This window comes from Miscanthus floridulus, chromosome 3 (genome assembly GCF_019320115.1).
Source record: "Miscanthus floridulus cultivar M001 chromosome 3, ASM1932011v1, whole genome shotgun sequence".
Classification (NCBI taxonomy): Eukaryota; Viridiplantae; Streptophyta; class Magnoliopsida; order Poales; family Poaceae; genus Miscanthus; species Miscanthus floridulus.
The window spans coordinates 135,026,236-135,088,320 of NC_089582.1; the positions used below are offsets into that span (position 1 = coordinate 135,026,236).

The 62,085-nt window shown below is 48.3% G+C and overlaps 4 protein-coding genes and 1 pseudogene across 4 annotated transcripts; 1 reads left to right on the forward strand and 4 right to left on the reverse strand.

Annotated features, from left to right (window-relative positions):
- Window positions 1-28,131: 28,131 nt before the first annotated feature.
- LOC136544483 (uncharacterized) lies at window positions 28,132-28,815 on the forward strand. Its single transcript, XM_066536636.1, has one exon. It carries the CDS (start codon window positions 28,132-28,134, stop codon window positions 28,813-28,815), a length of 684 nt encoding a protein of 227 aa, XP_066392733.1.
- Window positions 28,816-29,255: 440 nt separating this feature from the next.
- Window positions 29,256-32,081, reverse strand: LOC136547061 (BTB/POZ domain-containing protein At5g48130-like). The gene is given in 5 exon segments (XM_066539029.1): window positions 29,256-29,566; window positions 29,569-30,211; window positions 30,314-31,468; window positions 31,549-31,618; window positions 31,691-32,081. Coding segments are annotated over 5 exon segments (2,061 nt in total). The 5' UTR covers window positions 31,825-32,081; the 3' UTR covers window positions 29,256-29,507.
- Window positions 32,082-36,851: 4,770 nt separating this feature from the next.
- LOC136544484 (probable serine/threonine-protein kinase WNK5) lies at window positions 36,852-38,676 on the reverse strand (annotated as a pseudogene).
- Window positions 38,677-55,104: 16,428 nt separating this feature from the next.
- LOC136547062 (putative yippee-like protein Os10g0369500) lies at window positions 55,105-58,240 on the reverse strand. The gene is made up of 3 exons (XM_066539030.1): window positions 57,773-58,240; window positions 56,512-56,620; window positions 55,105-55,339 (listed from the first exon to the last, which is right to left on the reverse strand). The coding sequence occupies exons 1-3, from the start codon at window positions 57,913-57,915 to the stop codon at window positions 55,256-55,258; spliced, it is 336 nt and encodes a 111-aa protein (XP_066395127.1). The 5' UTR covers window positions 57,916-58,240; the 3' UTR covers window positions 55,105-55,255.
- A 1,617-nt stretch (window positions 58,241-59,857) lies between these two features.
- LOC136544485 (protein ASPARTIC PROTEASE IN GUARD CELL 2-like) lies at window positions 59,858-60,442 on the reverse strand. The gene has a single exon (XM_066536637.1). The coding sequence runs from the start codon at window positions 60,440-60,442 to the stop codon at window positions 59,858-59,860; it is 585 nt and encodes a 194-aa protein (XP_066392734.1).
- Between the last annotated feature and the right edge of the window lie 1,643 nt (window positions 60,443-62,085).

Below are 62,085 nucleotides of genomic sequence, written 5' to 3' on the forward strand. Positions count from 1 at the left end.
GCAGTAAATGCTTACTCTAATCTTTTCACGTTTCAAGCAACACTCCTGGCAAAACGCCAGACCTCAATTTCAATGAGCTAAAGATACCTTTCAAGACACTATACTTTTGTCTGGCTCAATATTCAATGCAAAATATGTTTGGGAGGTGCTTGCTGAAGGAAAGCACAAATTCTTGGTCCGGTCCTTGTTCAAGCAAACATTCTAACTGTTGATAAATTGCCAGGTTAAATTTGTCCTACAACCCTTTGTGTGTCTTATGTCATCAGGGGCATAAAACAGCGACATATCTTTGCCTCTGTCCATTTGCAGCAAGGAGGTTTGGACTCTCATGAGTTCATGGGTAGGATGTACACTTCTCGCGCCGGCTAGTAACGATCTTACTGTAGAGGAATGGCGTGCCTCAGTGCTGCAAGGAATGTACTTCAACTTAACAAAGAACTATCGTGGACTTCCTCATGTATACAAAGCTGGAACATCTGGAAGGAGCAAAATCGGAGAATCTTTGATGGAACGACGCTTTTGCGTATCAAGTGTTTGGCTTGATCAAGGAAATTAGGAGACGGTGGATCTCAGGAGGCGTGCGTGTGGACATCCTTGGGTAGATTAGTTGGCTCCATTACTGAGAATGTGTATCAAGGTTTATCTATTATGTAAAGTTTTTTTTGTAAAACTATGCTTGCTTCTTCTCCTTAAATAATATGGCAGCGCTCCTGCTGTTTCTCCTACAACTAAAAAGAACAAAGTGTGGACATTTTTTGGTGCGACATTTGTTTTGGTTCGTCCGTCTACCCACGTTTACGATCCCACGACATCTTAATTACTGATTGATGGTTTCATTCTCCTTGATTGAATATTGCCTGTCATGTGATAGAGGAATCACGGCAAAATAGAAGTAGAAAATTATTGTGCTATCCATATACACATTGCATGTTTGGTTATCCCGCGATCAAGACGGCGAAGGGCTTTGTCATCCTAACTTTGGCTTGTGAATATGGATTTAACCTCCATGTCATGTCACAGAAGCGGATTTAACCTTCGCGATCAAGACGGCGAAGGTGACGCAACTGTTGGCAGACAGGATGCCTACACTATTTAGCCTACACTATTTGGCTGTGCCAAAATAGCAGAGGCTCACGACCTCTCTATTCGCATGGCCGAGACCACGCTCGACGCCAAGCAGACCCTAGCCGACCACCTAGAGATCCCAGAGCTCAAGGCCCCACGCAAGAACATCAAGTCCAAAGAGCACAAAGAGATCCAGCTGGTCGACGATGATCCCAGCAAAACGGCCCTTATCCGGGCCAACCTAGATCCTAAATAGGAAGACGCGCTCGTCAGGTTCTTGAGGAGCAACGTGAGTATGTTCGCATGGAAACCCGCTGATATGCTCGGTGTACCTCGGAACTTGATCGAGCACTCCTTAAATGTTGATGGCAAGGCCAAACCCATCAAGCAAAAGCTACGACGGTTCGCTCGGGACAAAAAGGAGGCTATTAGGGTAGAAGTTACATGGCTTTTAGCAGCCGGATTTATCAAAAAAGTGTATCATCCGGAGTGGTTAGCCAACCCGGTTCTTGTACGTAAAAAGAATAAGGAATGGAGAATGTGCATTGATTACACTGATCTCAACAAACACTGCCCTAAAGACCCCTTCGGCTTACCTCGCATAGACGAGGTCGTAGATTCAACTGCCGGTTGTCAGCTGCTTTCCTTTCTCGATTGCTACTCTAGTTATCACCAGATCGCTCTCAAAAAGGACGACCAGATCAAGACATCCTTTATCACGCCCTTCGGCGCCTACTGCTACATGACCATGTCGTTCGGGCTCAAGAACGCTGGGGCTACCTACCAACACGCCATACAGGCCTGCCTCAAAGATGAGATAAAAGACAACCTCGTCGAGGCTTATGTTGATGATATAGTTGTTAAAACCAAGGAAGCATACACCCTTGTCGACAACCTAGAACGTATCTTTGCAGCCCTTAACACATTCCAATGGAAATTAAACCCAAAGAAGTGCATCTTTGGTGTTCCATCTGGTATACTGCTCAGCAACATCGTCAGTCACGATGGCATATGCCCTAACCCAGAGAAAGTAAAAGCTGTCTTGGACATGAAGCCACCCAAAAAGGTGAAGGATGTTCAGAAGCTTACCGGATGCATGGCTGCCCTCAGTCGTTTCATATCTAGATTAGGCGAAAAAGGACTACCATTTTTCCAGCTGCTCAAAGCATCCAAGAAGTTTGAGTGGTCGGAGGAAGCAGACGCTGCCTTTACACAGCTGAAACAATTCCTTACATCACCTCTGGTCCTCACTGCTCCCAGAGAAGATGAAACCCTCCTGCTTTACATTGCGGCAACTAATCGAGTGGTCTCCACTATCAAGGTGGTCAAGCACGACGAGCCCAACCATGTCTACAAGGTACAGCGACCAATTTATTTCATCAGTGAGGTGCTCAGTGAATCCAAGACCAGGTACCCCTAGATTCAGAAACTGATCTACGCCATACTAATTACATCCCAAAAGTTGAAACACTACTTTGACGGATATCGTGTGGTGGTCATGACCGAGTACCCTCTGGGAGACATCATTCGCAACAAGGATGCAAACGGGCGCATCATCAAATGGGAAATGGAGCTATGCCCTTTCTCCTTGGAATTTGCAAGCCGTACTACAATCAAGTCTCAGACACTTGTTGATTTCATCGTCGAGTGGACAGACTTAAGCACACCTGCCTCTTAGGGGCCCACCGAGTATTGGAAGATGTACTTCGATGGCTCTCTCAACATCGACGGCGCAGGAGCAGGAGTCCTTTTTGTATCACCATCCAAGGAGTAGCTCCGATATGTCCTTAGGATTTATTTCCCGGCGTCTAATAACGCCGCCAAGTATGAAGCATGCCTACACGGTCTGTGCATTGCGGTCGAGCTCGGTGTCAAGCATCTCTATGTCTATGAAGACTCGGCTCTAGTCATCAACCAACTCAACAAGGACTGGGATACGACCAGCGAAAAGATGGACGCATACTGCAAAGCGATCAGAAAGCTAGAAGGCAAGTTCTATGACATCGAGTACACACATGTGGTCCGAAACAAAAATCAAGCAGCAGATGCGCTGTCAAAGTTAGGATCATCCCAAGCCAAAGTCCCACATGGCATATTTGTTTAAGACCTGCTCACGTCCTCCATCAAAGAAGAAGATCCCACGGTCGACAAGCCTCCAGACCAGCCATTGGTGTCTACGGTTCCGGCGTCAAACATCACCAAACCACCTCCGACCACTAAGAAGCCTGACTAGAGAGTACCTTTCATCAAGTACATGATAGATGGTAGTGGTTACACCGATCGGATAGAAAACGAACGCCTGAAGCGTCGCAGTAAGCAGTATCTGCTCGTCGATGGCAAATTGTGGCGCAAGAACGCGAAGGAGGAAATCTTGATGAAGTGTATAACCCAGGAGGATGGTGAACATCTCCTAGATAAAATCCACTATGGCTCCTGTGGCAACCACGTGGCCTTGAGAACGCTGGTCGGCAAGGATTTTCGAGCAGGGTTCTATTAGCTGTCAGCCGTAGCTAATGCAGAGAAGCTAATCCGCCATTGTGAAGGTTGTCAGTTTTTCGCCAAGAGAATCCACGTACCAGCACATGAGATTTAGACTATACTAGCCTCTTGACCCTTCGCATGCTGGGGACAGGATATGATCGGGCCTTTCAAACCGGCCCCTAGAAAATTTACATGTGTCTTTGTGCTGATCGACAAATTCTCCAAGTGGATAGAGTACATGCCCCTGGTCAAGGCATCTTCAGAAAAGGCTATCACGTTCCTTGACCAGGTCATCCACTGCTTTGGCATACCCAACAGCATCATCACTGATCTAGGTACTCAGTTCACCGGGAATGCTTTTTGGAACTTATGCGATGAAAGGAGCATAGTAGTAAAATACGTCTCGGTGGCACACCCTAGAGCTAATGGACAGGTCGAGTGGGCAAATGGTATGATCCTAGACGCACTTAAGAAGAGGATGTATAGAGAGAATGACAAAGCTCCTGGAAGATGGCTCAAAGAGTTACCAGCCATGGTCTAGGGTCTCAGAACCCAGCCCAGTCGCAATACCGGCGTATCACCATACTTTATGGTTTATCGCACTGAGGCAGTGCTCCCAGCAGATATAGCCTTCAGATCAGCACAGGTAGAGAACTTCGACGAAGACAAGGCCAATGAACTGCGGGAGCTAGAAGTGAATAGTGCATAAGAGAAGCGGCTCAATTCTTGCGTACGTACAGCCAAATACCTTGCTGTTTTACGCAGGTACTACAACAAGAACGTCAAGGAGTGGTTCTTCATGGTTGGGGACCTGGTCCTGAAGTGGAAGACGAATCAGGCTGGTGTCCACAAACTCGCAACCCCATGGGAAGGACCCTTCATGATCAAGGAGGTTACACGCCCTACATCTTACAGGTTAGCTCGCCTAGACAACACATACGTACCCAATTCCTGGCACATCGACAAGCTTAGGCATTTCTATGCTTAGCTACTAAGATATGTACCCCTCTTGTACTTTTGATTTATTTTAATAAAGCTATTATGATTTCTCCGACCACTCTAATGTGTCACTTCGAAGTCTATTGTTATTCTAACTCTACCAGTTAAAACCGACCACCATTCCTTCTCGGGTTCTTGGAGCAGGCCCTGTCTCCGGTTCCTCCCAACGCATGCAAGGGATCCGCTCTCTATGCTATGGGTGATCGGTAGGTGCTCTCTGGTTTGACTTGTGTGTTTCTACGTGTGCACAAGCTACGTACCTCACACTCCGACCACAAGACAAACTAGGGCCATGCAAACCTTTCAAGATGACGTGTCGACTAAATTGGTACAACTAAACAGAACGCCAACACATTCTAACTTAGTTACATCAACACGATATCCGAGCTTAAACACGTTTTCTACAAAACAAACAAGCTTATGTTGATATACAAGTACATTATTATAAGCTTGCCTAAAAAGGTCCAAGTTTACAATAACCCAACTACATCTTCTTCTACAGCTATAGCCTACACTATTGGCTGGTCGGGGCACGTGGCGCCTGCTGCTCGCTGGGCCTGACATCGTGCTCGGGTCTCGGGGACTCTAGCATTGATCGTGCTCGGGTCTCGGGGATTCATCGTTTTCCCCATGCTGCGCTCGGGGACTGCCCCAACCACTCTCCAACCATTGCTCGGGGACCACTCTCCTTGGCTACATGTGATTTGTACTCACATACAGTTGAGAGACATTTATTTTTTCTCACTTAGACCTTGCTACAAGGCTGATACCTCACCTTCCAGCAAGCTCGGGGACTACATCGGTACGATGCACCTACTGGTGCAGCTCGTATCGCTTGTACGATGATTGGGTTCTCAACTTAACTAGGAATTCTTTTTAGACCCTGGCACCACGTGTCTACGTCACCTACTACCAGGCTTAGGAACTAAGTGGGCACACTTCACCTTGCAGTGAATGTGCTTATTTTATCGACCCCTACGCTCTGACAGTTGGCCATAACTACTACTGTATAAGGGTCACTTACATTTCTTTTTAGAAATACAAGTGGGCACACTTGATCTAGAAATAAATCTTTTTCTTTTTTCTTTAGAGCACCATGCATTCTTTGGAGAACCAGAATCTTCGGCTATAATCATGGTCTACTGCTCTTTGTGCTGATCAGAATACTGACACATTTGCTTGGTCAATGTTTGGAGATGACATGAAGATAGACCGCATTAGCCAAAGAAGATCAAACGGCATGTCGCAACATAATATATGGTGCTCGGGGACTAGCTGTGGGGGTATTAACCTCTATACCCTTACGGCTAGGTTTGGGCTGGCCCGAACTAGGGGGTCTGACCCACTAGAAGACGACGCGCGGCCCAGCCGATCTGCTTGGAGTCCCGCACAAGGAATTAAGGCAGACTTGGAGATCAAGCAAGATCCTGGTCGGTTAGAATAGGAATCCTTATCCAGCCACCTATGGCAATTGTAACTGGTTGGGATTAGTTTCTAGATCTGTAACCCTGCCCCCAAACTATATAAGGCGGGTAGGGGACCCCTCTCAAAAATCATCTCATTTACATACAGCAATACAATCAGACATAGGACATAGGTATTACGCCTTCACGGCGGCCGAACCTAGATAAAATCTCATGTTTGTCTTTTGTCACCATCTCATTCGTAGCTTGTGCACCTGTCTGCCGATAATCTACTACCTTGAGCATACCCCTAGGTAGACTGCCGACCATATTTCATCGATAGTGGCACACTAGGTAGGGGGTGTGCGTACTGCTCCCTAGACAAACAAGATGGTCATCATCCCTGGTTCCATGGCTACGCCAAACGGCCTCATGTTCACCATCGACCAGATCACCTAGACCACTGGCTTTGACAACTTCATCGCCATGACCACAGAGGAGGCGTAGATCCAATCTGCGTCAACCACTGCTTCACCAGCATCAGCTACGACTCTGACCATGTTGGATCTGGCTTTGGCCACACTAGCATCGTCTTCAGCCACACCGACAACCCGTCGTTCGCTTCCTCACTACAAAGGGAGGTAGATCGACAACACCGACCTGCTCGACTCCATCGATCAAGTCGGCACCAAGCTTGCTGAAACCCTAGCTTTGGTAGATTCGATTCAAAATCAACCTACCGAGTAGGTAACCACTACCCACAATAGATCTACCCGACCAGCTTGGGCTAGTCGTCCTACACACTCGATACGGATCTCGTGGTCACGTCTACTCCTGAAGGGCACTCCATTCATCGCCGACCAGCCCCCGCAACAGGTCTCCAGCTCTCCGAGTATGAAGCCTTGATGGAGAATTACTAGGCTCAGCCCTATGGCCTGCGAAACACTGCTTCCAACTACGCTTACAATATACAACGCTGCTCGGATCTGTGTTTTATACATCGACCTCGGCCAAAGCCACGCAACTTCATCAACATGGTTCAAATTGAGGAGTATCAAGAAGGATCGGTCCACACAGTTCAAGAGGGTGGTTCAAGCTCCCCGTCCAGCATCGCATCTATTGGCTCCATCCACACTGAGCTTCAGCATCGTGACAATGAAGAAGTTGAATACAATCTGGATATCCCATATCACTCCCCGGGGTTCCCATGATTCCCATCCTTCCCACCAAGGCGAGGAGACTTAATCAATATCGTCAGTAATGATGAACCACCGGTAGTTGGTGAAACAGAACAAGAAAGGCTAGCATGCAAAGCATGCAATATTGATCGGTTTAATAGTAGACAAGCCGAAGCCGAGGCAGAAGAGGAGGCACGACGCATAAGGTTCCAGCCACATGATCTCAACAATGCCTTTGATAGGGTAGGGGAAAAGCAGGTCTTCAGGACTCCAAGCACCAACGTAGCTGTTGCTATGGCGACAATGCAACGACTACCCAATACTCCAAAAATCATGGCAATTCATGATGATGTACAAGCCTACCTGACGGCTGCTATAGCCCAGACCGTAGAGATTGCAAACCAAGCCCGGGCTCCATCCATCTCAGTCGAATCAAGCCGCAGTCGCCAGTACTCAAGTCACCCATAGCCACCCAACCAATGTGGCTCGCGCAACAACGACCCACTAGACAACCGCCAAGGTGGAAACGGTGGTCATGATGGTGGTTGGGACAACAACCGCCGCAACTACTAGGACGACAACTGCCACAACAACCGGGACGATAATCGACGAGACAACCATGATAATCGCCGTGATAACCGTGGTCGCAGGGTCAACCAGGGTGGCAATCGGGATCGCCATGATGGCAATAACGATCTCCACCATTCCCTCAGAGAACGCAATCTACGTGATCACATTAACCAAAGAGCCAATGATCGTACATCCCACGAAAGCTATCGCCATATGGAATATGATACTACCCACGACCCTTCGGGTTTGAAGTAGTTTACTCCTCACCTTCACCAAGTCGTGTGGCCAAAATTCTTCAAGCTCGAAAAACTCCAGAAGTACGACGGCAAGAACCCTGAGTTATGGGTCATGCTCTATGAAACCGCGTGCAGATCAGCCATGGCTGACGAGCACGTCATGTGAAACGACCCCGATTTCCACGAAGGGAAATCCATAGCGTCGAAGTGTAATAAGACCGTTGTAGATCATATTACCCAATTTCCAGTCGAATATCACATCCATACCACAATAATATCAGAGTACAAATAGTGCGGAATTACATAAATATTACATCACCGCATTGGCGGAATCAAAAGTAGCATTCATTTAGAATAGCTTGAAGATGAGATCGCCAAACTCGAGCGTAGGCACGAACCCCTCAATCGTCAATCTCCTCGGAGCTATACTCCTTAGCAGAACCTGTGTGCCAAAATTTATCGATACTATTTGTACTGGCCACTCCCAACCCTATGAGCATTGCTTTGTGGAAATTGGATGCAAGTTGGATATAATCAAAGGAACCTATAAAGCTGGGGTTTCTTATGCAGTAGCATATCAAGTATATAATAATAGTTGGTCAAGTTTTAACACCATTCCCACACACATTCCACCCCATTCCCTTTTTCGAGCCAGGTTTCGGTCCTGGGATCGATATACCACCATCTCCATCAACACCATACCATCGCTCAGTCGACAGGCCAACTCCCTCTCGGCACTGACTCAATGCCCGTAGCCCCTGGCTACGACCGACACTCTCTCACGGGGGAAGAAAGAGAAGGACTCATCTCACAATCTAGTTTAAGCGAAACCCAGGAAAGGTCCATAGCCGACAAGTCGGCACAAGTATCGATCGATCAACCATACACTCTGCAGAGGTTTTACATAACCACCAGATCTGCCTTCCTTGCTAACCGTTGTCAACTAGGCTGATTCTGGTCGCTTGCTAGCCTAGGATAATGCCACTCTACCATTTAGCCCTGGTACACCCCAAGTCCAGTCTGGGTTGGCTGAAACTGTGAGTCATGAGCCGGGTCCATAAGGTCTCCATGAAGTCTCGGAAGGGTGTGGGAGAAATCCTCCGCGCCCTGTACCTCCTTACACTATCCGCTATCAACCTAGCAGTAGTGGCAATATCCTACCAAGTAGTCTGGCCGTCCCGCACCATATAGGGCGAGTGGTACGTAAGGCTTCCCGGTGAATCTGAGTACTAGTAAGTCCTTAGGGATGACCAAGCTAGTATGTCTTCATTAGGGTTTCCATTTGTCATGCCACCATAGCACCTCCATCATGGGCTCCTCCCATCATAGGTTCACACCTAGGACCACCTCGTATACCATTTACCCACCATAGGTATCTATTTCCAGGGGTGCCCAGGTAGCACCCCATGGCAAGACTTGCCCCAGGCTCATCGTATACTCCAACTTGGTCGACACAACCCTCACCCTCCACACACCCAAGTCACACACGCAGCACTCTCCCCATAGTCCAGATAACACCAGTTTCCACCACGCATGTAGTATAAGCGTAGTAAAAGTATAAGTAATGAATTATATAGCAGTAAGCATGTGTCTAGCCTAATAGCAGGGTATGTAGGGGTAAGGTTGTGTCAAGGTAAAGGCCTTCAAGTAAGCATACTACCATGCAATTCCTATCATAATATGACTGTAGCAGTAGAGTAAAGCAATAGCAGTTCTATATTAGCCATGCGTAATAGGTGCTATGAGATTGGGTGGGATGTGGCACCTTCAATGTAGTCATCTCCGTACTCCTCATGGTACTCACGATCCTCGTCTGTCTGGTTCTCCTCCGAGTCTGCAAACGATCGCATTATAGTCGTGTTAGCGACATCTATAGAATAGCACAAAGAAGTAATGGAAATTCAAAAGAGTCAAATGCACTCAAACATGGGTTCATTGCGTAGAGCTTGATTTTAGATGAATTTTGGTCCTGGTTTCGTATTTTTCCGAGGTCGTATGAATTAGTTATGAATTTCCAAAGTTTAAATCATTTCTAAAATTGGAAAAAGGCTGAATTAATCTTGGGCTAACACGTGTCACGCAGTGACTAGTCCACGTGGCATGCTGATGTCAGCATGACGTCAGGATCCTGGTTCCAAGCTAGCAAGTGGGGGTCCAGCTGACGTCAGCATGATGTCAGCAACGTCATCAGTTCTGACAGGTGGGTCCAGGGACTCTTGGGTCACTAACATGTGGGTCCGATCAAAGTCAACGTCAATCAATGGCGAGTCAATGGTCAATGGTTAGGGTCACTGACGCGTGGGGCCAGGGCTGCTGATGTCACCAGCTGATGTCATCGTGACGTCAGCATGATGTTGCCCTAACTATGTTAGCTTCTGACGTGTGGGTCCCGTGTGACGTCAGCATGGCGTCAGCATCTGACATGTGGGTCCAGGGGTGTCCATGCCACTGACATGTGGGGCTAGGTCAACGGTCAATGTTGATCGGTCAACGGTCAACATGGGCCGGGTCTCAAACAGGCTCTGGTGGGCTCGGGTTGGGCCGGGCTTGGCCCGCCACGTGGCATGCTATGGCGCTGCCATGTCACAACCTTGGGCCTCCACTGGGCTATGGGCGTGAGCGTGGCTCATGGGGGACCAAGAGGTGCTGGTCTATGGACCACAGATAGGACTACGGTGGACCGAGTCCACCCTTCTTCTCTCAGGCACGGTCCATGTGCACCGGGTGCATGCACAGGTGGCCGGCGAGGGGAGTTTCCCCTGTTTCTCCCGTGGATGTGCTCTCGCCGGCAGCGAGCTTGCCGATGAGCCTTCGTGGCGGTGCTAGTGCGCAATTGACATGGGTGGAAGCTCCGCCAAGCCTCGGCGTCTTTGTTGGTGCGGTTAACACGGCATGCGGGGTGATGAGGACATCAACACCGATCATACATCCACGTCGTCCACGCCGACACCTGCTGGTCCTATTACTCGTGCTCGTGCTCGAACACTTAATCATCAAGTGAGTTCCTTCTTGAGCTCTTGTCCATCCTGTTTAGATCTTGGAGACACGTGCACTCTTGTTTTGATTAGGAATCAAGGAGAAGACCGAAAGGGAAAAGGACTCGCGTAGTCTGGATTCGGACTGCAGCACACCTCCAACTTGCGACGGTCGCCACGGTTACATACGGAGTCGGATTGGGGTGATTCTAGACTTGTTCGAAAGCTAATAAAGTCTACTTTCATACGGATCTGACCTCATACTCATACCAGCTCATAAACGGCATCAACAGTCCAAAAATCACCGAGAGGTCTATTCTGTCTAGGGTGCTGCACCACCTTAAGTTAGCCCAATGGGCTTGTATCGTTTAGAGTCCAGTAGGGACGCGTCCTAGGGTTGGAGCATGACCCAAACTCTCTTGTGGTCGTCCTCCACACGTCATATACCCCTTAGCCACCACCAGGAACACTTGGGTTTTGTTTAGATCAAGTTTAGCCATTGCTACTTCCTTGTAGACGCGTGTGTCGACTAGACCATCCGTTCTACTCGATTCAGAACCCCAACTTTGTGATTTCAGATTGGTTCTTCATCTCCATATTTGCAATTGAGTTGCTTGTTCTACTTGTTCTTGCTTGTTCCTCGATTGCTTGCAGGAATTACCCTAGTGGTTTGGTTGATCGTGCTCCATAAGATCGCGATGGCCGTTGGAGGTGGTGTATCGGTTGCTAAGGCGCAGCATCCTTGGATGGTTGTAGTCGGGCCGTGAACATCATCTCTATCCCCAAATTGAGTTATCCACATTCTCTCATTGAAAGATCGGGATTCACCCTAGCGGGTTCATATCACGGGGTCCCATGGTGTGCCGACCACGGCGGTAATCTTCCGGGCACGACAACGGCGCTGGTGAGGTGGCTACGGCCACGGTGAAGCATCCTGGTGGGGTGTGTAAGCTTCTACGGATCCGTGGGGACACGGTGGGGGCATCCAGGGCTCAAGGCGGGGCTTCGGGCTTCCAGGTGGCCGGTAGGGGCTCCCCGGCGGCCACGGCGACATGGTGACGACGATGAGGTGCACGGGTGCTCTACGGGGCTCCAGCGGGGTGGTCACAGCGTGGTTGTGGGTGTGCACATGGGTGCGTGTGTTCCCAGAGGCCGGAGATGGCCCTAGCCTACGCGCTCCCGGTGTGGAGCGCCATGGCCGACAGGATGAGGTCTGGCGACGGTAGGGAGAGACCGGGAGGGGGCTCACCGTGGGTGTCGAAGGCGATAGGGTCGCGATGCAGTGGCGATTCGAGGCCATGTAGCTCCAGAAGCCATGTAGTGTCGTGCAGCGTCGTGGCATTGTCCTTTCTCCGATGGCTTCAGAGGTGCTTCGTCAGTGCATCCTTCTTCTTTCTCCCTCTCCCTTCCTTCTTCCTCTCTTGGCTCTCTCTCTTGGCTCGGGTGTGCAGGGGGGTGGCCACAGAGTGGCGGTGGGGCGATGAGAGCTCAGGGCGCTAGGGCAACCAAGGCCGGGCTTTTATAGCCGAGCTCCAAGCTCCAATGGCGGACGGCTGGTGATCGGCGGATGGGGATCAAGGGGTGATCGGGGGCGCAAGCTTGCATCAACGGCCGTGAGTGGTTGCATGGGTGCGGCGCCAAGGAGATAGGGCCATGCCTCGGGTGTGACCCCCTGGCCCGCCCCTGCCAGTGCTGTCGGGGCTCAGTTGGGGAAGGGAATCGGCGTGAGTGGTCGAGGCGTGGCGTGGAGAAGATGAATAGGAGGGCTGACATGCGCGGCCCATGTGGCAGCGGCTACAAGTGAAGGTGGGGAGGCGCGTGGGCATGAGCGGCGTGCGGCTGGCTGCTAGGCCTGTGTGAGCTCGTGGGCCGGCTTGCTGCTGCGCGCTGGTGGGGCTGGCCAGTTGCTGGCTGGGCCGTGAAGCCGAGCAGGCCTGGGCCACAGCGAGGCTTCCTTCTTTCTTTTCTTTTTCTGTTTTTCTTTTCTTTTCCTTTGTTTGAATTCAAATTTGGTTTTAAAATTTGAATTAAAAATTGGTGCACCAAATTCATTGGAGTTTTGGATATGAGGCCCACAACATTAAATATTAGGAATTTATTCAGCTATTTCATATAACAAAAATAGGTGTGGTTTTGTTATACAAAAATAGAATTAGTTTTTCTCTTTAAACCTTTATTCCTTGGTTTGAGTTTTAATTATTTTATGGTTTATTCTTTTATTGGAGTTGTTAAGCATATCATAACTCAAATGGAAATCCAAATCACATTTTGAATTAACAATGTATGCAATACTTTATTTGTTAGAATTTAAATAAACATAATTAACTAATGACATCCATGCTTATGTGTTAACTTGGGTTGGGGTTAGACCTAATGCATTTCTTAGGTGGGTTTCTATACATGACACTCATCATCACATGGGAGTTTTTCAGAAAAAATTTTGTAGTTGGTATTTTTAGTGTATGGATTTTTGGGTTGTTACATCATGTCTAATTACTTCCGAGTCACCGTCGGCCATGCAGGCCACCAATGGCTGGTCAGCTTGCTGGCAAACTACTTTGATTCTTGGTAAGAGCTCAAGCAAGCATTCATCGACAGCTTCCTTGCTACTTGCGAACAACCCAGCAACAAATATGATCTATAGCGGTTTCGAGATTGCAAAGATGAGCCACTACGCGAGTACGTCTGACGCTTCTCGGAGATACGCATCAAGGTCCCATCAATCTCTGACAAAGAGGCAATCAAAGCTTTCATCACTGGTCTCCGCTTCCACGATGCCCTAAGGGACAAGCTCCTCCACAAAAGACCTGAATCGGTCATAGCGCTCCTAGCTACTGCTAAAAAATATGCGGACGCCGATGATGCTAAAAAGATAATCATCGAAGAAGCAGCAAGGGTTCCATGCTTCGACCACCCCCCATACCGCGACGACTACCGTGGCAACCATGGTCGGAACGACAATTTTGATCGCCGCAACCAGCGCAATGATTTTCGCAACCACCACGACCAGCGTAATCAGTGATGTAATCACCGTGACGATTACAGGGGCAAGCGTGCTCGGGAAGATGACGGCGAAGTCAACATCATTAAAAAAGGTGGCAGACGTCACAACTACGAAGAAGACTACGCCAAAGTATTGAAGGACCCTGCCAGCTCCATCCTAAGTCAAACCATACCATGGAGAATTGCCATGTTCTCAAATCCATCTACACGCGCCAACAGGCTCCGGATAAATCCGACAAGCCTAACGACTCAGGGGAGCAGCATAATGAGGACAATGATGATGATGACACAGATCCTCGTCACAAGTACGTCAAGCCAACCGACCATGTCCACACCATCATTGGGGATAGAGTGTCCATCAAGACCAAATGAGAGCGCAAGCTGCTCGCCCACGCTTGCTTGAACGTGGCCAATGCCGACAACCTCATCGCCGATCCGCGGCTCCCTCCTTGGTCTCACCGCGAGATCTCCTTTAGTAGAAAGGACTAATGGGCTGTAATACCTAAGCCAGGGCATTTTCCTCTAGTTCTCGATCCTTGTATCAACAAGGTTCAGTTTGATAGAGTGCTGATTGACGGCGGTAGTTCCATCGATATACTGTTTGTGGCGGTATTAACCCCCATACCCTTATGGCTAGGTTTGGGCCAGCCCAGACCAGGGGGTCCGACCCACTAGAAGACGACGCGTGGCCTAGCCAATCTGCTCGGAGTCCCACGTAAGGAATCAAGGCAAACTTAGAGATCAAGCAAGATCCTGGTCGGTTAGAATAGGAATCCTTATCCAGCCACCTATGGCAATTGTAACTGGTTGGAATTAGTTTCTAGATCTGTAACCCTGCACCCAGACTATATAAGGCGGGTAGGGGACCCCTCTCAAAAATCATCTCATTTACACACAACAATACAATCAGACACAGGACATAGGTATTATGCCTTCACGGTGGCCGAACCTGGATAAAACCTTATGTCTGTCTTGCGTCACCATCTCGTTCGTAGCTTGCACATCTGTCTGCTAATAATCTACTACCTTGAGCATACCCCTAGGTAGACTGCCAATCTGCAGCTCCCTCCTTGGTCTCACCGCGAGATCTCCTTCAGCAGAAAGGGCCAATGGGCTGCAATTCCTAAGCCAGGGCATTTTCCTCTGGTTCTCGATCCTTGTATCAACAAGGTTCAGTTCGATAGAGTGCTGATTGACGGCGGCAGTTCCATCGATATACTTTTCAAGAATAGTTTGCCAGCCCTAAAGATAACCTAGGCTGATCTCAAGCCATACGAGGCACAGTTCTGGGGTGTTCTCCCCGAACAGAGCTCCACACCTCTCGGGTAGATCACGCTGCCTATACAATTTGGTACCCTAGACCACTTCCGCACCGACTACGTCAACTTCGTGGTCGCCAACTTCGAAGGCACCTACCATGCTATCCTTGGCCGACCAACGCTCACCAAGTTCATGGCATACCTCACTATAGGTATTTGGTGCTCAAGATGCCTACTGAGAAGGGGGTTCTAACTCTCAGGGGCAACGTATACGCAGCATACACCTACGAGGATGACAACTTCAAAATAGCAGAGGCTCACGACCTCTCTATTTGCATGGCCAAGGCCACGCTCGACGCTAAGCAGACCTTAGCCGACCACCTAGAGATCCCAGAGCTCGAGGCCCCACACAAGAACATCAAGTCCAAAGAGCACAAAGAGATCCAGCTGGTCGACGGTGATCCCAGCAAAATGGCCCTTATCGGGGCCAACCTAGATTCTAAATAGAAAGACGCGCTCATCAGGTTCTTGAGGAGTAACGTGAGTGTGTTCGCATGGAAACCCACTGACATGCCTGGTGTAGCTCGAAACTTGATCGAGCACTCCTTAAATGTCGATGGCAAGGCCAAACCCATCAAGCAGAAGCTACGATGGTTCGCTCGGGACAAAAAGGAGGCTATTAGGGTAGAAGTTATATGACTTTTAGCAGCTGGATTTATCAAAGAAGTGTATCATCCAGAGTGGTTAGCCAACCCGGTTCTTGTACGTAAAAAGAATAAGGAATGAGAAATGTGTGTTGATTACACTAATATCAACAAACACTGCCCTAAAGACCCCTTCGGCTTACCTTGCATAGACGAGGTCATAGATTCAACTGCTGGTTGTGAGCTGCTTTCCTTTCTCGATTGCTACTATGGTTATCACCAGATCACTCTCAAAAAGGACAACCAGATCAAGACATCCTTCATCATGCCCTTCAGTGCCTACTGCTACATGACCATGTCGTTTAGGCTCAAGAACGCTGGGGCTACCTACCAACGCACCATATAGGCCTGCCTCAAAGATGAGATAAAAGATGACCTCACTGAGGCTTATGTTGATGATGTAGTTGTTAAAACCAAGGAAGCATACACCCTTGTCGACAACCTAGAACATACCTTTGCAGCCCTTAACACATTCCAATGGAAATTAAACCCAAAGAAGTGCATCTTTGGTGTTCCATCTGGTATACTGCTCGGCAACATCGTCAGTCACGATGGCATACGCCGTAACCCAGAGAAAGTAAAAGCTGTCTTGGACATGAAGCCGCCCAAAAAGATGAAGGATGTTCAGAAGCTTACCGAATGCATGGCTGCCCTTGATCATTTCATATCTAGATTAGGCAAAAAAGACTACCATTTTTCTAGCTGCTCAAAGCATCTGAGAAGTTTGAGTGGTCGGAGGAAGCAGACGCAGCTTTACACATCTAAAACAATTTCTTACATCACCTCCGGTCCTCACTGCTCCCAGAGAAGACAAAACCCTCCTGCTTTATATTGCGGCAACTAATCGAGTGGTCTCCACTGCCATGGTGGTCGAGCCCGACGAGCCCGACCATGTCTACAAGGTACAGCAACCAATTTATTTCATCAGTGAGGTGCTCAGTGAATACAAAACCAGATACCCACAGATTCAGAAACTGATCTATGCCATACTAATTACATCCTAAAAGTTGAAACACTACTTCAATGGATATCGTGTGGTGGTCATGACTGAGTATCCTCTGGGAGACATCATTCGCAACAAGGATGCAAATGGGCACATCATCAAATGGGCAATGGAGCTATGCCCTTTCTCCTTGGAATTTGCGAGTCGTACTACAATCAAGTCTCAGGCACTTGTCGATTTCATCGTCGAGTGGACAGACTTAAGCACACCTGCCTCTGAGGGGCCCACCAAGTATTGGAAGATGTACTTCGACGGCTCTCTCAATATCGACGGCATAGGAGCAGGAGTCCTTTTTGTATCACCATCCAAGGAGCAGCTCTGATATGTCCTTAGGATTTATTTCCTAGTGTCTAATAACGCCGCCGAGTATGAAGCATGTCTACATGGTCGAGCTCGGTGTCAAGCATCTCTATGTCTATGGAGACTCAGCTCCGGTCATCAACCAACTCAACAAGGACTAGGATACGACCAATGAAAAGATGGACGCATACTGCAAAGCGATCAGAAAGCTGGAAGGCAAGTTCTATGGCATCGAGTACACACATGTGGTCTGGGACCAAAATCAAGCAGCAGATGTGCTGTCAAAGTTAGGATCATCCCAAGCCAAAGTCCCACATGGCGTATTTGTTCAAGACCTGCTCACACCCTCCATCAAAGAAGAAGATCCCACGATCGACAAGCCTCCAGACCAGCCATTGGTGGCTACAGTTCTGGCGTCAAACACCACCAAACCACCTCCGACCACTAAGAAGCCCGATTGGAGAGTACCTTTCATCAAATACCTGACAGATGGTAGCGGTTACACCGATCGAACAGAAAACAAATGCCTGATATGTTGCAGTAAGCAGTATCTGCTCGTCGATGGCAAATTGTGGTGCAAGAACACGAAGGAGGAAATCTTGATGAAGTGTATAACCTAGGAGGATGGTGAACATCTCCTAGACAAAATCCACTCTGGCTCCTGCGGCAACCACGCGGCCTCAAGAATGCTCGTTGGCAAGGATTTCCGAGCAGGGTTCTATTGGCCGTTAGCCGTAGCCGATGCAGAGAAGCTAGTCTACCTTGTTAGTTTTTCGCCAAGAGAATCCACATACTAGCACATGAGATTCAGACTATACCAGCCTCTTGGCCCTTCGCATGCTGGGGACTAGATATGATCGGGCCTTTCAAACTAGCCCCTAGAAAATTTACATGCGTCTTTGTGCTGATCGAAAAATTCTCCAAGTGGATAGAGTACATGCCCCTGGTCAAGGCATCTTCAAAAAAGGCTGTCGCGTTCCTCGACCAGGTCATCCACCGCTTCGGCATACCCAACAGCATCATCACTGATCTGGGTACTTAGTTCACCGGGAATGCTTTTTGGGACTTCTGTGATGAAAGGAGCATAGTAGTAAAATACGTCTCGGTGGCACACCCTAGAGCTAATGGACAGGTCGAGCGGGCAAATGGTATGATCCTAGACGCACTTAAGAAGAGGATGTACGGAGAGAATGACAAAGCTCCTAGAAGATGGCTCAAAGAGTTACCAGCCATGGTCTAGGGTCTCAGAATCCAGCCCAGTCACAATACCGGCGTATCACCATACTTTATGGTTTATGGCGCTGAGGCAGTGCTCCCAGTAGATATAGCCTTCAGATGAGTGTGGGTAGAGAACTTCGACGAAGACAAGGCCAATGAAGTGTGGGAGCTAGAAGTGAATAGTGCAGAAGAGAAGCGGCTTAATTCTTGCATACATACAGCCAAATACCTTGCTGTTTTACGCAGGTACTACAACAAGAACATCAAGGAGTGGTTCTTCGTGGTTGGGGACCTGGTCCTGAAGTAGAAGACGAATCAGGCAAGTGTCCACAAACTCACAGCCCTATGGGAAGGACCCTTCATGATCAAGGAGGTTACACGCCCTACATCTTACAGGTTAGCTCGCCTAGACGGCACATATGTACCCAATTCCTAGCACATCGACAAGCTTAGGCGTTTCTATGCTTAGCTACTAAGATATGCACCCCTCTTGTACTTTTGATTTATTTCAATAAATCTATTATGATTTCTCCGACCACTCTAATGTGTCACTTCAAAGTCTATTGTTATTCTAACTCTACCAGTTAAAACCGACCACCATTCCTTCTTGGGTTCTCGGAGCAGGCCCTGTCTTCGGTTCCTCCCAACATGTGCATGGGATCCGCTCTCTACTCTATGGGTGATCGGCAGGTGCTCTCTGGTTTGACTTATGTGTTTCTACATGTGCACAAGCTATGCACCTCACACTCTGACCGCAAGACAAACTAGGGCCATACAAACCTTTCAGGATGACGTGTCGACTAAACTGGTACAACTATATAGAATGCCAACACGTTCTAACTTAGTTACATCAACATGATATCCAAGCTTAAACACGTTTTCTACAAAACAAAGAATCTTATGTTGATATACAAGTACGTTATTACAAGCTTGCCTAAAAAGGTCCAAGTTTACAATAACCCAACTACATCTTCTTCTATAGCTATAGCCTGCACTATTGGCTGGTCGGGGCACGTTGCGCCTGTTGCTCGCTGGGCCTGACATCGTGCTTGGGTCTCGGGGACTCTGGCATTGATAGAGCTAAAAAAGATGGCCCCATCGATGCCTGGCTGGTCGAGACCGCAGGCTTCGCCGGTTGGCTTGATGATGATGGTGCTCCCAACTGACTTGTTGATGGTGTTCTTTGTACGGGTGGTGTCGCACCTCCACATAGGTTAATATCGCTAATTATTTTCGTCGACAATTCTAGCTGGGTCAACCGTAGCTCCTCGGCCTTGTTTGGATCTGTCTCCTTCGGGTATCTAGCATCTAGGCGCTTGAGATCGATCAGGGGGTAGTGAGCACGTACCATGCTTAGCACATGTATGCACACCTGAAGGATCGAGATGGCAGACTAGAGGGGGGTGAATAGTCTTTTCAAAAACTTAATCGCGTCGGCTAACCGATACAAATGCAGAATTAAAACTATCGGTCTAGCCAAGACTATACCCCACTATGTATGTTCACTAGCACCTTGCAAAGATAACAAATATGCAACCAAGGTGTCGGGCTAGCTAGAGCTCTCCTAAACAATTCTAAAAGCAAGGTTACACAAACCTATGCCACTAGTATTTTAAGCAACAAGAAAGCTCCTACACATGCTAGTAAGCAAAAGCACAAAGCTAATGATGCTCACTAGCAATACTCAATAACAAGGCAACCAATGCCTAATTAGAGAGCGCAAATACTTAGCTACACAAACTAAGCAATGTGACTAACAAGGTTACTAAAACCAAATTAGCCACGTAAGGGAGCTACTTCTATGCTACATAAGCAAGAAGGTAATTAGCAAGCTACACAAGCTATCTAATTACAAGAGCAACTACACAAGCTTAATATGTATAAAAGTAATTGCAAGCTTGTGTAATGGGGATGCAAACCAACAGGAAGAACAAGGTTGACACGATGATTTTTCTCCTGGGGTTCACGTGTTTGCCAACACGCTAGTCCCTGTTGTGTCGACCGCTCACTTGGTGGTTCGGCGGCTAATTAGCATCACCTGCTAAGCCCACACGTCGGGTGCCGCAAGAACCTACCCCTTGAGTGAGGGTAGCTAAATGACACGCTTTACTAGAGTTGCTCTTCGTGGCTCCCGCAGGGCGAGCACAATGCCCCTCACAAGCACTTCTCCAGAGCGCCACACAAGCTTCTTGCGCGCTTCGACAGAGACCACCACCAAGCTGTCTAGGAGGTGGCAACCTCCAAGAGTAACAAGCACCACTGGCTTACAACTCGATCACCTAGTGCCACTCGATGCAACCTCACGATGCAATTGCACTAGAATCGCTCACTCACATAATCGAATGATCACTATCAAGTATATGTGTGATGGAGCGCTCCCAAGCACTCACAAGCATGGACACTAAGTCCCCTTAGGTGCTCAGCACCAACCATGGCCGAAGACCACTTCTATTTATAGCCCCAAGGGCTAAACTAGCCGTTACTCCTTCACTGGGCAAAAATCAGGCCGACCGGACGCTCCGGTCGTGTTGACCGGACGCTAGACCTCAGCGTCTGATCGCCCGCAGACGGCCACGTGTCCCGATTCCAACGATCACTTGACCTGACCAGACGCAGCAGCTTCAACTGACCGGATGCTGGACCTCAGCGTCCGATCGTTTCTAGTAAGCTCCCCAAGGCATATTTCTTTGACCGGACGCATCCGGTCCACCTTGACCGGACCCTGACCAGCGTCCGGTGCAATACCCTAGGTACTGTGCCGACCGACCAGCTCGATCGGACGCTTGCTGCCAGCGTCTGGTGCTTTCAGACCCAGCGTCTGGTCAGTTGACCGACGCCAGCGTCTTCGCGATCAACTCGTTTTCACTTCTAACTTCTTCACCCTTGCTCCAATGTGCCAACCACAAGAATTTGCATCCGGCGCAATAGAAAATAGGCATTCCATTTTCCCGAAAGCGCCGACCCAAACCCATCTCAACCCTGCAAACACCACCTCCTATGAAGATGTGCCAACACCACCAAGTGTACACCACCATGTGTATGTGTGTTAGCTTTTCATAATCATTTCCTAAAGGATGTTAGCCACTCAACTTGCCACGCCACTCGATCCTAGCGACGATGCAAAGTTAGATCACTCGAGTGGCACTAGATGACTGATATGCAAATAAGTTTACCCCTCTTGATAGTACGGCCATCTATCCTAAACCCGGTCATAAACTTCTCTACACACCTATGATCGGTGAAATGAAATGCCCTAGGTTATACCTTTGCCTTACGCATTCCATTCCATCTCCTCCAATGTGGATGCAACACATGCACCAACATGATCAACAATGATATGATCCACTTCATATCATCATGTGATCATATTGGTTCATCGATCTTGACTGTACTTGCTTTTCACCGTTGCCATCGTCCATCGGTGCTAAGTCTTGCTCAAGCTTCACTGCCACGCGGTCCATCACTCCAAAGCCTTCGACTTGCCCTTCACACTTACAACCGGTCCATCAAACCAAGTCTTGTCTTGATCTTCTCCACCTTGATCACATGACTCAATGTCATGTCTCATGTGCATTTAAGCTCCTTCATCATCACATGTGTGAGCTTTGCAACATCTCCAAGCCATTTTCACCTTCATGGTATATGTTGCTCACACACATGTACTTGTGGACTAATCACCTGTGTATCTCACATAAACACAATTAGTCCACCTAGGTTGTCACTCAATTACCAAAACTAAGCAAGGACCTTTCAACACCCCCTATGGTCATTCTTGGGGATTCGTTGTTTTCCCCATGCTGCGCTCGGAGATTGCCCCGACCACTCTCCGACCATTGCTCGGAGATCGCTCTCCTCGGCTACATGTGATTTGTACTCACATATAGTTGAGAGGCATTTATTTTTTCTCACTTAGACCTTGCTACAAGGCTGATACCTTGCCTTCTAGCAAGCTCGGGAACTACATCGGTATGATGCACCGGCCGGTGCAGCTCATATCGCTTGTACGATGATTGGATTCTCAACTTAACTAGGAATTCTTTTTAGACCCTGGCACCACGTGTCTACGTCACCTACTACCAGGCTCGGGGACTAAGTGGGCACACTTCACCTTACGGTGAATGTGCTTATTTTATCGAACCCTACGCTCTGACTGTTGGCCATAACTACTACTGTACAAGGGTCACTTACATTTCTTTTCAGAAATACAAGTGGGCACACTTAATCAGGAAAGAAATCTTTTTCTTTTTTCTTTAGAGCACCATGCATTCTTCGGACAACCGGAATCTTTGGCTATAATCGTGGTCTACTGCTCTCTGTGCTAACCAGAATACTGGTATATTTGCTTGGTCAATTGTAACACCCTGGTGTTATGTTGTAACGTTTTGCTGAAACATTTCGCAAGCATCTGATTTATGTGCATTGGTGTAAGATAGGCTTTATAATCCATATTTGGCTTGGAAACATGTTTACGAAACGGGAAAGCACAAGGTTATGTTTCGTGTCACATAACGCGTTTATTACCTTAACCGAATTATTGTTAACGCAAAATGTTATAAAACGTTTGTGTTTGGCAATAATAAAGGTTGCGGCCGATAACATTGGATGGCTAGCGCGTATGTCCTGGGGGTCGGGTTTGGTGATTCGACGCGAAACCTTTCTAATCGACGTCCTCCGCGTAAGTATTCGAAGTGGTCGACGAAGCCATCTTCGGCATTAGTTGTAGAATAATTGGTCTAAGAAGGAGAGCAATGTCGCGACTGATGGTGACGGCTAGGTGTACCCATATTCGCATCGAGAAATTAGATTAACGATTGGAACATGGCGTACGCATTGTCGAGCTGCTTTAAAAGTCATGCACATCACCTGGCTGGGCGCTGGGCGCGGTCACCACCCGGTCGGCTTGCCAGCGCGCTGTGCCGCGCGGGCCTGAGCTACTGCCGCTGCTCGGCTGGGCTGGCGACGCCGTTCACTCGCACGCCCCGCGCGTCTTGACCCTCTGCCTGGCTGCTGCCCGCCTGCGCGCTCTACCTCGCTGCTGCTCGCCTCGCCAACCGATGTGTCGCGCTCGGACCGCCGGCCGTGCTCTGCCTGCCTTGCCCTGCCCCCGCTGTGGCCGTGGTCGGTCGGGGTCCTGCGTCCGCGTCGCTAGCGGCTGCGCTCGGTACCCCCAGTTGACCCCTTGGCCGCCTGCGCGTTTAGAAACCTGCCGCTGCGCTGTCGCCTCGGCGTCGCGTCCGCCGTGTCTTTTTCTGGCGCTGTCCGCAGACATGCCATGCCATGGCTCGTCGTTGCTGCTACGACCGTGCGAACGGCTGTCAGGAGCACGCCCTGGAGTTCCCCATGGCCAGGCAAGTCAGTACCGAGCGTTGACGTTGCTGGTGAGCCATACCGCGACGGGACCTCCTCTGTATCCGTTGTCTCCTAGCCGTCGCGACCTTTTCTTCCAATTCGCCGTAGTGGGTGCACCATTTTCAAATTGACGTTGCTTGCAGCTCCGTTAGACAGCCGGTCATCTAGCCTACCCCACTGCGCTGCCATTCTCGACTCACTGCGCTTCAATTTTGGACTACCGCGCCACCGGGTCCATAAGGCCGTGCCGACGCCCTCTAGCGGCGAGCCAGTCCCGCAGTGCGCCTCGTGGCGATTCAGTGCACCCACAGACTCGCCATGTCCTCCTGAGCACCCCGCGCACCTCAGTCCTAGCATAGCAGCAGGCCAGCCCCACCGCCACGGTAGTGCCCCCGTCGGTCATCACCGCACCGCCGCGAGCTCACGTGGCCAGCTTTGCTCAGACCGCCTCCAACCTAACCGTCAACGCAGGGGTGTCGGTGAGTGCTCCCTGGGGCTCGCTAGCTCGTGCGCTGGCCTCGCTTTCGATGGTGCTCACGGGAACGCGCTCGCTCTTGCAGGTCAGGAGTCACCGCCGGGGAGGGAGGTTGTGCCTGCATCTCTGCTCGTCGTGTCGCCTCCAGTAGCTTCTACGTGCTATCCAGGTACCTATCGACCCCTTAGGTAGGCTGTAGGGGTTCAGGTGGGGCCGGCGTGGTCGTCCAGTGCCGCGCCGTCGCGCCGGTGCGTGCTCTGGATGGCCAGGGACCTCCTCGCGGTGAAGAAGAGGAGGTGGGAGGGTGCTGGTGTAAAATGGTAGAGTAGAGAAACAGTACCGTAGAGCCCGTAGTAAATGCCGAATTCGTCGGGGGTGTTCGTGCAAGTTTTACCGCGCGCGCAGGCTTTCCCCTTCGCGGGCCGATTCGCCATCTGGGCCGCGCCTTCGCGTGGGCCGCGCGCCTGGCCGCTGTCACGCACGGGCGGGGTGGCGTGTTGGGTCGGGCCGCGCGTCGTGGGCCGGTCAGGGAGATTTCATTTTCTCCATTTCATGGTATTAGGAATTGTTTATCTATTTAGGTTATGAACTGAACTTCAATAATTAGTAGTAAATCGCATGATTGTCCAAAAATAGCGAAACAAAGTTTGTTAGGTTCGCATAAATGTCGCCTACCTGTTAGTACAGTTGGTTCACCGTTAGTGGTCAGGATGGTAGGCTCATAAGCTTGAAGTAGAAGCTTAGCAGTATATCGATCCTTAATTGCAAGATTTGTTGGGACAAACCGACGATTACTTTAGTTTTGAAATCGTTACCGTAGGTTCCTTAGGCATGTATATACTTGCTGTACTGATGATAATCATAGAACGAGTCGTTAGAGGACGTAGTTGTTATCCTTGCTTTATCATAAACTGACATTAGGAGTATGAATATCCGTAGTCATTGTAAGAATATAGGACACGGTCATACTTGTTAGTAGTACTGGTGTATAACTTAGACTTTAGTAGGAAGACCTCGCTTAGTAATGTAATAGAGGTACTTTTGCATTGAGAATTTCTGTTGCCATAGTGTAATCATTGCCTCGTCATTTCATGTAGATCACGAACAGGTAGACTTCGTACTCGTCGGCGATCCGGAGTACGACGAGGTGATCGAGGAGTACGAGGAGGAGCTTTTCACGCAGGAAGGAGACTAGGAGCCTGTTGGTACTGACTTTGCTGACTCGGCAACTGCCCAAGGCAAGCCCCGGTGCATAACCCTATTTTTAAATGATCACTGAATATATCTATATGATATGCATTTACGTTACAGGCATTTTATGGAAGCTACATGCATAAATATATCCACCATGAGTCCTACTAGTACAGGTCGAGTAGCTGCTATGCTCAGGATGTCGGTAGCGTGAGTAACCTGTCGTTACTCGCAAATAGGTGATTAAACTATGATATCATGATGAAATAATGGAAAGGAAAATGGTGACCGGACAGGGATGTGGATTTGGTACTGGTGGGTGTGAGGGGTTGTGTCCTGCGGCCAACAGGGCATAGCCCGGTTACACTTTTTCCCTGTCTGTGTCGATTAAGGACCGGTCGTTGCATATGACTCTAGGCAAGTCACAGACTATTGTCCCGAGCACATACTTGGGTATGGGCGCAGGGAAGACTTGCTGCTCTCTTGTCGCGGATCCGGCTCTTTCCGGACCGACTGATGGGAAGAGGAGGTGGTGGAGGTCCTTGCGCCGCACTGAGTCCGGGATTCAGAGGCGGGGGCTTGGAGTCCAAGTTTGGACGGGGACCTGGACACCCGGGACAGGAGAGTGGTGGGTTAGTCCTGCTTGTGCCTGGGGTATAAGCGGGGCGTGTGTCTTCGGGGCACCCAGCTGGGTACATTGATTCGCGAATCGCCGGGTTATCCGGTACGGCTTGTCTGCGGTTTAGCACCGTAGTAAGAACTGGAAGTGAAAAAGGAGAAGGAACAATATCGATTGCTCAACCCTTGCTTGAAAGTAGCACAGGTGCTTATATAGCTTGACTAGATAAAAACTCAATACGGCTGATGATAATAATATATAAATAAGGACTCACTATTAGTATTGCTTTTGGCTAAAGAAGAACCAGCAACCCCAAAGCCTAGCATATTCCTTGGAGTCGGGAAAGTATTCCCACTATCGGATAAGTCTTGCGAGTACATTGTGTACTCAGGGTTACTTACCCCTGTTGCAGGTGATGCTTGAGGAGTTCCTTGTGTGGAGGATCCATCTGGTGGGCTCAGATGGAATCCTCGTTATCTTATCGCTAGATGTTATCTTTTAATATTCCGCTGTTTATCATTCCGCACTCTGTATTTGGTATTGTAATAATGTACTTTGAAGAAACTCTAATGTATGAGATGGACTGGTGTTGTAACTCGTTTTCATTATTGGATCCTTGGGATAAATGTGGATCTTTCGGGTTCTCCCTCGGGGTGTGCCCGACGGATACCGCTCGTGGTAGTGGCTTTCGGGGTGCTTAGTGTCTGGTGGAAGACGAGCGCCTCCGTAAGTACGCTATTCCGGGTGGTTCTGCCACATCAATGTTTCAAACAGTTGGAGATGACATGAAGACAGACCGCATTAGCCGAAGAAGATCAAACGGCGTGTCACAACATAATACATGGTGCTCAGGGACTAGCTGTGGGGGTATTAACCCCTATACCCTTACGGCTAGGTTTGGGCTGGCTCGGACTAGGGGGTCTGACCCACTAGAAGATGATGTGTGGCCCAGCCGATCTGCTCGGAGTCCCACACAAGGAATCAAGGCAGACTTAGAGATCAAGCAAGATCCTGGTTGATTAGAATAGGAATCCTTATCCGGCCACCTATGGCAATTGTAACTGGTTGAGATTAGTTTCTAGATCTGTAACCCTGCCCCCCAGACTATATAAGGTGGGCAGGGGACCCCTCTCAAAAATCATCTCATTTACACACAGCAATACAATCAGACGCATGACGTAGGTATTACGCCTTCACGGCGGCTAAACCTGGATAAAACCTCGTGTCTGTCTTGCGTCACCATCTCGTTCATAGCTTGCGCACCTGTCTGCCGATAATCTACTACCTTGAGCATACCCCTAGATAGACTGCCGACCATATTTCGTCGACAGCATGCACCAGCATACATGGCAACGAGCAAAAGGAAAGAGAATTAACACAGAAGGAAAGAGAATTAAGACAAAAGGAACCCCTTTGCATTTATGAGAACCTTGTCAAATATGCCTATATTTAATTACTTTCCCTCTTTGCATTTGCAAAAGGGACAACTTTTTACTCTTTTCATTTGGTTTCACGCCCACGTGTTCCATCGCCCTCACTTATTGTTTCTTCCGTGAACCATAGTTGATGTCATCCGTCTTCCATGGCTCAGCCTCCCAATCCCAAGAGAAGGTCCCTACCTCTTTTCGATTGGAGATCCGACCTGCCAGAGGATCTCCTCGAGTCCATTGGGCAGCATCTCGCGTCAGGCCACGACACGGCGTCCTTCCGATCCGCTTGCTCCCCATGGCACGCCGCCGTCCCGTTCGCGACCTTCAGGCCGCTCCTGCTGCTCCTGTTCGACCCTGACTCGGACTGCATTGGCTTCTACTGTGTCCTGGAGAAGAAGGCCTTGTCCAAGACGCTGCCCGACATGCGCGGCAAGGTGACGTGTGGCTCCTCGTGTGTGTGGCTGGCGTTCATGGATGAGGCGGCGTTCGTGACGCTCCTGAATTCATTCACCGGTGCCCGTGCCCCTGCATTGAGCTCCCGCCAGCAGGCGAACACATCGTGGCGGCATCCTCATCGGAACGCGTGTCTAGGGTCCACGGCCGATGGGTCCTCCATCCCACCAACGACTATGGAGACGCGGATGCCGCAGGCAGAGCCATCAAGCTAGAAGACATGAGGGACGTGTTCTTCCATGAGATCGTGCTCTCGACGCCGCCTGACGCCGCCGGCCACGAGTGCGTGGCCATAGCCATGCTTGGGTGCTCCACGGAGGTCGCGTTCTGTCGAGTTGGAGTCGACAGCGCATGGACACTGCTCGACACCAAACTGGAGTTCTCTGTGGGGTCCATCGTCCACTGCCAAGACAAGTTCTTGGCGATCGACTGCACTAGAGAAATCTTCGTCTGCAGCAGCAACGCCGCCGACGCTACTCCAATCGCGACGTTGCTACCATCGCTGTCGCCACCTGCGGGGCTCTATCATCGTAGATACCTAGAATCAAACGGTGAGCTACACATTGTGGGTGCCATGGTGAGCACGTTCTACGAGACACAGAGCTTCACCTACAGCAGGGCGATCTATAAATGCAACCTCCACGACCGTACGCCGCAGTGGTCCAGGGTGAGGGACATCGATGATCAGGCACTGTTCGTGTTTAAATATTTCAATGAAAGCTTCAGTGGAATAAGTGTATCCAAATACAAGGAGAACAAAATCTATATGTCTGAGCCATTGTATGGGGATTCATACGACTTGGTCTATCGACTAGAGATCGTTGATATTGCTACCGGCGCATCCGAAGTGAAGCCCGTCCAGGAAAATATGCAGGGTTCCGAGGCTAGGGTTCCGAGGCTCTAGGTTGGATTCGACCCAATCTCTGGAAGCTCTAGAGTTTATGAGCATGTGACGCCGCGCACTCTGTGACTGTGTTAAATTCATAAACTTTACTTTTTAGATTAAATGTCACTTTAACGTTGGTATTTAATTTAACAGTGTTGTTATCTTATCGTGCGATCCGTGTGTTTTTAGTATAAATTGTTAGTTATCCCGTAGCAACGCACGGGCATTTACCTAGTATATAGTTTAAAAAATACTTTCGCAAGAGCATGACTGCATGAGAAACACCATTTTCCGACCAAGATGCAACGCTTGAGCTACTTTTCAGCCATAGAACAGTACTTTCCTCTCACACCATTTTAGCATAAGCATCAATATAAACTAAATTTCGACATAAGCGAACAGGGTGAAGACCCGAAATTTTCGCCTAGCATAAACAATTCAGATGTTCAGAGTTGGTAACCAAACAAAGTCATTTGTCCTTTTTTTTACTAAACAAAGTACTTAGCTTTCGAGCGTTTCTATTGAAGTACTGAATGTCCACCTGACAATAACTACCTCTTCAGATCTTTGACATTGCTAGCAATATTTACACACAAAACCACTGCTTACATACATGCTTCCCAAATCTACCGTAACATCTGCACGTTCTATTCCACAAGTAAATGATTCCATTTTCTCCTCACCTCACGTGTGCTTATACTTCTACTGTTCTACGTGCAATTTGGCTGCTCTGTTGCTGCGCTGCACTTGCTCTGCTTCCCCCTCGACAACCCCTCCCGAACACGGCTAGCCTCGCGAAGACGCGCAGGATCCTGCTCGCGCACCGGCGCTGCGAGCCCCAGCGCATGGAGCCGATGCAGCTGCCGGAGACCGTGGTTCGGCGTTTGATGATCGCCGGAGTGCCCACGTCCGCAGCGACCCTGAAGCTCGGCTCCTTGCCCTCCATCTCCCTGCGAGCCGAGACCGAGCCCTTGAGGGTGTTGTGCCGCTGCAGGGTCTGCTTCAGCGAGATGATCTCCTGCTCCAGCGCCTGGATCCTGAAGCTGGCCGTCTCGTAGTCCGACGCGTCGTCGCGGGCGCGGAGCTTCGCGTCGCGCGGGCCGCGGTGGCTATCGTACGGGCTGCTGCTGCTGAGGGGCTGACTGGTGGGGATGGCGGGGCACCCGGGGCTCGGCGTGTACCCGCCGCCAGCGCTAGGGACGAGCTCCCCGGAGTGCATGCACCGGAACGAGTCGGAGCACTCCGTGAAGGCGCGGTGCGTGTGCAGCTGCTGCACGAACAGCGCCTGCACGATTAGCCGGAGCGGCATCCGCTCGTTCTGCACGGCCTGGATGCACGCCTCGTGAGACAGCTTCCGGCAATCTAGGTGGCCGCACAGCGTCGCCTTCTCCTCCCCGGACAAGCCCCGATGCTCCTACAGCATGACAAAAATTGGCACCCTCTTCTTTGTCAGCAAAAAATTCAAACACGTCACAGTCGTGGGCATGATCGATCGAGCATTGAACTCCTGTCTTACCACTAAATATGTGTTGATTGCTTCGTACAAGTGGTTGTGCGTCTTCCGGTCGCCGGCCGGAATGACTCCGATCAGCTCAGCTAGCCTTTCCGGCCGGAGCTTCGGATCGCCAGCGAACTGCACGAGGTACCGATCCCACAGCTCGGAGACGGCCTCCGCGCCTTTCCTTTGCACGGAGGCGGCATGGTTTGACACGATGCTCTCCATCGCCCTCACCTCCCTGCTATCAGCGATGGACCGGTCGGTTTCTTCCTCCGGCAGCGGCAGGTCGTCCACGCGAGCGAATTGCAGATTCGACGCGACTTGTTCTCGCAGTTTTGTCCGGCTTTCGTCGCTCAGCTCCAGGGTTAGCGATCGCGACAGCAGAGCGAAGTAGAACGCCACAGGAATGGCGCCACCCGCAGCCACTGCCGCCGACTCGGCCGGGAGCAGCCCGATGACGCCCTCTAGGATCGCAGCGGCCCTCCTGTTGGCGTCGGTCTCGCCGTCGACGGCCTCGTCCGTGGTGGCCCAGAACTTGTGCGTCTTCTTGGAGAGCACCCACTTGTTGGCGTAGAAGAGCACGACGGGGCTGACGTACTTCTCTTTCATGCCCTGCCGCCGCAGCGCCTGCACGATCCGTTTGAAGAAGTCGAACGGGAGCGCGACCAGGTCCTTGATCCAGAGGTCGCGCGCGGCGAGCTCCTTGACGAGCTCGGCGTCCCACCGGCGTCCGACCAGCGCGCGCGTCGCGGTGCCGGCGCCGGGCTGCAGGTCCCGCCGCTGCTCCTCCGGGTCGAGGATCTCCATGCACGCCATGAACGCCAGCGACTCGACGCAGCGGCTGACGATGAGGAGCTCCTCGGCGACCGGGAGGAGGGGCTGGCACCGCTGCAGGACGATGAGCGCGTCGTCCCAGCTCTGCAGCACCACCTGGTTGATGTACAGGTCGCAGCGCGCGCCGAGGCCGGCCACGCCCAGGAACTCCGCCGCGCACCGCACCGCCGCGACGTTGAAGGGGTCCAGCGCCACGGCGTCGCCGTAGCAGAAGAGCACGATCGCCTCGAACGCCTCGCAGACCCCCGGGAAGCTGGCCGGCAGCTCGACGTCGTCGTTGCCGGACTGGAGCGACGCCGACGCCTCGCTGAAATACTTGCACTTGGACACTAGAGGATCCTGCCATCGGCGTCACAAACTTGCTAATCTGCCCCTCGATCGAAACAAGATGACAAATTTCCAGCAAAGCTCGCTCTTACCTTGTGCAGGTCGAAGCTTCTGTCACCGAGGCGCACGCGGACCGTCGCTGGAGACCCGGTCTCCTTGGACCTGCATCGTCAACAGAGCTGTGATGAGTCTGCCATGGGCACGGGTGAAGCTCTCGAGCTCAAGCAGCCATACCATGCCACGACTCTCCTCTGCAACAATAAGGCGGTGCTGGGGCTGGAATAGGGGCTAAACACGGTCACCTCCGACTTGGCAGCCGGAGACAGCTCCACCTCCGTCTCCAAATCCACCCCCATCACCAGCTTCATCGCGACGAGCACCGGCAGCAGGTCGCCCCGGCAAACTCCAAGCCTCCCTTCCGGCGGTTAGGTAGCAGCACCGTACCGTAGCAGCCAGCAGCGCTGGCCGAGAGTATTATACAGCAGCGCGTGGAGTGTGGGAGGAAGTAACATAGGGAGGCGTGCAAAAGGGTACAATGGCTGAGGGCGCACGAATGGGAGTTGAACCCCAGTTTTCAGGCTGGAAATCGGATCGCCCCCTCGTGAGGCACCGCCGGGGCTGTGCAACTGCGAGGAGGGTGGCTGGGCTGGCAGCGGCGTTTCCCGTGCTCGCTGCGACGGGGGCAGGCTTGTAAGGATCCGAGGGGGTCAACACTAGTTTAACAGCGCGACGGAGCTGGATGCCTTCCATCCAACTCAAATGGTTCACCAACTTGCGCTGTGACGTGTTTGTCTTGGAAAAAAAAACTGTCGATCTGCTCCCTGATTTTGATGCTCGGCTCGGCGCGGCGGGCTGCTTTTGCACTGTACAATGCTGAATTATCCATACCCAGGTGCTCAATATTCTCAACCAGACACATATATGCTCTTCCGGTCGTACCAGAAAAGCTTTGTGAAGCGTGGACAAGACGGTCGTCGCAGCGCCAGCCAGTATAGATCATATATTCTCCTACGACGAATAGATGCCACGAAAGTCCAACAAGCTGAAGAACCGATGGAGGGAGTTGCAGTTGCTTGGAGGGAACAACCAGCTAATAAGCCTCGTCGTCACTTTTAAAACTACCCCAGGACTGGGCACCCGGCTATTCCAATCACCTGACGAGCTCCCCCGTAGAAACTCCAGGACGACGGAGCCGTACCAGCCCCGGCCGGTGGCATAATCCTGACAGCTCCGCTTTCCATACGCCTTTTTAATAAAAGGGCGAGCGTGCGGATTGACGAGCGGAGCCACGAATAGCGCAGCGAAGATCGACCGCGTCCCTGTCATCGGATCCGTTCAACGTGTGCTGCTGCCTGTTGCGTCGTGCGTTCGTTCACCAGGCGCGCACGGCAGTAACTCTCTCGGCCGGCCGGAGCCGGACGTGGAACTGGAGTGAAATCGTCCTGTATAAGCTCGAGCTCCGTGACATGACGGCATGGCCGGCTGGTTGACTGACACCTTGCCTCTCAACGGAGTGGAATGCATCAGCGATCTGGCCGGGGATGGCCCGGGAGCAGCCTCTGGAGGAGGGCGTTGGTTTTCGGCGTTGCATGGTCAGCGCGGCGCTTCAGGGCACGACGATCGCCATGGGTAAAGGAGAATGTCGGTAATAAACAACTGGGTTGACGTGCATCGGACGCCGCCGGAACGGAGAGTGAGAGGGTTGGGGAATTTGAGGTCGTCGTCGTCCATGGTATAATACTGTTCCGCCGTGGAAACCCGGGTGGGCATCGATCGGGAAGCCGCCAAACTCCCGTGCGCCTGCCTGCTCCTCCCTGATTGACCGATCGATTTGCAGCGCGTGGAGTGTGGGTGAGCCGGTGAGGGAGGGTGACCACCCGCCGCCCGCTCGTGTCGAGACTTCTCGAGGTCTCGTGGCGCTCGTGGGCCATGGCAATGGCGTATTGAGATCGGCGGGGAAACTTTTAACCCGGCTTTGGTTTTTGTTTCGTTTCGGTGGAAAACGACTGACCGGCGACGAGACGCCGGGTCGCAAGACGGCTGCGACGCCCGTGATTGTGATTCACATCTCAGTGCTTTCGGGTCTACTATATACAAAAGCCATCGCGTATTGCGTTCAAAAAGAAGGGCGTCGCGTTCCAACTTCCTAAGACAGAAAAGGCTACCAACTATAGAATGAATTTACCATGAAACTTTGATAACTTGTGTCAGTGTATTTTACCGTCAGATATTTAGTTCCCGTTTGGTGCCGAAGAACAATCACAGTAGAGACACGCGATTTATATTGGTTCCTCCCCCCAGTAGAGATACGTGATTTATACTGGTTCAGGCCCTCGAGAAACGAGTAAAAACCTTACGTCCAGTTGCTACTTGTTTCTACTTTGTATTCGGCGAGATCATAGGTACAATGTGGCTATGCTTACGAAAGATGGGATATTGAATAGATTACAATAGGAGTATTGCCAGCTATTTATATCCGGGATTAACTTGCCCTACAAACTAAGAAATCGTGCCTTAGTGGAGTCTTGGCGCCCTCGAATAGGGTAGTCGTAAGCCTTCGGGTCTTCTTCGATCCGGAGTTGGGAGTCAGCAATTCTAGTAGTCGGGATACCCGGGGTATGGCATCAACACCTTGATTTCTTTTCGATAATGATTAGATTCGGGCGTTCGTCCGTCCGGACGTCGCATGCCCCACTCCGCCTCGCTGCCACCGCCTTCCCCTGCCACGTGCCCCATCCTGCGCCGCCGTTGCGTGCCCCACCCGCGCCTCTCGCTCCTCATTCCCGCCTGTCGTGCGCCGCTCACTCCCGCGCCGTCGTGCGCACCACCCGCCTCTGCTCTCCCATTCTCGCTCTCCCCACCTCTCGGTCTCTCTCTCGCGTCCGCTGGCAACAACGCACCTCTCCGACCTCTTCCCCAACCCCCAGTCCCATCGATATGCCTCGCCGCCGCGGGCCACCGTCGCTGCCCCTACCGATGGCCGTAGGGCGCACGTGCCAGTGTGCCTCAGGTCGTCCTCGATCGAGCCAAGGGCACCCACAAGCGTGGGCGGTGTTGGTGGAGCTCGCTCACTGTAGGCTCCCACCCTGATGACCGGAATCGACCGGACCCGGCCTCACCTCCCTTATCTTGCAAATGCATGTTTTCAAGTGTTTCAGATATTTCAAAGCTATGTTGAAAGTGTTTTATATGGATGTTGTAAATGTAGATCAGGATGTTGCAAGTGTTTCAGATGTATGTTGTAAGTGTATGTTTTAAATATTTTAGTTGTTTCAGACGTATGTTGCAGCAAATGCTTTATGTTGCAAGCTATTGTGTTGCAGCATGGATTGTGTTTGGTTCAACTTAAAAAAAAACTTGTGCTATAAAAAAACAGAACGTCTACCAAATGTATGGCATATGAAGTTGCTGAAATTGCTTTCACATAGTACATTTTATGAGCGCCATGGACCATATTTTTGGTTTTCGCATTTTTGTTTTCCAAATAGCTAGAAATAGAGTGATGTATCACATCCGATTCAAGACATTAGAGAAAGAGGGCAGATTTCATAGTTGCTCTAACTAAATACTCTTATCTTATAATTTTTTTCACACCATATAGTTTACAGTAGCTTTTTTCACAACTTACAGCGAACCAAACAGACCCTTCGATCTAAGAGCGAGGACAAGCACTCGTGACGACGACCACCAAGGAGGCATTCATCCATATATCTATATTCTGAGTCAATGTTTTTATCGATTCATGTAAACTCTCTGTTCAACATTTTTGAAGCTGATTTGGAAATCGGTAAAAATCAAGCTTAAGTTTTGTAGAACAAAATTAAAACTTTTCGGTCAAATCATGTAGGAACTTATTTTTTTATGAGATGAAAGTTTGTCCGGTCTAGCTGTATACATACGTTGGAAGATTTAAATGGGAAAAATTAAATTTAATAAAAAATAAAAATGGGAACAAGGAAGGATCACTCCGCTGGTCACGCGAGATAGTAGTTAGCGGTTCGCATGAATCATTTATTCCGTGCCTCAAATCCTAATATAACCGCGTTAGATCATGCATGATTAATTTTACCAATGTCGTGCTAGGTCCTTCTATATTAGTTTTCTTGTGATTCCACTTGAGGCTACTCTGATGCTTTTCTTTGTGTTTTGTGATGACTCCACTACACCTTTTTCTTTTGTTCATCATGTTTAATTTTTCAAATACATATTATTATTATTATTATTATTATTATTATTATTATTATTATTATTATTATTATTATTATTATTATTATTATTATTATTATTATTATTATTATTATTATTATTATTATTATTATTATTATTATTATTATTATTATTATTATTATTATTATTATTATTATTCAATACAATGTATTTGTCATGCATCTAACTCGACTTAGACCCTGTTTCAATCCATTAGCTGTTGATAGTTAGCTACTTCCTCCATTCCTAATTATAAGACATTTTCACTTGTCTAGATACATAGTTTTTGATATGTACTTAGATATATACTATGTCTAGATACATAGTAAAATCAATCTATATAGAACAGTCAAAGCGTCTTATAATTTGCAGTAGAAGGAGTAGCTAATAGCTCATAGCTAATATAGCTACCTAACTAGCTACTATTAGTTGGTTTGGCCCAATTGATGAGATAGTTATTAGTTGGTTTTTCACCTAACAATTAGCTAAACTATTAGTTCGATCGTTTGGATCAAAGGAGCTAATTATTATGAGGTAGATATGCCGCAACCCGTCGCGCAATAGCGCAGCATCTAACCCATCCACCGCGTCTTCTTTCTCGCCTCTCGTCTACCTCGCGCCCTTCCTCCCCCACCCCCGCTACCCCGGTCAGCAGCTGCCTCGTCACATCGCCGCGCCACCCACTCCCACCGCCGCCCCTCGACTCCGCCTACCCTAATCCCAAGGCGTTGGCCAGCTCAGTCGCCAGCCCCGCCCAACCACCATCCCCTGCCGTCGTGTCGCCCCTCTCCCCCGTGCCCCCCAACAAACAAAAAACTTCTTCTAAGCCCGCTAGCAGGCGCGGGCGTGTGGGAGCGGGTCACGCTCCAACGCGACAGTCATGCATTTGCGTTTCCGTAATTATTAGCTCTATATGGACTAAATAGGGTCTTAATTAATAGATGGAGTCATGGAGAGTATGCTGAATTCTATCTGGGCCAGTCATGACCTCAGCCCATAGACATATACAACAAGCCATTCCAATCGGCCCACCCGAGCTGTTCTTGGATTTGCCTCAAGTTAGCTAGTCAAAACAATCATACTTGTTGGTCCAGCTAACACCCAGCCCGGTATGTTCCCAGCTGATCAGCCCAAACCGCCCAGATCATGCAATAGTTTATCCGAGTTTCTTTTATTAGCATCAATCCGAGTTAATCATGCTATAAGCTTCGCAGTTGACCTGCAAAAGGCAAAGCCGTGATGGTCCCTTCAGGCTTCAGCTTTCACAGGCGACAGGTAAGGAAGGACAACAGTAAGGACGATGGCCCACAAGTAGATGGCTCCATTTTTCCAGAAACGTGTGGGGAACTGGATTTTGAGTGTCACATCCAGCCTCTCCCCGTGCAGGATTGCTTGTGCATCTTGCAGTCACAGCTGCCCATGAATCCATGATGTTTCGATGCGTCAAGGGACGTGAAGCTCAAGAAGGTCGGTAGGCGACGCTTGGCTTGCGGCCATACCGTCCATGCCCTCAGGTCCCCCGGCAGATCCAGGCCAGGGCGCTGCCCTCATCTCATATCAGATGTTCAGTATCCCGCCATCCATGGCGGTATCCGTTTAGAGCTCCGGCGCCATGAACTCCGGCGTGCCCAGGATGGTGTGCGCCACGTGCGTCTTGTCCACGATCGCCGCCAGCCCGAGGTCGCCGATCTTGACCTGCACGCGCGTGCGTACCGTTAGATTTAGCCCGAGGTTCGAACACGCATCGTCATTCGTATGGATCGAAAGCAACATCTACCGGACGCGACACTTTCAACCAAAAAAAAAAAAAAGGCAGGCAGTCAAGCAAGCAGCGCGTGCGGAATCTCGCGCGGCGCCCGCGCGCCGACGGCTCCTTGCTTGCTGCTGCTGCTACTTATGGTAGCTTAGCTGGATTGACAAGAAAGCGATCGATCGTGCCAATATAAACCAGCGCGCCTCCCCCAGCGTGCATGCCTTGGGAGGCTTCTCCTTTATTCCAAAGGCGCAGCCAGCACAGGAGCAGCGTATGAGTGTTTCGCTGACTGTAAAACCGTTTCGTGTTGATTTATATGACTGATTTTTTAAAAGAAAAAAATACTATATCATAACTTATAAACCAGCGAATAAGCTGGTTGATAAGACCAGCCGAACACTCCCCCGCTCGTGAGATGCTTTCAGATCTCTCTATCTCGCTCGCTTGACGCGGAGGGAGAGAGGTACAAGTCGTCACAGAAAAGAAGCGGAAAGGGCAGCAGATAGGGCCCGCCACCAATCCCCTAGTGCCCTAATGCGCCGGTCGGTGTACATCTCGAGCAGCTAGCAGCGCCAACAACCAGCACCAAATGACGGACCCAATTCAAAATTTAAATCTAATATGTATGTATGCATATCCTATTTTTCCATTAAAAATCCTAAAATTTGGCCTTATCGCGTTCTAATTGAATAGAACAGAATCGCGCAGATAGCCTCCATCTAACCCGATGAAGATATCTAGAATTGATGAAATAAAGGATTTATCAAGCATTAAAGCGGAGGGAGGGGGATTGGGCAAGGCGATCGTATGTAATCTATCTATATACCTGGCCGTTGTTGCCATTGATGAAGACGTTGCTGCAGTTGAGGATCTGGCGCGCCCACTTCTTGAGCGCCTTGATGGAGACGTGGCGGTGGCGGTACTCGCGGAGGCTCCCGGAGGTGCAGACCTCGGTGATGAAGTTGAGCACGCCGGTGTCGCGGTTCAGCCACACCTTGTGGAAGCCGATGATGTGGTCGTGGCTGAGCGAGCGGAGGAGGCGTACCTCGACGTGGAGGCGGTCCACCATGCCGGGGTCGCGGTCCGCCAGCGCACGCAGCCGGACGCGGTTCCACGCCACCCCGATCCCCTCCTCCTAGTCGAACCTGCGGTACACCTTCTTGACGGACCCGAGCCCCAGCACGTCCACGTACCGCCCGAACCAACCTGTCGGGTCCACCTCCTCGAACGCCTCCTCGCCATCCACACGGTCCACCGCCATGGCCGCCGCTACCTGCCCCGACGCGACGGCGAGCGCTGCGGCGGCGGCGCCGGTTTTCGTGGGCACGGGATGCGACGCAACGCGGCGTGCCACGGTGCGGCCGTGCGCGCAAGTTGGGGCGGGCGCGAGGCGGGCAGCCAGCAAGAGGAGGGGAAGGAGAAAACCGTTGCGCCGGCGCCTATTTATAGCGGTGAGGGAGGGGATAGCCGCAGATAGGGACGAGGAGTCGAGGAGGTTGGTTGGCTGGAGCGGCGCGGTTGGGCCGTGGTCCGCAGGGGCGCGGTGTACCGTGAAGAGTACGCGCCTCAAGCGGAGCCTGGACGCGCGGGTGGGCGGCTGGCCAAGGGGGCTACGAGTCAGGACGCATTCTGCTACGCTTGTGCTACGCGTGCCTTCTGCACGTATCGGGGATTTGACAGGGCTTCTTTGCTGCGATCGCTGCCGCTGGGCCGCACGGCGCGGATTTTTTTTTAATTTTAACCTTTTTTAAATATAATTTTAAATCTCATACTGTCAGTTTTTTTTAAACTAACATTTTTGGCTGTGCCTATTGCCATGACGCGGTCAAATGCCTATGTCGCGCCATGCATGGCGGCGCGGCAGAGGCCTTACGTGGCGGCGACCATCACCGCTGACCGCTGACGTGGCAAGGCTCTGCCGCGCCACCGATCTTGGCGCGGCAGTGCCGCGCCCTGATCCATGGCGCGGCAGAGCCCGGTATAAACACCGCCGCTGCCTCTTGCCCAAGCAGTCGGCGTTCCGCGAGAAACACAGCAGTGCCGCTGCGCCCGCCTTCGCCCGCCCACGCCAGCAAGCCAGCCGAGGCAGTAAGCGAGCCGCGCCTGCTAGGCCGCCGGCCGCCCGGTGCAGCCACCGCGCCCGCACGCAGGCGCGCCTCCCCCTCCGGCCAGAACCTCCGGTCACGCAGGGCGGCTGCCCGCCTAGGTGCTGCAGCGAGGTACTCCACTAATATAGTTAGCATAGTTAATAAAGTTAGTAAAATTATCAAAGTATAGATAATATAGTTAGTAAAGTTAGTTAGTTTAGTTAGTATATGTAATATAATAAGTTAGTATAGGTAGTAAAGTAAGGTAGTTTAGTTAGTACAGTTATTTACTTTAGTTGTACATTGGATTTAGTCTAATAAGTTATTGTAGTTAGCCTTGTATAGATGTTAATATTTGATTAGTTAGTATAGTTATAGTTAGAAAATGTAATAATGTTAGTATGGACATTACGTACGATGATTTCGACGACTTTATGAAGTTTGTTGAAATGCTTTTGCAGATGGATTGTTGTGTTAGAGTTTTGTTCGGAGGAAGTGTTAGGAGAGAAGATGGTATGTTTGAGGATATGGAAGAAGAATTAGAATGGTTTGATGAACCTCCTAGCTTCAACGACTTTTGTGTCTGTTTGAATATAAAGTTTGGGGTGATTTCACACTCAAGGGAAGGTTTGATACTGGACAGACTAGGGCACATTATGTCCTCATACCCTTGCGCGACCCTGCTCACTGGTCCCGCTATACTAGGGTTCTCCAAGATTCCAATGTGCCCATGGCTGAGGTGATGGTGGAGAATAGGTACAGGATGCATGGTGTGCAGGACGGCCCGTCCATTGATGGTTTTGGAGGCAATGAACAAGAATTAGCTGTCGAAGGGGAAGCAAGTCAGGATAATATGGATTTGGACGGTCAGTTGATGCAGGAGCAGTTTCATTCAACTGCAGTATGCTGTATAAGCAATGACTTCGATATGAATGATTTCGAACAGGAAGAGGAGGAGCAGGAGAAGGAGGACAGGATCGGTGATATAGTTAGCAGTGATTCAGACGATTCTGATGATGACCAAGGAGTTACAGATGTTGTGGCAACACCGGCTGATGCCATGCCAGTACCGGTTCATACTATGCCATTACCAGTACAAACCGAGGTTTTACATGATGTCCATGTCCAGGGTAGACTAGTCACAGATTTGGCTACGGATGATAACCCCTATGATTCATGGGCCAGAATTAGCGAAGTGCAGCAGTATGTTCCACCACCACCTTACATAGCGACTGAGCTTGAGCAACTAAGGTCCAAGAACATATCTTTCAGGGGCGTTCTAAACTATAGGGATGTCAGTATGACGGATATAACAGTTTGTGATACTGATCTCTAGCTGTGTAGGAATTTATTGTATAACCATGAGAAAGAACCCCTTAGGAAGGGGATGATATTCAACACAATGTCAGAGATAAAACTCTTCCTTCAGGACTATGCTGTGTACCACCATAGACCATACACCGTAACTTATTCAGACCAGGATTTGAGGTACCACTTGAAATGCAAAAACGGTTGTCTATAGAGGTTAAATGCACAAAGGAGATAGAGTGATGACAAGTGGAGGATAACTAAAGTTATTGAACCCCACACCTACCTAAACAATAGGGGAAAGGAAAATCATCAGCAGCTCACTGCATGTTACCTTGCCCATCGTATATTGGGCCTCATTGATGACAATAACGACATCTCGGTGTCTTCTTTACAACAGTCCATATCTGGATTCGTTAGGTACGATGTGTTGTACAGAAAGGCTTGGCGTGCTAAGCAAATTGCTCTCGCGATTCGATGGGGTACTTGGGAGAAAGCATACAACAGGGTGCCCCACATCTTATGTGCAATGCATTATTACAACCCTGGCTTGAAATGGTTTGTGGACACCGGAGGGATGTTTTTTCGGGACCCATTGAGGCATGTCCTCTATCATGTGTTCTGGTCGTTCGCTCAAACAGAACATGCATTCCAGTTTTATCAGCCAGTCATACTTATTGATGGCACTTTCCTGACAGGAAAGTACAGGGGCACCTTAATGATGGCTGCTGCTGTTGATCCTGAGGACCAGATAGTACCCGTAGCTTTTGCTTTGGCAGAGGGAGAGAACAATGAATCGTGGTCTTGGTTCATGTGGCTACTACGTGTCCAAGTGCTTGGCCCAACTCACACTATATGTTTGATCTCCGACCATCACGTAGGGCTTCTTAATGCTACAGGTGAGCAAATAGATGGGTTTCCGCCTCTAGTACATTGATGGTGCATGAAACACTTTGCCGCAAAATTCTAGCCGCGTCAGCGAAAGAAGGAGGTATGTGACAAAGTAAAGGCTCTATGTTGTGTACATACAGAGCACGAGTTCAAGGAGACAAAGAGAGAAGTAGACAAGATGGTAAATGCACTGGGAAAGGCCTGGTTAGAGGCGCAGATGGAACAGAAGGCTCAGTGGGCATTAGCATATGACAAGAGGGGTTTCAGGTATGGCATCATGACTACTAACTCCTCGGAGTCCTTCAACCGTGTATTCAGCGGAGTTCGATCGTTGCCTGTGTCTGAAATTGTTGAGTTCTCCTTTCATAAGTGCAACGAATATTTTGTGAAGAGGTGGGAACTTGCATAGAGGAATATAACTGAGCAGGGGCATTTTGGAAAGGCCAGAGCTGAACATTTGAAGGAGGCCGAGGAATTGGCCAAGCAGCACACCGCCGAGCCATATGAACCCCGCCGCCATATCTTTAGTGTACGGGGCAAGGGTGGCACAAGCTTGGGCGGCGAACGTTATGGTGGACGAAACTACCGAGTTGATCTTAAGGAGGTAGAGTGCAGTTGCAATGTCCCTCAGATCATGCATGCCCCTTGCTCTCATATGATCACGGCCTGCAGGGTTTGTGGGTACAACTATGAGGATCTACCATATATGTCAACATTGTATCTCTGTTCGAACACCGTTAGTATTTGGGAGATGAGCTTCGAGCCATACCTAGACCTAACACAGTGGCCACCTTATAATGGTTATGACTACATGCCGCATCTGGATCTAATGAAGGTAGGGAAGGGTAGAAGGAAGAAGAAGCGACTGAAGGGGGACATGGACGCTATGAGAGGGTATGGCGAAGACATGTACGGCGGGGGAGACTTCAACGAGACCCGTGGCAGGAATCTTTGCTCCATTTGCAAGCAATCTGGCCACAAGGCTAGCCAGCATAGAAGACAACAAGTGATTTTATATTGTATTTGTATTACATAACAAGTAGTTCAAATTATGCTATGGTACATAATGTTTATCTAAAAATATTAATTTGAATACTCTAACCCTTTGTTTATCATTTTGTAACAGGATGGCCCCTCCCATGCCGCACCAGTTATACCCCCTTCTTGATGTGGAGTATGACGACCCCCTTCATCTACTGGACGATGAGGTTTCCAAGAGGCGTTCAAGGGATCCTTACATTCGTGGGACTTAGTTCATTACGTCGAACTTATGTCGAACGAATATTATCGTTGAAAACTTGTACTCATAAATAAATGAAAATATTATGTGCCAACTCGTCGTCCATTTATTAGCTTAATGTTCATTTTGTACAGCACTTGTAGTTTAGCACAACACCGACAACAACTAAATTGTTGTTGGCTGGCCGTTGGCTGACCACCTCACTGACGCGCCATGTACAATGGCGCGGCCTAGACCGTCGTGTCCTATGGCGCGGTAGAACCATCCTATGTGGCAACTGAACCTGGGCTACGGCGCGGCAAATGATTATGTTTGTTTTATAAATTTTGAATGCATGATACAAACAGTTGTGATCACTTAAGATACAATCAAAAACTCTCAGTGGCACGCCCTGGATCAGCGGCGGTGTTTATACCGGGCTCTGCCGTGTCATGGATCAGGGCGCGGCACTGCCGCGCCAAGATCGGTGGCGCGGTAGAGCTGTGGCAGAACCTTCTAAATTATAGGACCCATATGCACTTGTCACTGTCCAACGACCTTTGACATCTATGCATATGTTCCTGGTAACTTAAGAAGTCTGTCGGGTGTCCTCAGGGAACCCTGAATCATCCATGATTTCCGAGCAGGATCACATTACAGAGTCATTGCAGTATTACAACATTTATTCAAATATATACATCAGAGTAAAATATAGCGGAAGTCTTACGATAACATAGTTTACAAACCAGTTGTTTCAAACTTACAAAACCATAAGTGTCATACAACCATAGTAACGGGATAATATTATATTAACTTTATTTTTCATACAAACTAGTGCCTTGTCCAAAGGCCATTCATCATTCCTCATCGTCATCGACTTCAAACACTGACATGCAGCAGGGACCAAAACAAGCCTGCGCATGCGACTCACCTGCAACAAGGGTTGACAAACCCTGAGTACAAAAGTACTCAACAAGACTGACCCGACATAAAAGGGGGTGAAAGACTTTAGAGATGCAGGTGTTGGGGCAAGGTAAGGATATAGCAAGATTCAAAAGTTCTTTGCCAAAAGCTTACTATTCTTGATCCTATTTTTAAGTTTTTACCCCTAAGTCTTCTTGGTTCGTTATCTCAAACTAAGTGTTCATATCCCATGTTCCAAACCTTCTCATTCCATTTTTTTCTCAAGTTTTAGTAATTCACCAGTCCTGCATTGCTTTTGTAATGAATCGAGTCTCTATATCCGTGGAGCACCGGCAATTCGAATTGATTCAAGTCTCAGCTGGGGATTCCTTATCACACGACATATGTAGAACTTAATCTTGCATATATCAACCTCGCTACCGGATCCTCCTATACTAAGCCGTCTCCACGCCACCTGAGAGCACAGCACACCTCAAATCCGGCCACATTCTAGCCACGAGGGTACACGCTACTCCCGCCATCTCTCCACTCGCAGTGCGTGGGCATTCGTCTTAGTATCGGATTAGTCGAAGTAGGCTTACCGGAGTATGTGACCAGTACTACAAAGTGTCTCGTTCAGAAGATCCACAATGAGTGGCCTTTAAGCGACATAGTCGGCAACATTATCCAACATTCAAGATAAGTCACCCGACTAGTCTCTAGTTCATTCTACCTTCTTTCTTTCTTTGGCCAGTATGCCATCTTTGATTGTATCGAAACTTTTACTTTGAAAGCCTACCATAAAGCATACTAAGCATTCTACGCCTTTATAAATGAAATCATCTTCAAGGATGGTAAACAATTAACAAGGTAGGCAATGCATCAAGTAGGTGACATTTGAAATAATCAACTTAATGCAATAGATAACATATATGATAAACTTTTCAAAGTAAACAAGGTAATGGTTTAATGCATAAACCGGGGGCTTGCCTTGGTTGATGGAAAAGTCCGGTTCCGGAGTCGCACCACAATTATCCAACCCAACCTCAACAGACGGACCAACCTCCTCAACTACTTGATTAATTACCATGTGCTCACCTTCGTTCACTACACGTAGTAACAATGCCATGTTTAACATGATGCGAGATACAAAATATGATGCTCGACGATGGATGCACAAGTAATAATTTGAATACAACTTTCCTTCATGGTACAATTACAAATAATTATCATAAAGCATTTTTAGTTGTTCTTTTAACAAGTCAAAGGTTCACTTATCATACATGCTTACCAACTAAAGCTTTATCATGAAAAGACATGTATAAATAGTATACAAGGAAATGTATAACTTTTACTTTTTACCCAAGAGGTTGCATCTAAGAGGCAATCAAGTTTATTAACATGCATTTACTAATGAAATTCTTAATTAAGTCATTTAGGATTATTAACTAAAGGGTGAATATAAGCATATCAAGAAGGTAATCACTTGGCCATGACACAGCAGGGGTGGGGTGTTTCATGATCTATAATCAACTCCAAAAACCATTCAGGACATCTCATGATTTATGTTTATCATTTCGACAATTATTAACTAATAATTAAGGCATATAAATAAGAGTATAATTAAACATCATCAAATTAATCCCAAACTTTTTGTGGAGGCAGGCTTTAACAATAAACAGATACAATAAAAGTTTCATGGTCACTGGATATTTATTTTGACCTATAAAAATCACACAACAATCATTTCTTAATTAAAAGGACTAATTTTTAAGCATCCAAAAACTGTTGTTTTTCATGGTTTCATATTTTTCCTACATAGAGGACATCATGAAGAGGCTAAACATAAATTTTCATAATTTTTAGAGCTCTATTTAATTCTACACAAAAATAATAAATCACAGCACTATTTAAAATAATCACTGACTTTTCATTTAACACCCACAACAGTACCATCGTCTTCTTCCCCGAGCTGAGCCGCGCAAGGAAACACGGCAGTGACGTTGCCGGCCGATCAAGGTAGTAAAGATGGTGGTGAGGTGGTGCAAGATCATCGCCAAACTCGGCCGCATCGATAGGTGGACTTGGCGTGGCTTGCAGTGGCTCTGGATAGGCTGACCACGGCAGCAGGCGCCGGACATGGCCGCGTGCGGCGGCGCGGCAGTGGAATGGTTACTGCAGCCTCAGAAAGGTGAAGATAGGGTTCGTAGGAGATCAAGTACACTCACCACGACATGATTGATCAACTGATAGAAGCGATGACGTGATGGAGCTCGGCGCAGGCGATGACGACGGCCATGGCGGCTCGCACCGACGTCGCGACGGCGTTCCGGCGAACAAGGCGATTCCGGCCGGTAGCAGTAGCTAGGCCGGGCTCAATCGAGGCACAGGGGCAAGGCGAAGCTGGTGGAGAGAGCTATTGGACGGTGGAGCTTTATCGACGGCGAATTTTCGCCGACGAGCAAAACTAGGCAGCGGCGCTGAGGAGAAGCAAAGACGAAGACAGAGACGACGATGACCAGCTCTGCGTCTAAAGAGGAGGAGAAGAACACTTCATCTTCGCCAGGAGCAGCTCGGGCAAGCCAACCAGCTGCCAGCATGACGCAGCACGAGAAGACACCGATTGCCACGGCAACGGTGAGGAACAGAGAGAGAAGAGAAAAGAGTCACGGCAGGTTACTGTAGCTCGTTAGTTTTTTTCTTTTCTTCAAAAAATCTCCCAATCCATTCAGAATCTCAACTAGATCCTTTAAGCAAACTTGTTCAAAATAAAAAGACCAACAACTTTGCTTTAAGGTTCAAACCCAAATTCCAATTGGTTTAGAAAGTACAATTTGAAATTCAAAATAGTTTGGAAACTATGGATTGAAACTCAAACAAATGTGCATTGTTCATTCATTTAATTTGAGAATTCAAATTAGTTGTTTAGCTATTTTTGAGGACTTATCTAGTAATTAATCCTATTCCAAACTATCCAACCAACTTCACCATTTCAAAATACAAGTTTTGTACCAATTCATAGAATCAAATTTGCCAACTTTTATTTAAGAAAAATTGATTCGAAATTCCCCAAATAATGAACTTCCCAACATTTGAATCAATGACCTAGGGCAAATTAACAATTTGTAGAACTTGATGTTAGATTCAAATTTGAAACTCACAATTTAACTTATTTAACTAAATTTCACAATCCAACTTTGGTACTATGGTGAAGTATACACTTTGCACTCGACAATTTGCATACACCAAACTTTTAACTGTTGAAGGATTTCTTGCTCCATAAAATAACAAAACACTTAAATGGATGTCTTTTGGTAACCTTCCAAGAGATGATATCACCACTCCTATGCAACATATACATGGTACAATTTAAATCATGAGACGCTTATATGCCATGATGCTTGATGGTTATGCATGATGATGACCATGATTAAAGTTTTATTAAGTGCTAAACATCTGGGATGTTACAAGAGCCTTGCCACATCAGCGGTCAGCGGTGATGGTCGCCGCCACGTAAGGCCTCTGTCGCGTCGCCATGCATTGAAAGCTCTAGTTTGGTTTTGGTTAATTGATGAAACCCTAAGTGCTAACCTAGTTTATCAAGATGATTATGAGATAGGTAGCACTACTCCAAGTGATGAAGTAATGACGAAGATCATGACAATGGTGATAGCATGGTGATGATCAAATGCTTGAACTTGGAAAAGAAGAAAGAGAAAAACAAAAGGCTCAGGGCAAAGGTATAAAATGTAGGAGCCATTTTGTTTTAGTGATCAAGACACTTAGTGAGTGTGATCACATTTAGGATAGATAGTCGTACTATTAAGAGGAGTGTAACTCGTATCGAAATGCAGTTATCAAAGTGCCACTAGATGCTCTAACTCATTGCATATGCATTTAGGATCTAGTGGAGTGCTAACACCCTTGAAAATATTTGTGAAAATATGCTAACACATGTGCACAAGGTGTTTGCAGGGTTGAGATGGGTTTGGGTCCCTCTCTCCCTCCCGCCGAGACGCCAGCATCATTTCGACCAACTCCATTTCAACTCTAACTTCTTCACCCTTACTTAAATATGCCAACCACCAAGAATTTTGCATCTGACGCAATAGAAAATAGACATTTTATTTTTTCCAAAAGCGCCGAATCCCGCCGAGCGCTTTTGGAAAAATGAAATGTCTATTTTCTATTGCGCCGGATGCAAAATTCTTGGTGGTTGGCACATTTGAGTAAGGGTGAAGAAGTTAGAGTTGAAATGGAGTTTGTCGAAATGATGCTGGCGTCGGTCTACTGACCGGACGCTGGGTCACTCAGTGACCGGACGCTGAAAGGCTACGTCCGGTCGAGCTGTCAGACGGCACAGTGGGTAGGGTTGAGCACCGGACGCTGGTCTGCGTCCGGTCAAGGTGGACCGGACGCGTCCGATCGAAAAAACATGCCTTGGGGAGCTTACTGGAAACGACCGGACGCTGGGGCTTCAGCGTCCGGTTAGTTTTGACCGGAGCGTCCGGTCAGCTTCATAGCTGTTGAAATCTGACGAACAGCGTTTGAAGCTGGTGACACATGGCGTCCATCGGGCGACCGGACGCTGAGGGCCAGCGTCCGGTCGGTATGACCGGAGCGTCCGATCAGAGCGTGTTTTGCCCAGTGAAGGGGTACAATGGCTCTATTTGATGGGGGCTCTATTTATAGCCCTATGGCCGGCTCAAGGGATAACTCCTTGCATATTTTCATTGACATAGCATCCTTGTGAGCTTAGCCAAAGCCCTCCCACTCATCTCCATCATTGATCCATCATCATTGTGAGATTGGGAGAGAATCCAAGTGCATTGCTTAAGTGATTGCATCTAGAGGCACTTGGTATTCGTGTTGCGCTGTGGATTTCGCTTGTTTCTCTTGGTGGTTGCCACCACCTAGATGGTTGGAGCAGCGGTGGAGGATCGGCACGAGTTGATGATTGTTCGTGGCCGCCTTTGGTGATTGTGAGGGGAGTTGTACCTTCCCCGGCGGAGCGCCGAAAGGTAACTCTAGTAAATTGCTCGTATCATTGAGTTACCTCACTTATGGGTCGGTTCTTGCGGTGTCCAATCGTGTGGATGAGGTTTGTGAAACACCTCTTAGCCGCCGAACCACCAAGTGTTGGTCGACACAACGGGGACGTAGCGTGTTGAAAGGTCCTTGTTTGGTTTTGGTAATTGAATGACAACTTAGGTGGACTAATTGTGTTTATGTGAGATACACAGGTGATTAGTCCACAGGTACATGTGTGTGAGCAACATATGCCATGAAGGTGAAAATGGCTTGGAGATGTTGCAAAGCTCACACATGTGATGATGAAGGAGCTTAAATGCACATGAGACATGACATTGAGTCATGTGATCAAGGTGGAGAAGATCAAGACAAGACTTGGCTTGATGGACCGGTTGCAAGCGTGAAGGGCAAGTCGAAGGCTTTGGAGTGATGGACCGCGTGGCGGTGAAGCTTGAGCAAGACTTGGCGCCGATGGACGATGGCAACGGTGAAGAGCAAGTAGAGTCAAGATCGATGAACCAATATGATCATGTGATGATATGAAGTGGATCATATCATTGTTGATCGTGTTGGTGCATGTGTTGCATCGACATTGAAGGAGATGGAATGGAATGCGCAAGGCAAAGGTATAACCTAGGGCATTTCATTTCACCGGTCATAGGTGTGTAGAGAAGTTTATGACCGGGTTTAGGATAGATGGCCGTACTATCAAGAGGGGCAAACTTGTTTGCATATCGGTCATCTAGTGCCACTCGAGTGATCTAACTTTGCATTGTCGCTAGCATCGAGTGGCGTGGCAAGTTGAGTGGCTAACATCCTTTGGGAAATGATTGTGAAAAGCTAACACACATACACATGGTGGTGTACACTTGGTGGTGTTGGCACATTTACAAAGGAGGTGGTGTTTGCAGGGGTGAGATGGGTTTTGGGGATTCGGCGCTTTCGGGAAAATGGAATGCCTATTTTCTATTGCGCCGGATGCAAGTTCTTGGTGGTTAGCACATTGGTGCAAGGGTGAAGAAGTTAGAAGTGAAAACGAGTTGGTCACGAAGATGCCAGCATCGGTCAACTGACCGGACGCTGGATCTGAATGCACCGGACGCTGGAAGGCTGCGTCCGGTCAGGCTGACGTACGGTGACGCAGAAGCTGGAGAGTGACCGGACGCTGGCTGCGTCCGATCGCGTTCGACCGGACGCGTCCGGTCATGCTCGGGAGCTTACTGGAAACGACCGGACGCTGGGGGTTCAGCGTCCGGTCAATTGAGTGCTGCTGCGTCCGGTTAGGTCAAGTGACCATTGGAACCGGGACACGTGGTCGTCTGTGAGCGACCGGACGCCGAGGTCCAGCGTCCGGTCAACACGACCGGAGCGTCCGGTCGGCCCGACCGTTGCCCAGTGAAGGGGTAACGGCTAGTTTAGCCCCTGGGGCTATAAATAGAAGTGGCCCTCGGCCATGGCTGGTGTGGAGCACCTCAAGGGACTTAGTGTCCATGCTTGTGAGTGCTTGGGAGCCCTCCATCACACATATACTTGATAGTGATCATTCGATTGTGTGAGTGAGCGATTCTAGTGCGATTGCATCGTGAGGTTGCATCGAATGGCACTAGGTGATCGAGTTGCAAGCCGGTGGTGCTTGTTACTCTTGGAGGTTACCACCTTCTAGACGGCTTGGTGGTGGTCTCCGTCAAAGCGCGCAAGAAGCTTATGCGGCGCTCCGGAGAAGTGCTTGTGAGGGGCATTGTGCTCGCCCCGCGGGAGACGCGAAGAGCAACTCTAGTAAAGCGTGTCATTGAGCTACCCTCACTCAAGGGGTGGGTTCTTGCGGCGCCCGACGTGCGGGCTTAGCGGGTGATGCTAATTAGCCGCCGAACCACCAAGTGAGCGGTCGACACAACGGGGACTAGCGTGTTGACAACCACGTGAACCTCGGGAGAAAAATCATCATGTCAACCTTGTTCTTCCCGTTGGTTTGCATCCCCATTACACAAGCTTGCAATTACTTTTATACATATTAAGCTTGTGTAGTTGCTCTTGTAATTAGATAGTTTGTGTAGCTTGCTAATTACCTTCTTGCTTGTGTAGCATAGAAGTAGCTCCCTTGCGTAGCTAATTTGGTTTTAGTAACCTTATTAGTCACATTGCTTAGTTAGTGTAACTAAGTATTCGCGCTCTCTAATTAGGCATTGGTTGCCTTGTTATTGAGCATTGCTAGTGAGCTTAGTTTGCTTTGTGCTTTTGCTTACTAGCATGTGTAGGAGCTCCCTTGTTGTTTAAAGTACTAGTGGCATAGGTTTGTGTGACCTTGCTCCTAGAATTGTTTAGGAGAGCTCTAGCTAGCCCGGCACCTTTGTTGCATATTTGTCATCTTTGCAAGGTGCTAGTGAACACATATAGTGGGGTATAGTCTTGGCTAGACCGATAGTTTTAATTCCGCTTTTGTATCGGTTAGCCGACGCGATTAAGTTTTAGAAAAGACTATTCACCCCCCCCCCCCTCTAGTCGCCATCTCGACCCTTCACGTGTTGGCAAGCACGTGAACCTCGGAAGAAAATCGATTGTCTCTCTTTTTGTCATTCTCCCGGTGATTGGCTATATATTCATCTTGTGATTGGTTCATCCCCTACACGTCGGTATAATCACTCTACTCACTCATTTACATTCTTGCAAACTAGTTAATACAAGCTCTTTAGTGTAATTAGAATTGAGAGCTTGATTTATTATTTACATTCATCTAGTTGAGCTCTTTAGAGTAGCAAGGTTGAGAGCTCTTAGTGAGTAATTACATAGCTAGTTTGAGTGCCTAAGTATTCATTGCAACTAGAATTGTTGGATAGGTGGCTTGCAACCCTTGTAGAGCTAGAGCAAGTTTGCATTACGCTATTTGTCATACTAATCAAATTGCTCTAGTTGATTTGTAGATTTTTAAATAGGCTATTCACCCCCCCCCTCTAGCCATATTAGAACCTTTCATGCATGGCGTGGCACAGACATTTGGCCGCGCCATGGAAATAGGCGCGGCCAAAAGTGTTAGTTTTTTAAAAAAAACTGACAGTGTTAGATTTAAAATTATATTCAAAAAAGGGTTTAAATTTTAAAAAAAAAAATCCACGGCGCGCGAGTGACGTGGTTTCTGAAGTCCTCACGTGGACTGGTGGCCGTCGGGCGAGTGTGAGCTGCTCCGGTAGGTTTCGTTATCTCATCTGTTTTGATTGTGCCTTTGACTGAAACTCAGTAAACTAATTCGCAGTTTGTTTGTCATAGCCACGCACAAAGCTACCACAAGAGGTGAAGGTGAGAGCATCTCCAAGAGACTCTCCGTATCATTTCTAATTATTAGGAATAGAGATTTTGATGAAAAACTAACCTCCAACGGTTTTTCTATATGATCATCCAAATATAGCCATCTTCTATTCTGGATTTTTCGCTAGCCAAAAATAGAAGACGAGAATGACTCTCTAGAGTGCGCATGAGATATAGAAAAACTGTTAGAGACTGAAAAGATATAGAAAGCGATTTTTATGCAAATGGCTCTTCAAATGATGATTTAGAGAATGAGATTTAGATAGGCTCTTGGAGATGCTCTGAGGCAGGCTTACCTGGTTAGGGTTGCTTTGGGCCTCTTCAACAAACTTTTCAAAGGAACTAGAGAAATCTGAGTCCCATGGTTTTTTGGCAAAAAGCGTGCAACTATGGCCCTGTATAGATTTATCGGGGCAGACACTCCTAGGTCCCAACCTCAAAACCATAGTGGTTTCCATAGTCTAAAGAAACTACTTATAGAAGTTACACTTCACAACTCATACATTTGCTCAGTGGACCCTCAACCAAACAGCAACACTCTCTCCTTTTTCCTTCCCCGTTCTCTCGTGGCAGCACACGGAGCGAGCGCGCATCAGCAGACAAAGCTGGGGCCTGCAAGCCTACAGCGGGGCAACGACGGACAGTGCCAGGTCGACAATGAGTTCACAGGGGCCTATGAACATGCGACAAACGAACAAAGCGGGGGCATGCGAACGTCTAGAAGTGAGTGACAGCAGACGGTCCAAGACGGTGGTGAGTGTAATAGCTAAACGTGGGGATTGCGACCGTGCGATGTCGAGCGCAAGTGCTTTGCAAGCGTGCGACGGGGTTAGTCCCGACCAATCGAGGACTTGCACAGAAGCAAATCCGGCCATAGGCCCCGTTCGCTGGTCTGAAACTTGGCTGAAACTGGCTGGTTTTGTGAGAGAGAAGCACTGTAGCGGCTGGTTGATAAATAGTGTTCGCTGAGGAGGATCAACCGACTGGACTGGTTTTACCAGACCAGCGAACGTGCCCATAGTTGGGCGCCAGCGAGGCTGGCTGCGAAGGATCGTCCAAGCGCGGGCGCATCCATGGCGAGGAAGAACCTAACCTCGTGGAAGAAACGACTCCTTCATCCCACAATAGATCCCTCGAGTCTTTCGTCGTCGGACATCAAGCCGAAGAAACAATTTCCTCCTCTTTTTCTCACTAAATCACTTGCCACAAGAGACTTTTTGCTGACATGTTAGGCTATCAAATGCTATAGAAACTATCTAGAGTCTCAGATTGAAACTGGCCTTACTTGCTAATAGTTAAGTAGCTAATGGTTCATTGCTAATATTAGCTACCTGACTATTAGTTGCTATTAGTTGGTTTGGTCCAAGTAGTGAGATGGTTGTTAGCCAGATATTCAACTAATAATTAGCTAAACTAATAGCTGAACTTGTTTAGATTCAAAGGAGCTAATTCTAGCAGCTAACTCTATTAGCTCCGTGAATTCAAATAGAACCTAAGTCAGTGCTTGTAGCGGTATCCTGCCCTCAACATACAAGTCTACAAACGTTAGTGGTGACATTTTCAAGTTCCTTGTGGCGAGGTTTTAGTCGTCCACCAATGGAAAACGCCAAACGGAGGACGTGATCGTTATCGAAATTATATATGCGAAAGGTGCGATGCTGGGTGCAACTTGGAATTGGAAAAAAAACTCTGATTGGGATAACAACCGTCGTCGCCCCTTCAGGTCTCTTGGTGTCGTCGCCTAGTACTCCTCTCTTTCTTTCTCTCCGACGAATATGCCGGCGGTAAGAAGCGGTAAGGGCGTCCTCAACAGTTCAGCCAAATAGCTAGATGACATGGACATGCGATCAAATAAAAAAGAGAAAATTTAAGGTGCATAGTATACATTGAAGAGAGAGAGAGACACGGTATTCTTAGGAACTCGTGCGAGCTTAGCGATTTGCTCATCGCTAGATGCAAGTTTTTTCACTCTCTCTTCGTCTTATTAAATCTTTGATACATGCATGAAGTATTAAATGTAGATAAAAAAATAACTAATTACACAGTTTGATTGTAAATTACGAGACGAATCTTTTGAGTCTAATTAGGTCATGATTGAACAATAATTATCAAATACAAACAAAAGTACTACAGTGTCAAATATTGATTCCTAACATCAATCTAAATAAGGCCCTACTGCAATTCTCATGCTCTCTCTCCTCTGAATACTATAAAAAATTGTGATGCTGGCTATTTCGACAGCCCGTTGGGCCGCCCTAAGAAGAGGGGAGCTATTTTTTGTTTACAACAGTTTTTTAATTTAGTTTACTTTGGTTTAGTCCAAATAAATTTACCAGCAAAATCAAATGATTTTGGTCAGGAGTTTGTTACCTGTAATGACTTTGGTGATGGCTACAACGAGTAGAGATGAAAACGGATGAAAATGGGTGGAAAACACCCTCATGTTTTTATTTTCTATAATTTTTTGAAAGAAACGGGATCATGTTTGAAAAAGTCGGATAAAAAACAGAATCGTGATATGCGAACAAACAAAAACAGACAAATACAAGATCACATGATCTAATGTTCCCGAGTATGCATGTATAAAGTTACACAACAATATACACGTATGAAGATTGGTCTAACATTCACTTGCTGACATGTGTTAATACATTAACATGCATAATGGGTGATTAATAGGTATATTAAAATAACACAAGGACATGTAATTGTTAGACATTTCACGCATAAACGGGCAGCTCACAAATGTGATGTCCTGCTATAAGTAAAGAGGGTTAGTTCTTGGGCCTCGTTTCCGGTTATAATTTGGTGGGCCATACAAACAGCTTAATTGCCCAGCATTCTTATTTGTGAAATCCAGGTCCGGTTCTGGAGCCAAATGGGCCCAGCTTTCCATACGGATACCGAGGAGTTCTCGGAGCGCAACCGTTATACAGTGTGATCCCCAAAAGGCCTAAATATATGTTTGGTAAATGGATTTCCATCGCGTTTAATCTTCACCATCACAATAAAATGCTGAGGAACCACTACGACAAATGTTCAGGAATAATTTACACAGTTGGAAAGGTCTGCTGGACTCAATAGCTGATCAATTTCTTCAGCTACCAGCCTTCTTTGAGCATCATGTTCTTCTCCAGTATATACTTTCCTTCTTTATATTTCTGGTCCTCGTTATAAGCTTTCTCCTGCATCCAATGGGTAGAGGACTCATCATGACATTAACATGGTTCACAGAAAAACCACAAAACAACCACGGGGGAATGTGTAGGAAACATCTGAATGAACTAAGCACTGACTGACAACTAGGCCAAACATCTCAAAGCCTAGCAGACAGGCTTGGTTGATCACGTGGCAATGCCAACTAGCATGAACTAACAACTCGTGAAAGGAAAGAAAACCATGGCAAAGAAAAGGTGGAAGAATAAGTTAGAACATGTGTTCCTCGGTTAGCAAGTACTATTCCATATTGCTATGAACTAACTGTTAACCATTTTTTGTATTTTTCTAAGTTGTTTAGACTGCCTAGGGCAAATCACATAATGGTAAAGGATTACTATTAAGTATAACATCTCATGTACTCTGGCTATTGAGCTCAGGGCTGGAGCATGTGCCTGATTAATCACATTAAATAATGCAATAACCCCATCCCTAGTTTAAGATACACCTTGAACACTAAACATTGCAAATTCTGTGCACCTCATGATTCTCATTCGTGTGAATAACAGTGAGGGATGTCACAACAAAACCCAATGCGCATTATTAAAAATTCAATAGAAACCTGTAAACTCATGAGTCATGAGACCCAATGCAATTATAGGCATCCTACAGAAGATGCAGCAATGGTTCATCATTCAGCCTTGCAGCTGGTAACATCAACCTATGAAATTCTAATATGTGAATGAATGAAAAAGGGCTTGCATTAAAAAGTAAGTAATTTTTCCCTTGATGAATTCTCAGTTAACGCATGTATAAGTGTATTTTGTACACTAAAAATGTTGTTAATATAAAGCAAAGAGGTACGAGGAAATAGAAGTGCCCATAATCATGTCATATCCATGAATAACTGAATAACTCCACAGAACAAGTATCCACACTTGAGTAATAAGCAACAGAGTTCTATGTATAATGGTCCTCTAGAAGTGCTGCGATTATTCCTCACAGCCATCTACACATTATTTATGGGAATAATGCTTATGAGATATCTTGTTTCAGAACACATTAGCAGCATTCAAGAATTGTTCAATTGGGACATCAAGTCACATATAGTTTTGCAAGACCTATCCTCCTCAATGTATAAACACCTAACTTTGCAATTTTCAATAAATTTTACAGCACAAATGACAAATTGGTAACTTACATATCTCCAGCCAAGGAGTTGTTGGCAGCTGCTACAGTAGATATCATTCACTGTATGCAACCCAGTCATGAGATAGCGATCCTCGTTGGGACCAAGGCTCACATTCACCCTGGATGCGACATTGACCCCAGATCAACATGTAAACAAGAATTCGCAATGGATAGTTGTTCAAATCGTCAATGAACAATTATACTATATAATACTTAACTCGTTCTACCATCTGCAACTATCAAATGCTAATAACCAATGTGGACAATTACATGTTTGTTCGATTGGATGAAAGTGAAACCGATGGTTAACTTCATAACTCACATCCTTATCTAAAAAAACTCCATAACTCTCATCGATTGTATTCATTAGGGAAATAATGAATGTGCAAAGTGGACGAAATGCGATTTACAGGTTCAATTGATTCCAGTCCTTAAGGATGCCTTCACAAGTCATTGGTGTTAATGCTCTACAAGTCATTTGTACTGGATCATGGTTTAGCACCAAAGAGCAGAAAATGGCCCTGCTTCATGGTCTCAATCAAATGGCCCCGACCAAGCTCTCTAAGGTCATATCTGAGTGTTCATCTCTATTCCCTATCGAGCAGGGTCCTGTTGACCATGTGAAATCTGAAATGCTGTTTGTCTACATATCCTCCGGACTCGTAAGTTTATAACCCAACACCAACAATTTCTAGTACAGTAGTAGTAAAGGGAGTGCCAGAGGCTCCCACATGAGTGGGGTCTGGGGAAGGAAAAATCCAAGGCAAGCCTTCCCCCCGTAAAATCTGCGGAGAGGCTGCTTCGATAACAAGAACAAACAAAATGTTGATTCATGTAACGTCGTGTGTTGCATAACTCATTTATCCACATCCAAACAGGAATAGAGTCCTCCCATCCATTAACGATACGACCTAAGAAACAGTGTCACATGCCCTTAACCACATTCATACCTTATAGCTTGATTGCACAAGGCATCATTTGATAACCATCATCCCTCTACCAACGACCAACAGGATTCAGGTAAGAATAACATTTTTCAGACAGTGTTCAATGCAATTCAGGCAGCTAAAGTCGATGCAGCTCTAAAAAGTAACAGTGCGTGGCGACAGCTAGCAATCTTATATTCGATATATACTAGCTAGTTAGCTCGGAATTCCAGTAACTGCAAGAGACTAAACTACCGGCATTGTAGCCATCGCACAATCCACGGTCAGAGAACCGCGAGAAATCAAAGTGCGGGGAACAGAGAGAGAGGGACAGGCCCAGCTCACACGCTGTCGAAGAGGTAGGCGCGGCCGTGGCGGCCGCGGAAGTCCTTGGACAGGATGGCGTCCGGCGACGCCGAGTGCACCCTGCAGTACTTGCACCTGAACACCTTGGGCCCCGGGAGCGACTCCACGAACAGGAGCCCCATCCCCGCTCTCGCAAAACCCGCCCGGCGAGCTCAATCCACCGGCGACCCGCACCAGATTCCCTGGATCAACCCAGCAACAACCCACCAACCAACTAAGGCCTCTAAATCTCAATGTCCTATCAGCAAATCCCGAACCGCCGGAACGCCAGGGGGAGGCGGCGATTGGGCCCGATCGACATCGGCGGGGGAGGGGATCGGCGGGCGAATCCGGCGGAGACCGCGATGGGATTTGGTCGGGGGTTGGGGAGGGTGAGGGAGGCAGACGTGGGGTTGGGAAAGCGGAGACGACGAGGAAACGAAATGGAAATGTGGAATCGCTGCCTCCTTGGTCTTTTTCGGACGAGTGTTTTTTTTTCCCTACAGGCTTTTAACCGTGTGTTATTATAAAAATCGTTAATTATCCAAGAGTCATAAAAAAAAAAGTTGAGTTCTCACATGTGCCACAGCTTTGAACTCTTTTGTCTTCCACGTCACTTCTGTCAGATTTGACTCTAACGGTATCAAACTACGGATGCGAAAAGTTAAAAATACCCTCAAATCTAAATATGCAATTAATTTTTTTAGCATCTTAATGGTCTCAAATGAAAAAAAAAACTCAAAACTAGAAAGAATGCTTTTGTAAAAATTATCTTCATTTAATTCCGTACAAAAAATATGATTTTTCTAAGACATTAATAATATCAAATCATATTTTTTTACAGAATTAAATGAAGATAATTTTTATACAAAAATTGTAAATATTGTCGAGATCTACAACTTTCTAGTTTTGAGTTTTTTCACTTGAGGTCATTAAGATGCCCAAAAAAAATTAATTGCATATTCAGACCTAAGGGTATTTTGGACTTTTCACAACCGCGGTTTGACACCGTTAGAGCTAAATATGAAGAAAGTGACGTGGAGAGCAAAAGAGTTCACAGTAATGACACATGTGAGAACTCAATTTTTTTAATGACTTATAGATAATTACCGACTTTTATAATGTCATCAGGATAAAAGCCTCTTTTTTCTACTCCCTGAATTTATAGAGTGGAACGACGATGGTCCTTGTCCTTGGTCCTTTGACGCGAGTGCCAACGGGTTGATTGGGTTCGGTGCGCGGCATTGGTTTTCTCGCTCTCTTTTGTGTGGTTCGTCGTGGGTGCGTAGCTCGGATCGGATCGCGCGGCTCCGCCGTGCGGTTGCGGGAGCACACGGTGGAAGAAAAGTCACCCGCCGAGAGACGAGAGCGATGCGAGGACGGCGGGTGCAAGAAAATGGAGGCCTCGGTGGACGAGCAACGGAGCTCCTGATAAGGACTGCACCGGCAACGTGGAGCGTCCTTATTTTTTTTTTTTAAGTAAAGTTCATGGCCGGTCCTCAAACTTGTACCGGATGTCATTCCGATCCATAAACTTAGAAAATGTGTCATTTCGATCCTTAAACTCTATTAGGATCTCATATTCATCCAAACGGGTCTAGGCCACATGTCAGCTCTATCTGCCTCTGGGACGTCGTTCGGGCGGACAATCTAGCGCGTGCCGCTCGAGGCCGTCATGGAGGCGCTCCCTCCCACCCACGACGCATCGCTCGAGCGCGACCGTGATCTCCACCAGCGGCGGCGGATCGAACCAGCCCATGCTCCCCGGCGGCTGCGCAACCAGCCACGCAACACGTTCGTGAGACGGCAACATGGGTCTAGGGTACGCGGCCACAAACAGCACGCTAGCGCGCGCACGACGGATACGCCTCCTGCGGTAGCCATGTCACGGCTGTGCCCGTGTCCATCACCATGCCGTGCCTGATCCCGGACACGCCGACGTAGTAGAAGCTCGGCGCCTACGGGTTGCGCACGAGCGTCACCCACACGGCGCCCTCCGGCACCGCCTCACTTCGCCCGAGCACCAGCGGCCTGCCCACGCCCGCCCCCCTGAGGACACCTCGTACTCGCAGCCGCCGAATCACCTCACCCAGAGATGCGCAACGTCCGACAGATGGCTGAGCCGCACGACACGCTGGAGAAGGTTGTTGACGTGTCGTGGTGGAAGAGCGGGTCCGCCTGCGTGTAGCACTCCCAGATGACGTCGATGCCGAAGTCCACCACGAGGTGCTGCTCCGTGGGTGGCGAGCCCACGTCCACTTGGACGAAGTACTTGCCGCCGCTACCCTTGTCGAGGCCCGACACCACCTTCTCGACTCCGTGCCGAGAGAAGAAGTCCGTCGACTGGTACGTCGGGGACAGGCGTCTCACAATCACGAGGTACTCAGCGCGTGCACTGTCACGGGCCATGAGGTCAACCATCACGTGGAGACGCGCGGGATACGTCGCGCCAGTGACTACGTCAGGGGCTGCGGCGGCGACGCGCCCGTGCGGCCAAGCGGCGGTGGCGGTTCGCCCGCGTGCCTGCGCCGCGTGGCGAGTGCTCGCTCGCGTGCCTGCGTGGAGGCAGCGGCAGCTCGCCCGCCCGCCTACGAGGCGGCCACGGCGATGGCTCGCCCGCGCCTGCCCAGCAGCGGCCGACGCACCCACGCGGCCAAGCAGCGGCGGCATGACGGCGGTATGAGGCAAAGACGACGATTTTTTTTAAAAAAAAAAAGAACCCTCATAAAGTTTATAAATATTTGGGTTTTTTTGTCTAGGCGATATTATATATAAACCCGCGCTAATCTTCTATTTCAAGCAATTAAGTCTTTTCTAGGTACTCGAACACAGATTCATACCCGTTTGGATGAATACGAGACCTGAAGATAGTATAAGAACGAGAATGACACACTTTCTAAATTTAGAGACCAAAATGATATGCCCACACAAGTTCGAGGACAGTTTATGAACTTTACTCTCTTTTTTCAGTTTAACGGGAATGGACAGTAGCAGCAGACAAGCAGGGTCCCTGCAGTGATGGGCAATAATGAACAGTGATTCGTCTCTCGTCCGACGACTGCTTTGTTGAGCGACTGCACGTGATTCATGTTGAGGAGCGTACCGACGCTACGAGTGGTACTCCCTCCATATATGGAAAAAAATGGCGTTTAGGACAGCATTTAGCATATTAAGGAATAATTAATTAGGGTTGAGTTTTTTCTGTTTGACCCTATTAAATACTGCTGCGGGTGCATTTCATACGAGAAATTTTCTTAGATCATCCGGTTAGCGCATTGAGGCGTGAGGCTGGAGAGCCGAGTTTAATTTTTGGTGGTCACAGTTTTTTTTGCTGCATGCTTCATTTTGCATGGCGATAGGTGCATTTTTGCCATGGAGCGCATAGGAGGCTGCATGACACGTTTGTGCCTGCTCATTTTTCAATTTTTTTCGGCCTGGCGCTCGTAGCATGGCACGTTTTTTGCCTGCGTGCTCGGATGGCTGGTGGGTGGCGCTCATTTGAAATAGGAAGACCGACGTTTGGGTTACCTGCTTGCCTACTGTATTTATGCACCAACTTGCCTTCTCTATTCTCCACGTCACTTCTTCTCTTGTTTATGGTACTGAGCCATCTCCTCTAGCTACATATGGCCGGTTCATTTTCTATGTTTGATCTCAACGAGCATGTATATGACGACGGCGACGGCAACGGTATGCACTTCTTCCTATCTTGTGCATGCACTTTGCTATCGTTTTCTCTCAATCGTTTCTTATATCATTGTTTTTTAACGGGATTTGATTTGAACTTGCCACTAGATGAATATGGTGCCGTAGATTTCGATTTTGTAGAAAACCTGACAGGTACGTAATTGTTTGATACAATCTGATTTTTTTTGTTAAGGAATAGCTATTATTTTTAATGTGCTTGTTTTTTCGTTTTTGTAGATCATGCTTTTGATGCTCCCGTTCAAGCTAACCAACAAAGGAAAGACATGCCCGAAGAAGTCAGAAAGCAAGTTTATCAAGGTTTGTTGGCAAAAAGCAACAATGGGAAACTAGGCAAGAAAGATACGACAGTTGTTGCTACTCAGTTTGGTGTACACATTCGTGCAGTTCAGCGCCTGTGGAAGCAAGGTAAAATAACACTTGCAAATAACATTCTGGTTGACCTTGGTAGTCATAAGAGGGGTAGAGTTGGTCGTAAGGCATCTTCTGTTGATTTGGAACTATTGCATAGCATTCCTCTCAAGGAAAGAATGACCATCGAAGATGTGTGTGCTAAACTTAACATGAGCAAATGGAATATTCAAAGGTATTTGAAAAAAAGGTTTGCT

Coding starts and splice junctions, on each gene's coding strand:
- LOC136544485 (XM_066536637.1), bottom strand. CDS start 60,442: ATGCCGCCGCTGCTTGGCCGCGTGGGTGCGTCGGCCGCTGCTGGGCAG.
- LOC136544483 (XM_066536636.1), top strand. CDS start 28,132: ATGAGGGACGTGTTCTTCCATGAGATCGTGCTCTCGACGCCGCCTGAC.
- LOC136547062 (XM_066539030.1), bottom strand. CDS start 57,915: ATGGGGCTCCTGTTCGTGGAGTCGCTCCCGGGGCCCAAGGTGTTCAGG. Junction 56,621..57,772: donor GCCTACCTCTTCGACAGCGT/GTGAGCTGGGCC, acceptor TGTCGCATCCAG/GGTGAATGTGAGCCTTGGTC. Junction 55,340..56,511: donor AACTCCTTGGCTGGAGATAT/GTAAGTTACCAA, acceptor CATTGGATGCAG/GAGAAAGCTTATAACGAGGA.